This window comes from Motacilla alba, chromosome 4 (assembly GCF_015832195.1).
Source record: "Motacilla alba alba isolate MOTALB_02 chromosome 4, Motacilla_alba_V1.0_pri, whole genome shotgun sequence".
NCBI classification, from domain to species: Eukaryota; Metazoa; Chordata; class Aves; order Passeriformes; family Motacillidae; genus Motacilla; species Motacilla alba.
The window spans coordinates 14,750,469-14,812,661 of NC_052019.1; the positions used below are offsets into that span (position 1 = coordinate 14,750,469).

At 41.7% G+C, this 62,193-nt stretch overlaps 1 protein-coding gene across 5 annotated transcripts; it reads left to right on the plus strand.

Moving 5' to 3' along the window:
• The first annotated feature begins 4,475 nt into the window (after positions 1–4,475).
• C1QTNF7 (C1q and TNF related 7) lies at positions 4,476–54,881 on the plus strand. Of its 5 annotated transcripts, XM_038136169.1 has the most exons (5): positions 18,741–19,627; positions 32,611–32,688; positions 51,881–52,083; positions 52,967–53,212; positions 53,880–54,881. In XM_038136169.1, the coding sequence occupies exons 4-5, from the start codon at positions 52,975–52,977 to the stop codon at positions 54,509–54,511; spliced, it is 870 nt and encodes a 289-aa protein (XP_037992097.1). In that variant the 5' UTR covers positions 18,741–19,627; positions 32,611–32,688; positions 51,881–52,083; positions 52,967–52,974; the 3' UTR covers positions 54,512–54,881. The 5 variants fall into 5 exon arrangements, with proteins under 5 accessions (XP_037992096.1, XP_037992099.1, XP_037992097.1 ...); XM_038136168.1 differs by lacking the exons at positions 18,741–19,627; positions 32,611–32,688 and adding an exon at positions 4,476–4,890; XM_038136171.1 differs by lacking the exon at positions 32,611–32,688 and having other exon boundaries at positions 18,721–19,627; positions 52,967–53,194.
• The last annotated feature ends 7,312 nt before the right edge of the window (positions 54,882–62,193 follow it).

The window sequence follows — 62,193 nt, forward strand, 5'->3', positions numbered from 1 at the left end:
GGTATCTTTAGGTAGGTAATCTCACTGGGTAAATGAGATTTGGACTGTGTTTTCTAGCAAATTTAGTCTTAGAATAAAGTATACTGTTTTGAAAAATTACAGGCCCTGTTGGAGTTGCACTTTGCATCTCAGATAGGTAAAAAATGCATGTGTAGTTAACCCATTAGTACTCAGCTGCCTCCCTGAGGTGCACAGCCACAGCACCTGCAGTCATCTGGACATGAGCTGTTCCCATGGATCTGTCCCCATCCTTCAGCCATTCACTGGATAGGCATCTCCAGGTGGATGCACCAACTGCAAATCATAGAATCATAGAATGGTCGGGCTTGGAAGGGACTTTAAAGGTCATCTAATTCAAATCCCCTGCCATAGGGAGGGATGCCACCCACTGGACAGGATTGCTCAGAGCCACATCCAGCCCCTGGTCTTGAACTCCTCCAGGGATGGGGCATCTACAACTTCTCTGGGCAGCCTGTGCCAGTGCCTCAACACCCTTCCAGTAAAGGATTTCTCTTTAATATCATCTCTAAACCTCCTCTCTGTCAGTTTAAAGCCATTCCCTCTTGTCTTATCATGACATATCTTGTAGAAAGTCTCTCCCCAGCTCTCTTGTAGGCCTCTTTAGGTACTGGAAGGTGCTCTATGGTTTCCCTGGACTCTTCTACAGTCTGAACAACCTCAACTCTCTCAGCCTGCCTTCATAGTAGAAATGCTCCATCTCTCTGATCAGCTTTGTAGCCTCCTCTGGACTCACTCCAGCAGGTCCATCTCCTTTGTATGTTGTGGGCCCTGGAGCTGGATGCAGAGTTCCAGGTGGGGTTTCACAAGAGCAGAGCAGAGAGAGGGACAGAATCAGCTCCCATGATCTGCTGGTCATGCTGATTTCTGGGCTGCAAAGGCACATTGCCAGGCCATACTGAGCTTCTCATCAATCCAAAAGCAGCATCTCTTAAAATGTGCCAGGACTCATCACGAAAGGTGTACCCCTAAAAGCAGTGCTCCCATCCCTTCCTCTTCCATGGAACTGTAAAGGCCAGGAGCTAGTGACCCAAAAAACTCCAGCCAAACTGAAAGAAACAATGAACAACAATAAAAAAATCCCCCAATGCTCACCCATCAAACTAAGCAAAAACTTCTGTGTTCTTTGACGTCTCTTTTCTATGTAATAACCAACTCTTCTTCTCATTTAGGGCCACTGGACAATGACATATTTTTGTTTACCTAGATGAAGCCAATCTTCTGTATGAGGGGACAAATAGGCTTCTGGGTTTTAGCAGCTTTGGGACCTCCTGGAGTGCACTGTGCCATTTATACCTGCTCATTGTCTCAGCACTGGGGCAAGATGAATCCTGAGCCCTTACACCCACATCTTGGCAGCTGAACTGAGCACTAAATGGATGGGAATGCATTCAGCCATAGCACAGGAAAATCCCAAATCCCAGCATCAAAGGATACTTCTCTTTCTAATGCCACAACATCATAATTCCTTCCTGCCAACAAAACAACTTCTTAGTGGTTCACAGATGAAGGATTTTGTTTGATTGTTGGTTCAGATACTTGTGTTGGAAACATCCTTTATACTTGCAAAAGCCTGCTGCATCTTAAAATGTTTTGTTCAGAGAAGGGACTTAAAGATGTAACCAGGAAAAATTATCAGCTGCTTGCCACATGAGAGGATTAAGGACCACAATTTGTCAAGGGTGTGACAACTCTATTCCTTAGATCACACGTAATCTCATGCAACTCTTACAAACTTTCCTGTGGTTTGTCTTCAAGATGCAACAATCTGTTATGTAACAAATGTCCACACACACAGGACTGTAGGAAGACTTGCACCCACAGGTGAGCCAAGGGGTGTTTTCTTTCCCATAGAAATTTCCCCAAGATGACTGATTCCTTTTTTTCTAACACCTCTCTTGGCTGTTCCATTGTACCTGTGAGGAGATGAATGCCAGGTTACCATTCCTGGTTCAGCTGCTGCAGCAGGAAGCTTGATCCTACCTCATCTGTGTCTAGACAAAGCCAAAAGCCAGAAAATCAGTGTTCTGGTGAAGTGCTAAAATGTGAAATAGTTGCTAAGAATTGTAACTTTAGAGGGATTAAAAATGAGCCTATCACAACCACCAGTAAACAACCCTATAGGAATAAAATCTTTCTTCCAAAAAAATGGAACATGTGTTTCCTGTTGAACATTTAATCCTCCAGGGCTTGCACAGCACTTTGTAACTTTTCTTTCACCCTTACCCTTGTCTCCTTCCTCTGGTCTGGAAAGTCTGGTGAGCAAATGAAATGGATTCAACTTCTCCCGTTTCAGACTCTTGCTATGTTGGAGCTCACGTCCTTGCCCCTCTGACAAAGCTTTAACTGCATCTTCCCCCTTAAGCCTCCTTCTCTATAACCCAGGAGTGGAACTTCCAGCTTTCTTTAGGTTCTTTCACTTGGTGCTGTGGACCACAGAAAACTATTCAGGCAGTCTTTGTGGGCATAAAATGTTAACATATTAAAATAAATATTTGATTTAATTATTGCTGCTATAAAATTAATGTGATTAATCTTATTTGTACTTCACCAATGGCTATTTAGCCGTAGTCACATTTGTATGAGGCAAGTAAATAAGCAGCATTGAAGAAGATTCTCAGCCCAGATCTGGGTATGAATCAGTGGCAAAGCCTAAGTTCATAATCCCCACCAGAATTCTCCACAGACCATTAGAAAACATGGGGTTTTTTTTTTCCATTGTGATGGGCAACATCCCTTGCTTCCCCCAGAAAGACTCATCAGGAAGAGGAAGCACCATCTCATGCTTCCCTCAACAGAATCAGAAAGAGATCAACTCAGGGAATGAGGACAATAATCTTTAAAACTTTGGGTAATCTTTAAAACTTCCGCTTAATTCCCACAAGGATGCAGGGCCAAGTTTCCAGAGGTGCCAGTACCTAAAAAAACATGCTTAATGCATGATCAGTAAGTGAAAATTAAGATACAAACCAGGAACATTGAAATGACCTGATAGGATGTTATTTCTACTTTCACTTTTCCTCACCAGTAACTAAATCCACCAGCAGATCCATAGAGCAAAATAGAAATACTCTGATAGAAATACTTCGGGGAAAAAATTGAGACTTGTAAAATCATATATTGAAGTTTTCACAATGATTTTGTAACAGAGTTTTCTATATCCTGGTTATTACCATCTAGCACTGGAATGAAAATCCATTAGAAGAAAGGAAAAAAAAGATTTGGTTTTCCTTAAACCCTTTATCCCAGAACTGGGAAGTATTTTATCTACATTTTTGATTACACAGGACTCTGCTTTTTAATTGTCTATTTAAAATATAAAATACTTAATATTTCAGTGCCATGGAAATTAGAACATTCAAACAAACAAGATCTTTCTTAGCTATGTCACGTGGCATTCCAATGTTGACTTGATTTTTCACAGAAGATTAATTTCCTCTTTTGGTGGCATAAAACACCTTCAAAAAATTCAGTCTAATGTTTTCATCTTCACTTTTATTCACAGGAATAAATATAAATTTTCTTCACAAGAAAATATGGCTTACAAAACTGACATTTACATCAGCCTCAGGCCACATTAGCATCAGCAGGTCAACTGGATGCATTTCCAAAAGTGCTGGAAGATTTGGAGCACAGCCTAAGGAAGCCTTTTTAGGACCCTCATTTCTGAAACCAAAGTTTGTTATGGTACCCATGGAGAAACTCAGAGTCTGAAATTTTCCAAATCACAATATTTTATCTTTTTTTTTTATTTGTTTGCTTGCTTTTAGCTACTCTACAGAGAAAACTCGCATTTGCAAAAGGAGACCTCTTCTGTAAGTTCATAAATGCACACCATGTGTGTCAACCATAAATGGTTGAAATAAATTCCTTGCAAAGAGAAGGAAAGTCAAAATGGCAGTTCTCCTATATGAACAACCTTTACATGCTTCACTATCTTAATTTGAGCAAAGGACAGAGCTATGCCCAGTAAGTGGATGTCTTTGAAAACCATGCCCCTATCTTTCAAGTCTCTATTACTCAAGTGTCTGCCTCTGTTATTGACAGTGTCTCAGAAGGAAGGATCATTGCCAGGAATGTATTTTGAAACTATCCAAAGCACCAAGTTTGAAACTCTTCAAAATGAAGATGTTTGCTCAGCCATGACCCTCAGCCTGGGTGTCCCAGCCAGGGCACCCTTCATTACACTGTGGAGGAAGCCCTGGAAGAAGCCCATGAACCTGTGCCCAGAGCCTCAAAGCCAAGGACTGGTGACTTGTGGCCAGTGTGGGGACCAGGCTTCTTTGGGAGCTCTGAGCACTTTATGTATTTGAGGCTGCCACTTCCTGCATTTTGAGGCAGATGCTGCTCCTCCCAAATCCCATGCTGAGGGGACTATATGCCAAAAGCAGCTTGGTTTTTTCCTCTTGCCTTGTTTTTACCAAGAAGGAGACAGCTTAGCCTACGATGCTTTCCAGAGATGATATAACATTACCTCAGGGAGGCTATGCCCCCAGTCCTGTTAGGACTCTGTCACACCACATCAGTCTGGAGCACAGGCTTGCTCCTTGCTCCACGGTATAAAACGAGTTCCTTCCAGCAAGAGTTTTACAGCAAGCTCGCAGTTGCTTTAAATTAGAAAAGTTGGCAGGCGGCCAAGGAAAGGAGCAGGAGCTTGTTCAGCTGAGACAGACAGAAAACTCTGTAAGAGCATCAAGCTTCAGATAGGTTTTCACAAAGTACCTTTTTTTTGTCATCCAAGCATTTAAATTTCTTTTAAAGGATTTTGAATCACCAAAAATTACCTGCTGGCTTGAATCTACAACTCTTACACTACCCAAACAGCACGCTGCTTTCCCTGAAAAATCAGATGTCATCTACTCAACTGTGAAGGTAAGTTGTAACTGATTCTACTTTCCTGAACTGACTTCATGAAATGCATTTGGAGAAAGGAATTCAATATAAAGATTTTTCAGAAAAATGCATATTTTTTCTGAGACACATGTAATTCTGTTAGAAATAGACTGTTGTGGTGTCTCGGTGAAATCTGCTTGTGTATCTTCTCTTGTAAGAGATGAGTAATAAACTTGGACATTTATGCACAAAACATCCCCATCGGAAAGTTAGCAGACAGATTGTTTAAAAAATCAAGGATGTAATATTCTGTCAAAAAAAATTGTTTTAAATGTCTACCTTTCACAGGGTTTAGGGTGATAGAATTACCTAAAACATTTTAAAATTATTTCTCTCTATCTAGCATTAATCTTACATTCCACCAACCCAGACCAGAAATTATTTGGGTTTTTTTGCTCATGAATGATTCTATCATCATTCCAAATCTTCACTCTAACTTCAGTTGCTATGGTTTCATAGAAACTTGTTTTGCAAAAAAAAAAAAAAAATTATAAATACCAAATAAACAGTTTTGCTTCAGACTTGCACTATTGCATAGTTATGCTCCTGCATTTACCTTATTAAACTCTCAAAAATAAATCCATTTGTTATTTTGCTGCTGTGTTTATTCTGCTTGGTTGGGTTTTTTTCCAGGTCAATTTACTTTTTGTGTTTCCACTGCTACCAGCAGTGTGCTTTGTGCCTAGGAGTATGCTGGCAAGAGACTGTGTGTTGTTAAATACAGATGAAATGCTGAGTGCAAGTGATTAATCACAACCTTGGGCTGGGTAGGTGACAGTATAAGTGGATTAGCAGTTTCAAGCTCCCTTTTTTCTGCTGGGTCTCTGGTTACCATTACCCAGGCGAGGCTGAGGCAAGCGTTGCCTGCTGCCCAAAACCTGATAGCCACAGTGGGGGATAATTCCTCTATCCCACTCATTTTCAAGGAAATGATGAAGCTTTTCAGGCTGAAGTTTTAGGAAAATATGGGTGTGGGCAGAGCATTACCCACAGCCCTTGAAGCTGTACAAGCTATGGAAATTTAATAACAGGAATCTGCTTCAATTGTGTTCTATAGCATGCTGCATTTAAGAAGAAAATTCCTTCCTGTAGTGCCTGTCCCCTGTTTTGCCTGACTTGGGACTACTTCAGCTGTGCTACTGGAGCAGATATACCCTGGTGAGAATGGAGGGCTTCAATGCCCCTAATGCTGTGTTCCCATGGATCGCATGTATTTAAGAGCAGAGAAACACAGAGCAGGGAGGGCAGGGAAAAGAGAGCAGAAAATCAAAACTGGAAGCGAAGGAGCTGATATGGCTGCCCACTGTCCTGGAAGAAATGCTAAAAGCCTGTTGACTTTGAAGCCCCTGTGTTAAGTTAGTGCCAAATGGGAAGCCCACCATCACCATCTTTGCTGAACTCTGGAAAGGTGGAGCTAGGAACACCTCCACCAGGTGTCTCCTGGGAGAGAAGTACACAGTGTAGGGATTGGGGAGTGTATTGACTCTCTCAGTGCCTGCCTATGCCTTGTCTTTCCTCCACAATACCCCACCAATCTGATGAGTAGGTGGGAGTAAAGGTGGTAAAAACTGCTCAGTGTTCCTTATTGATACTGGAGACAGGAGGGTTTCTGAAGGTGAATATCTCAGCCAAAGGGGCTGCTCCTGGCTCAGCAGCAATGGCAGGAAGGATGCAAACAAAGGTAGTATTTGGTTATTTTATCCCCTTCATCATCTCCACTGTTGCACTTATCCATGGTTCAGTCACAGTGATAAGGTGAGGAGGTAGATGGAAATCCACATTTCTCACAGCTGGGTTTGAGTGCCTGCAGGAGAAGTTCTTCTGTCCCATTCACATAGCTAACTTATATCCTTAATCTGTGACATACCCATTCACAAGTCTATCCCATACACTGGTAAGCCTGATTTTCAGAGCCCTTAAACAGATGCTGTATGAACATTACACAGATAGACTGTCATTGCAAATAACATCCCGGTTACCAAAGGATCATGTTGCAAATGATGAAACTAAAATTTAGATTCACCAGAAAAACTTAACTTCACAGGGAAGCAAAAGTCCTAATGGTTCAACCTTTTACACAAATAATGGTCATTAAAAACGTGTTTCTGATTCAGAGACCTTGCTTGTCACAGATACAAGACAGGTCAAACTTCATTTTCACTGCTGAAGTGGTTTCTCTGTTAGCAAAAAGGACAGCAAAGTGATCATGCATTGCCTTGTAAGAGGAATCTAGAGTCTTTTCAGGCTCATCTTCTTGGTCCTGCCTGGAAAAAAAAAGGCTGCAAATTAAATAATCACTGGACAGATTTCTACTTTAGTTACAGATATTGGGCTGCAACTATCAGCAAAGGGTATTTACTTCTGCTGCCAGTCTCTCTGAAGTAAAAGGTGCACATCACCTCTCTGCATTTCTCTGTTGGGCTGAAGAAGGAATCTAGATTACTCTGATTTCCCAAAGCTGAAATAAACACTTTGTGTTCTTCATAAATTAGGATTCAGATTTCATTTTTTGAAAAGCAGTGTGAAACTGTTAGTGGTTGTCTGAGACTCAGCTGATGTTGAATGCAGATGGAAAAGCCCAAAGTGATGAAATAAAAACAAAGCACCTGATTTAAGTCTGCAAAGATATTTTACAGTTTCATTACACCTTCGAGCTGGAATAGGGCCACATGACCGAGGAGTTTACACATTTCTGTGAGGTTTAGGTGTTGGGAAGAACAGAACTGTTTGGTATAAAATTAATTCTAATCACAGGGGATAATGAGAGCCACTTTTAAAGGGGACGAATAGGCTTTGAATAATGGGAAAACACATCCTGGCAGTGAGAGATATACAGTTATAGAATAATCCAGAGGGAAAGAAGGGATAAGTCTCACTGGCTGGGATGTTTCACTCACTCTGGGCAAACCTAGTAGAAATCTGTGGGGAGCAATCATTCCTAGGCTGAGAGATGTGATAGTCCATATGTTGTGCTGGCTTAAACGCATTGGCTCATCTTCAGTCTGTCTACTGTGTTTGTCTTCCTCATCCATGAGTATCACGTCTCTCAGACCCAAATGGGGCCAGATCTCAAAAATTTAATGGAGATAGTTGATTATGTTTGGACATCATCAGGCCACCCATCCTATTTTCAACTCACATTCTCCCCTTCTCTTTTGGAGAGACCCCAAACCCAAAATCAGACATCCTGTAAGAAACAGGAACATCTCCTTGGCAGGAGTCTAAGGTTAAAGTTAAGGGAAGGGCTAAGGAAGGTTTAAGGAAAGGAGCTGTTTGGTTAAGGGAATGGGGTTTTTGGATGTATTGTAATTCATGCACTTTATTTTATTTCTCTCTCTCTTCTTCTTTTTTTTTTTTTTTTTTTTTTTCCCACTACATTCTTCAATAAAGACATTTTTCTTTCAGGAAAAAATGAGAGTGGGGAGAACATTAATAGCTGAGCTGGGACCTGAAATGTAGTTTAAAAAATGTGCAATAAAAACAGGGAGTGACTTGCTATAAAACCAAGGAGAGCTGGATGGGCAGAGCTGAAGAGATGAGTGTCCAGCCTGCTCACCCCACCTCTTCCCATTGGTGTGATGGGCCTCGTGACTGGTTTCAGGCCAGCGTAGGAGTCCCATCACTGCAGCACAGAGGAAAGTGATTTGTGAGCTGCTGAGAGAGAGACCTCCCTTGGGTTTTTTACCCCTTGGAAAAAAACAAAGAAACTTGGTTTTCTCCTGGATCTGTCCTGCAAAACTCTCCCTTTTCTTGGAGGGGGACTCTCTTGGTGCTGGAACATACATCTGCTATTCTCACTAGCAGTGACGACTCAAGACCAAAAGTCTTTTTCCTTTTCAGGAGTCTATAAAAACTTGATGTTATGCCAGCCTTGCTAGGCCTGCACTGATGTTCCTGCACAGCGCCAGTCTGCTGCCTTTCAGTGCACCTGGGGATTCAGCCTTCTTCCCCAGCACATCCCAGTCTGCTACTTCCAATCCTTTTTCACTGTCACTAAACAGTGGAAATGCAGATGAGCATGTAGATTACTCTTTGCATCCATTCCTTATTCTAGGAATAGAATAGACAACACGTTGGTATTTATTTTACAGAGCAATTGGCTCCTTTGAGTCTCTGTAAGTTCCAGCTCTGTACAGACGTGCTCTGAAAATTATCTTCCAGAGACTGCCCTGTTTTGGCTCCTAAAGCTGAGATCACAGCCCTGCATCAGCAACCCATGCAGTCCCACACATCTCTGCTTGTCTCCTCCTGTGAACTGCCAACCTGGAAGCCTCCTTCTCACAGACCTTCCATTTTCCTGGTGTGTCTGTGTTTGTTTACCCAGGGTAAACCACTTTACCACTTCCTCCCAGGAGGTTCCTGAGGGGGGCAGCCCTTCCTCCCAAAACTACCATGGATGATGGGCCATCCTGTAGCCTGCTCAAATGATCTGGGAAGGCTCTCTCCAGCTTCTGGACAGCTGATTTTCCAGTGGAAAGAGCAAGGCGGCTTTGGCCTTTCCTGACTTATTGTTTGTGCCATTCATATTCCTGCTAGAAAGTGGTGATATGTATCTGCAGATGACCTCTGAGCACCAGCTTTGATGTGGGGCAGCAAGAAAGTATTCCAGGGAGAGGCAGCAATTTTGGGAGTGGGAATAGGATGGCCTACACTCCAGCAAAACAGCTTGCACAAAGCTGTGTGTCCTGGTGTCTGGATCACAGCTCCTGCTCCTCTCCTTGAAGAAGGGAATTTTCATTTCTTTCCCTATCTTGGGTAAAGGGAAAGGAAAGTAAAGAAAAAATGTTCCCCTTACTGACTCAACTTCATCATCATTAATTACTCCATGTGTCTGAAAGTTCAAAATGGGAATGCAAAGATCAAGAAATATCAATAGTCAGACAGATGGGAACAGTTTAGGCAGGATGAGCAGGACCAGCAGTCCTGGCTAACTGTGGAACAGGTTATTCCCTCTCCCCTCCTTCCTGCACCCTCAGAGGGAGTGGGTACTCCCTGTCCTGGGTTGGCCCTGGGGTCTCAGAATGGCTGTGCTGCATAGCCTCCATGGACCTCCATGGCTGTGCAGTGAGCATCATTTGATTCTCCAGAGAAGGGGCTGTATTTCTCTGTATTTTGAAGCTGTACAGATGAGTTACACATTGGACCAGGGTTTTGGAAGCTGCACTGGAGACTGCCTCCAGCTTTTTAAGGAGAATTGAGAATTTCCTCTGCAGAACTGCCTAGGATGGCTATCTCCATGCTGACAGGCCACACACCTCAGTCCTGATTCAAAATTCCTGTTCATGGAATTTCTCAGACAGAAACACATCACTTTGCACTGCGTCACACCTGAACAGTGCCTCCTGCACTACCAGGAGGTGCCTAAATTATAGGATCTGTTGTATACAGTGAGAGTCTGCTCTGAACCTGCCTGGAGTGCCTGCCTCTGACAGATATACAAAATTTGTTATCAAATAGAGATAATCCTTAAACTCACCGGGACAAAATATCCAGGAAAAAAATAAAAGGGCACCTTGGGAACAGGAGCTGTTAGAAACCACAGATTATCTTGTATTCTCCCTTTCTGCAGACATGCTCTGTCCTTGAGAGTCAGGGCTTCTGTCTGAGACTTTTGATTGCCAAAGGCTGGGAAAAAAATGTCTGAATGGTGTGTGTAAAACATCTGTTTCTGCAGCTCAACAGGGCATGTATTAAATCCCTGTAGTGAGAGTCAGGTCACAACTGAGGTCAAATCAGTCCTCACAGTTCCTTTCCTGTGTGTTACATAAGGACCTGCACAGGCTGGGTCTGCTGTGGGTGCAGCTCCAGGGATGCCCCGGGGCATATTTGGATTGCTGTATCTGGCAGGATTTAGCCCTAGATTTCCCCTCCTGCAGATGAGATCTTGTAGCCAGGAGGATTCTTTTCATACCTCCTGAACAAGTTAAACACCCATGTGAAGTACTTTGATGAGATGTGTCTCTTGGCCATTTCCAACCTGACTCAGCAAGCAGGAAGTTGTATCACCTCTGCAAGGATTGGCCAGGGTTGTGAAACCTCTCTGTTCTGTTAGTTGGGGCCATTTTCTTCATCAGAAGGGATGGCTGAGAAACTCACTGCCATCAGTGCTTATGCTTGAGCAGCCTCTGCATTGACTCTGGCACGAGCTTTGGATTCCTTGTCATTAAGACCTGATGATCCCATAGCAGGAACAATTTTGTTTGCATGGAAGAACTGCCAAGACACCCTTGAAAGGAAGGCTCTGCCAAGAGCCCACTGCTGGAGATGCTCAGCACTGCCCCAGCCTCCCCAGGAACTATCCTGAGCAAGCCCAGGAGCCTCCCCTGCCCGCTGAGTCCCAGGGCAGAGGGGAGACAGGGGTCTGATCCTTTCAGACCCCATGGCCAGAGGTGGAAGGACCACGGCCTGGCACAGAATGCCCCCACCAGAGAGAGCAGCCCAGCCAGCCATGTTCCTGTGCACGCCTCCATTCCAGGCTGTCAGAGGAAGCAGATGTTTCTAATTTATCACTAAATCCAAACAACTTAATCCACCAAATATGCAGCGGGGGGGGGGGGGGGGGGGCGCTGGTTTTCACTTAAAGTTGATTTATAAATTGGATGATTGAGGTTAATTTGTCTATGAATGAGGCAAATCTGTGTCAGATATTGTTACTAATGCTTCCTCCCTCTAATTTTTGCAAGTCCTAAACATCCAAAGCCTTTTCAACCTGAGGCAATGGGACACATTCCTGTTCTGCTGGCCAAAAGCATCTGGCACTGTTTCCTTTCATCAACAACCCCAATATTTATCTATTTAGCCCTTCAGAACATTATTTGGGTGTAACAGATGCTGCAGCCCTCTGTGGTATGGGTGCCAGTGGCAGGCCTCAGCAGCACCCCTGGCACACACCTTGTTTTTGGGAGTTATTTCCCCTTGGTTGCCTGGTAGTGATGGCTGGAGGGCAGCCTGGCACCAGAGGAGCCTGTGCTGTGAGCCCCGGGCAGTGGGGACTGTGCTCAGGGCTGCACAGAAACTGCATCTTCACAACATGGCTGAAGGCCCTGATGGGAAGGGTCCTGAGTCCAAACCCATTTCTGATTACACTGAGAAAATGATTGGGTTTCCCTATGTTTATCAATCCTGGAGATTATGGCCAGCCTCAGACCATCTGTGTTTCAGCACATGCACAACTATTGATCCATCCAGCTACAAACAACACACACACCCTGCTCCTACAACCAATACACATGTCCTGCTTCTGGTGACACCCACTGCAGACCACCGGTTCCTACTGCTCATAGCTTGTGTTGCTGTTCATGGAAAAGGGCTCTTCTGCAAGCAGCTGGCACTCAACTGCCATGCACAGCAGCAGCAGCAATGCAGTAGCCTTAAAAAGACCTTAACAGCATAAGCCTTGTGTGCCTGTGGAAGGTGAGGGGGAAAGGCAGCCCCAGGCAGCAGCAGGATTGTCAAAGCAGCTGGGCATCCACACAACAGAGAATACCTGGTGCAGGAGTGGGAGGGGGTCCTTGGGTAGGGCCTTGGCAGCCTACAGACCCCCACTCTGTGGTGCAGGGATGGGAACACCAGGAGCACAAATTGGCACACTAAAGCTGGTTACATGGGAAAGGAGCAGCTGTACTGATTTGTTCAGCTGCACCTCTGAAAATAAGGATTTCATTAGGTGTCCTTGCCTGGTAGACATTGCAGTGCTCCTTATTCCTCACAAGGCAGTGCCTCTGCTGCAGAGAGGGACCCAGTGGCACAGACTGACCCCAGATGTCACACACAAGAATCAGTCCCTTCAACCCAGGAGTATGGGCTCCTGCACTGCAGCCGTGCCTTAGCACACTGCTTTTGGACATTTGGACTTCCAGGTTGGATTGCAGTAGCTGAGTGCGTTGTAAGAAAACACAAAATAGCCTCATATGCAGCTCTCTGTTGGGGTCACTGCAATGGTGATAAGGCTGTGGGATGCTGTTGCAATGACCAATGTCCCTCTCCTTAGCAGTCTCTTCAGCTGTGAGCAGGATCTCCTGGGGTTGGAGCAGTCAGGAAATCCTTCTCCTCCATTATTTCTATTCAGTGGCAGCATTAGACAATGTACCAGGATGTCACTGAACTTCTCTACAAGTCCAAATATCAGGTAGGCTAAAGGGAAGAGTGAAAAGGAGAACAGAAGAAAAGCAGCAGCAGCAGCAGCAGCAGCAGTGGGAGCAGGAATCAGAGCCCTCAGTGCTCTGCTACAGCTACTGCATTCCCATCCCTCCCCTACACAAAACGCGTAAAGCGAGCTGCAAAATAATGAGTTTGAGAAGAAAACTGAAGACACCTGGAACAACACTGATCTTGAAAAGAGCTGAAGCAATTCTAGGTTTTGTCTAACAAAAGAAATCAATCTTTTTTGTAATTCAATCCAGACAAGCCTGCAGCACTTCAAGAGTTTTAAGCTACATGCAATGGGAGTACCATAAACAATTTATTCTGCAATGGTGCAGTCTGCTTTTCAGTCATGAAGCCTTTTCCCAAGTGAAGAGATGGCATTCAATTCACTTTTACCATTGATTCAGAGAGCTGGGCTGTGCTTCAAATGGTGATATACACTGTAAGTGGCTTCTCCTCTACCTAGTTAAAGAGGTGCCTTCCTTCATTCTGCACCCATAAGGGATGGTCAGAGATATCCCCATGTCTGAAAGCTTTGTGCTTGCAGGAAGGAAATTGATTGCAGCTCATTGCAAGAAAAGAACATTTTACTTTGATGTTTTCGATAGCTTGGTCTGAAATAGCCTCAACCTCAGTCTAGACCTGATGAAAAGTGATGAATTTGAACAAGCAAAGTTGTTTCAAATTTCCAGATATATATTGTACATGATATTCTGGTGCCCTAATTTTTATTTCTGCTTGTTTTTTCCAAGGTTATAGAGAAGAAAGGGATATAGATTTAACTTATGGGAGACTTGATGTGTGCATAAAGGACCATTTTCTTAAACTGTCAGAAGATTAAACATAATGCTTTGCAATCATGTTCAAGGTACATGAGCAGCAGATTTTTGATGGGAAAGTGACACAAGCTACTGACAGAAAGACTGCTCTCTAATTCCTGGGGAGTTTATTTTGCCTTCCTTCCTCTGATGAAGTAGCAGTACTTGAAATAGGTTTTGCTTTTGGCTGAAGATACATTCCACAATGGAGAAATGTCCTTGACTTAAAACATCTCCAGGATTCATCCATGTTATCTGACCTCTGAGAGGAAAGGAATTTAACAAAAAATCCTTTCTGACCCTCAGATGGAAGATCACATGAGTGCAGGCTTAGGACATTTATATCTGAGCGTGAGAGTTTCTTTTGATGGGTTTTAATGTTATGTGTTGTTGATGTTCCTAAATTATACCACTCGGTGAAGCATTCAAAAACAAATGTTCAGCCCCCCTGGGGTATGTTCAAGGGCTAAGGATAAGCTTTGATGTGGATATAAAGCCATGATGGCTGTCAGATCCTCAGTCATCTTCCAGTGGCACCAATGTGACCAGAAAGGGAATAGATATGCTTTCACAAAGTTTTCAGCCAGAACTTCAACTTCCGTTGCTGCAAACTGATTATGCTGCCTTTGCAACCAGTGCAGCAGTATGGGTGTCTGTCAGCTCAAGAACTGGCTGTTCAGATTTCCAGACAGAAGTTATATGGGCAAGATATTACACATTACAGGTTTAAAAAGGAGATTTGCCTTTTACATTTTAAGGACATATTAAAATAAATTACAAACTAAAAAGTCAGAATTCTTCCATTTTTTAATGTGCAGATCCTGAGTCCTTGTCCATTTTTCCCTGGTCCCCACACTATCTGAGACCACGTGAGTTAGTGTCATTAGCACCTTGCCTCAAGTGAGAAATTGCTGCAATCCTAATTTGGCTGGTTTGGCAGGCCCCAGCAGGAATGCAGCAAAGTCTAGAATCGGGCTGGCAATGTGGAACATCCACAGAAGGGTTGCAAAGGCGCTTAACTGGATCCCTCCAGGAAGCAGAACTAGTCTAGCATACCAAGCATACGTCTATGGCCCATACTATATTTTTTTTGTTTTTCACAGAAGTGATACATCATTTCCCAGCTACATGCCATATATATATATATATATATGTGTGTGTGTGTGTGTGTATGTATTTTATATATTTATATTTTTCCTATATATATATATATATAAAAATATATATATATAACCATCATGGGACCAGATATAAAATAGCATTACTCACCCAAATCTAAATGTGAGATCAAAATATGAGGGCCATCCTTATGAGGCACTCATTTAGATAGAAACATTCTTGTCTTTCAAGAAAATACTATCTTGCCTTTCAATTCTTCCCAAGCCCTCCTATGTATGAACTGAATTTCAAAATTAAAATTGATTGCAGGTGTCTTAAGTATATTTTTCTAAGCCTTCAATTTAAACAAGTTACAGCAATACTCACCTTCATACAGTTTTTGATCATTATGATATGAATTCTCACTGACAGCAATAAAGACCATGGGGACCTTTCCTCATTTCCAGAACCAGATTTTTTTAATTTGGATCCCATTTTAGACTGTCAGAAGGGCTGTTTTCTAAGGAGAATCATTCATTTGATGATCCCTAGTACAGCTGCCTACCACATGTACAGCAGCAGTGCTGGCGTTTTTCATTTTCCCCCACTTTCAGCCTCAGCACTGGAACCCATTACACAGCTGGCATCTCATAAGTGCCGTGTTACTTTGACCCTTGCTTCAAAAAATGATCTGTAATAGCAAGGTGGCTATTAATAACTAACAGCAGGAATGCACAGAGAGCTGACAGCACACAGGATGGCAGCCCTGAGAGATGACCACTCACTATCTTACTCTGCACAGATTGTAATCTCTGACAAATATCATCCTTGTGCTCTAGGTCCAATATTTTGGCTTCCTTGCCAAATAAGTATAATCAAATAACTGGGTGATCAGCTATGGCAATAACCACAAGTTTGTAATTACCTGGGATAAAAGATGCAAAATGCCTCTGGATCCTAATCACTGAGTCATCTTGCTCTTGGAGGTAATAGGGGGCAGGTGTGCTGTATGGAATGGAAACCTCTGTATAATAGAGTGATCACTGAAGAGGTAGCTGCCAGCTGATTAGACCTGCTTTAAGCAGACGTTGGATGAGATGAACTCAAAACATCCCTTCCATCCCAACTTACTCCTGTGACTCTGCTCTAATGCTGCACCTCTGCACATACATCCCCTTGGGCCACTGGGGACCAGAGTGCACATGGACAAAGCAGTGCTGCAGGATACAGCCTGCCTCCCTCAGGGACTGGTCAAGCCATGGACTGAACCAATTCAGGGCAGATTGATGCCTCCACCAAAAGCACTTTGGTACTTGTGGCCCCAGGCTCACCCTAGAAAGAGTACAGGTGGCCTTAGGTAGAACTGGGCCTCCATGGAGCCAAGCAATGGCAGGTTCATCTCCAGATTACCTAAAGGTAATGAAAGTTTACCACACCGGGGAATATGCTCTGTAGCTCACACTGACCTGCCATTTCATCTTACATCACCACTGCATCAGTATTTCAGTCCTTCTTGCTCAGCCTTTACATGAAATAGCAAAATTAAGCCTTGTGGTTCCTATGGACTATCTATGTATCTCTCATGAAGTAATAAAGTGTGGACTTTGTAAAAGACCTGTACACTGACACTGGAAATAATAGCTACTGGGATGTATATATATATATATGTATGTATATATAGTCGGGGTTTTTTTAAAGCCGTGAGTAAAATGAGACCATTTCCAAAGTCTGATCAAAGCAGTTTAATAGACTGTGTTACATCACAGCTGGGGACCTGCTTTCTCAGGCTCTCCGAGATAACCACAGTGCCATGCCAGCAGAGCAGCGCTCCCAGACTGCAGGCAGCACAGCGCAACCCACCTCTTGGGTGGAAAAATAAATGAGAAACATAGGACACTAATTTATATATGAGGATCTACTTCCTTGGGGAGTAGAAAAAGGAAGAAAAAAATATTCTCATGGTTTTGATGTGGTTGATCATGACACAGACTTCACCCTACAAGTCTCGTACTTTTCTATCTGCATTACAGCTCGTGGGGCCCTGGCCAGGTTTCCATGTTCATATTTGCAACTGCAGCTGTAACTGTGACTCTTATGTTGGGAACTGTTTTCTTAACTCTGCATGGACATCTGTGAATGCACATACAATAATCTCCAGTAAGGCAAATGACATTTGCAGGGACCAGCTGCCTCCAGTGAGGAGGCAAACGTGAGGCAACGTGGCACAGGGCCACAGTAGAATGAAGCACCCAGAGGCCTGCAGTGCTTACACAGTTGTGGTGTGGCTGAATTGGGCTGGGGATAGATGACATCATCCATTCCTGGGGGCTGCAAGTGCACTGCCCAATGGCTTGTTGCTTCCTTAGTCAAAAGCCAAGTCCCTGGGGCAGAAACCAAGTCATGCCTGGGAGTAATTAAATGGCGCTCAAATTAGTACTGTGGTTTAAGTGTCCCTACTGAATTGAAGTCAGTTCAGCCCTCAGAAGTTAGGTAGATATTCTGCTTGTCTCACAACACTTCACAGAGCAGCAGGTCATAGGTCCCAGGTTTTTGAAGTTTAGCCTCTTGCAGTTATGGACAGACAGATGGACAGGATCCCGACACGCCCCACTCGCGGGACTGCTGCCTGCAACCTGGGCGTGTGCGAGCAGTCTCCGTGCCAAGCCTTGCTCCTACACACCCGGTCACAGGGTCTCCAACATCATAAAACAAGACTGAAAGTAAAAAATGCCAGCTATTTTCTAAAAATAGAAAAGATGAGCTGGGACAGAGGGAGAAGACGCATCCTTGCCGATGGTTTAGCAGTGGGGGAAGAGGTTCCGCTGGCAGCTGACAAAAGGCTCACCCCAGCATGGCTGAGCAACAGAGCAATAGATTTCAAACATGTATTTAAATTTAAAAAAAAACCCAGCAAATATTTTTAAATTCAAGATATATGGTTTGATAGTGCCTCATATTTTGAAACTGTTAGTGGAGAAAGGAAAAGTGAAACAACAGGAAGAGCTGAAAGGAGCCAAAATTAATTTACTGTGGACTTATTGTTTCAGTTTTCAACAAAGGAAATGGATATAAATGGAAACTAAATTGAAACTGAGGTCTCTCTCATTCAACAAAATATATCACTGCTACTAGTCAGTAGATGCAGAAAGACAATTTAATTACTAATAAACAACTTTGAAGTTATACTTCTGTTTTAGTGTCATAATAAAGCTGTAACATAAAATATAAAAAAAAACCAATAAAAGCTGAACCCAAGTCTTCAGGTTCAAGAAAAACATTGATAACACACATACAAAATGTGTAGGGAATTTTCAAGTCTGTTGTTCACACAAGAGAATAAAAAAAGAGATCATTTGATCATTCTTCATTAAAAACTATTATTTCCTTAAGCTAGAAAAAAAAATTCTTGTTAAAAGTTTTGAGGGCTTTTTCATTTGTTTCTTTTATCTTTCCATTTCATAAAACCAAGAAAATTGAATTTACAATATTTTAAAGTTTGATTCTGGACTGTAAGCTTATTTCTCTTTTTTCCTCTTTTGCAACTGAATACAATGGAATGAATGAGGACTTTTATTTCCTTTCTTATCTTTGCTGCTCTTAATATGGCTTTTTTTCATCTTCTCCATAAAACCCGTCCTTAGTGCCTGAGAATTATATGACTACGTTTAAACTATTGTCTTTAGTCTTGAAGATGTAATTTTAAAATGGAACAGAGATTCTTTTTTCCTGAAGCCTTACATTTACCTATTTTCAGTTACAATATCTTTTTACTTTTCTTCTTTGTCTCCCTAGTTGCTCCACTGAGGACTTGTTGCAAAAGCTATGCTTGTTTTTATGAAATTTAGTAAGTTTAAGTAGAGAAAAGGGAACAAATAGAGGAAAAAAATCAGTAAACAGATCTTTCTTTTGAAGGAGAAAAAAAAAAAAACTGGAAACCACTCGTTTTGCTTTCAGGTAATTAATTAATTTGATTTATGATATCCAAAATGCTAAACTTCAGTATGGGTTACATTTCCTGGCTGGGATACAGAGAGATTCTCAGAAAATTGAGGTTTGAAATAGAAAGCCAGCAGCAGCCTCATCTGGAACACAAGGAACCTCAGCAGAGGGGACAGAGCTCGAGAGTGCTGCCACTTGGGACCCACAAACTGAAATAGAGAAGCCTGTCATCTTTGTTTTATTTTTAAAATATGTGAAGAAATGAAAAGCCAAGAGCGAGCCCCGTGTTTTGGTTTGCTGTGCCTGTGCTAGCAGCTCTGCTCTCGTGCCCTCCCGACGCACAGCACACATGCCACAGCTCCTGCGCTCCCGTCGCTCGCTCTGATGTTACTGCTCAAGTATGCACTCAGCAAAGAGCCAGCAGATACAGGAGATTTATTCTACTTGTTGAGGTCAAGGACTCCTTCTCTTTGGATTCAGCAGGGAGGGAACTCTTTCGTCGTAGCTCCAGACAGGCTTTCTGCTTTGCCGTCTACTGTCAGTGCGCACCACAGATAAAGAAACATCTGAGAGGATTTTTAAAGGATTCATCAATCCAAAGCTGGGTGAGCTATGTGCTGTCTCCAGTGTCAGAGTTAGGAGACTTTCAGCAAGGGACAATATTTGCACAAAGTGCAAGCCAGAGGCTCCAGCTGCTGCAAACTTTTGCAAGCCGTGTAAGTAAAGGGCTTTATTTTGTTGAAACAAACTTTGTATGTTCTCTTGCCTCATAAAAACACTGAGATAATATAAATTTTAGATGAATTTCCTAATACTAGTAATGTTGCTATCCTGCTGTCTCTTTGAATAACGCATGTATGTCAGCACAATAATTAAATATCTTACCTTGTTTTGCTTGTGAGTCTTGTAAGGAGCAGAATCTGCTGCGCCTCAGGCGGGCTCTGTTTGCTTTTCTGATCGCTTTTTCATTCTGTTTCTGAGTCATTTCTGTTCTTTCCTTGTGATCGGCACAGAGACCTTTCTCATTTCTCTGATTTCTTTTATTTCAAGGACAATGAGAAGCTGGCAGGGAAATGAAAACAAAGAGCATAAAAGTAGTTTATAAAGTGTTGTCAGTGAACCCAAAAGTGGTGTGCAACCCTTGTGTTGACCTTGTGGTCTTGTGAAATTTTATGTGCTTTATAGTGAGGTTCGAGGAGTCACAGATTATGTGACTAAGAGGAACATTAAACAACAGAAGAAATATTTTGATTGCTTTATAAGAGGTAACTTCATGTTCATGCTCATATTTAAATTTGTCACTTTCTCTGTGGTTATCTGGAGCTTATGGCAGGGGATGGATCACCTTTCTCTGAGCTTCACAATGTAACTTAAAGTCATTAAATAGTTCCTTGTTTTCTATGTAGTTCATGTACTTTTTGGCATCAATAGGCCTAGCAGAGAGCTATTGAAGTGCCAAATTTCTCTTCTTGTCTGTGAAGTCCTCCCTGCCATTTTGATTGCTGCCAAAATGTAGACATGGTGATAAATAAATGGAAGCTATATTAGATTCACTGACTAGGTACAAGTGGTAGTACCCTGAGACAGAAATACCATGCACTCAGAATTCTCAGTGTCTTCCTGTTCAGAGAATCTCTATTTCCCTTGCATTCCTTATCCAGAAAGCATCTGATTCCTTTGACTTTGCATCTTTGCACATTCTATTTGGCTCACACATTTTCTCAGTTCCCAATACCTTTAATAGGCCCTTTCCTCCCGGCCCACATTTCTGAAAGGTGCAAACCCTTCCCTCCAACCCTTCAACCCTGTCACATACCCACGGGTACCCAACCCAACTGGATTTATTGCAGATATGCCACCACAATCACCTCTTGCATCAGGTGCTCAGAGGAACATGGATGCTGCCCTAAATAAATACCTCTACCACATCTCCCAGCCCCCCTCTTGCCCTTCATTTCCATGGCAGTGAAGGATCTGCATGGGGAGAGGGGTAATGCCCATTAAGGGAGATGCCCAGGATTCTTTGAAGCCCTCCTTGCTGTCAGCCAGGCAGTCAGACCTGGCTGCCAAAGCAGCAAGGAAAAGAACAGACCTGCTGGGCTGGGAGATGCAGTTTGCTGCTTCCAGGAATGCTGGGGAGTCACGTCCCTAAGCAAGGACGGGGAAAGACTCTGCAGAAAGAAGTTTTCAGGATAAGTAGGATCACACTTTGAAGGTGCACTAGCAGGAGCAAGTCAGAGGTGAATGGGGTGAAAGTCAAACCTCTGATGATGGAAGAAGATGATGTTGCTTTTCAAGAGTGTTTGGAGAATGAGAAAAAGTTTAATTTTCAGCACAGAGATGGGTAGGAGCTGTTTTCTTTGCAACACAAAACTCTCTTATACCTAGCTGGTGCAACCACACTCCAGGGAGAAAGCAGCAGTTTATATTATAGTTTTTGAATTCATGTATATTCATGTGTTCTCTTAGCAAATGCATCTTTTGAGTTCTAAAGCTTTCTGAACCTTTCATATAGTCCTTCGCTTTGAAGCAACAGATGTCAGTGAGAAGCAGATGGTTCTAGCTTTGAATTTGAACATCTTTAAATACTTTGTGTATATTTTATGGTGAGGAATGTACTCTATCTTATTATGGAGAACTGATGCACTAAATGAAAAGTATCCATGTCTGGATGCTTGATGTTGCTTCCTAGCTCACAACCAATAAACCACATATTTTTCAGGATTATTTGTTATGAAATATATTCATCTAATTATTCAGCTTGTGTTTTCAAGCTCGAAACAAGTTGTGAAATGCTCTAATCTGATGTGAGCTCAAAGAGAACAAGCAACAAAAAGAGCCAAAGGAGCTGCCCCAGTTGTGAATTGCATTTTCACTCTGCTGTATCCTGTGAGCAGGCTGAAAGCTTCCTCTTGCACAGTTTCCCAGAGGAAATAATACAGTGCCTATGGAAACAGCTGAACAAAATCTTTTGATCTTTCTTACTCTAAACTTTTATTTTCAGGAGGTACAGCTATGAAATTTGATGAGTGGAGAATCTAAGAACACAAGATCTTAAATCAGGAATAAATTTAGGAACACAAATAGAAAGAAGAGATCTGAAATAAGAAAATAACTTATTTTCTTTCAAAGAAAAGAAATCATACAAACAGATTTCATCCAAATGGTTTGCTATTGGATCTTAATTTACTGCTCTAAAAAGTTCTTTTCTCCCTCTCTGCATGATTTTCAGTCCTGAAAAGCTTGTTTTTAAAGAAATCACTTGAGACAACCTGTGACATGCAAACTGTTTAACCTTTACTTAGTTAATCTTAAGAATGGATTATTGCACATATTGTCAAAGGCTTTATTAATTATAATGACATAAGAGATGTTATCAGTGCTTATACCTGGTGCACCAGGAAAAAGAGAATTGCCTTGTTTCAACCAAGCTTTGGAGCTTTTGCCTCCCTCTTTGAGAAGGAATGGGACTGTTGAAGAGTTCCTGTGCTGAGGGGGTGCTGGGAGATCTCAGTGGTGATACAGGACATGCTCTTTCTCTCTCTTTTCCCCCCTCTTTCTCCAATTCTTCTTGAAACCTTTTTCTTTCTCCCTTTTTCAGGATACAGAATGTCCTAATGCCAGGCTCTTCCAGAGTACAGGTTTTCCTCAAATCAGCCTCTCCTGCCTCCACAGCACGGCTGCTGTTCAGCCTCTGTGGAGTAAAGAAGGCTTGGGATGGAGAAGGGGCCTGGTGGGGGCAGAATGCCCCAGCACAGCTGGTGAGCCCAGCTGCCCACGTGCTTGGATTTCAGGGGCTTGTCCCCATCTCTGCAGGCACAAGTGAAGTCACCCACATGTAAGCAAAGCATGAAGGCTTTTGACCCTTGAAATCTGATGCCCAAGGCTAAGGGATGTTTTAATTACTGCCTTGTACTTGATTACTGCCTAATGTTATGCATTTCCTGGTGGTTTCCAGACCCAGACATCTTCTGGGACAGGTCATTACCCAAAATAACAGAAGACTCACAAATCCAGTAGCTTGAGAAAAGAGAACATTTCCTCCAGTTCCACTGTGAAAGTTTTACGATCTCTTTTCTATCCAATACTGTAGAGTTTAAAGAAAAAAAAAAAAAAGAAATTATTGAGGTGTTCTATTTTAGTATATTATTTGACAATATCAGGTTTCCAGGTTTAGGAATCTACATACAAATGAGAAGGAGTTGTGAAAGCTTCTGATTGATGGACTGTCTTTCTTTCTGACAATTCTAATTATTTAAGGATTGGAAATGTTAAAATACTTCAAAAACCAGAGGCAGTATTTTGCTACTTGACAGCAACGTAACTCAGAGAGTGGCTCTCCCAGATAAATCCTTGCAATATGAAGAGGTTACAATCTGATGTGTGGTTCACTTAGACTTCTCTGGTGTCTATCTCAAGCCCTTTTTCTCTCTGTGAAGCCCTACCATCCCTTACTGCTCTGGTACAACACTCCAGCCCATATACATTCATTGTGTCAACCACCTCTCAGGCTTACAGACCCGAGGACTGGGGCATGACTCAGTGACTGCAGAACTGAGATCTTATTAAAAGTCTGTGAAGAGGCAGTAAACTGAAGGTAGTTTTCCTGAATTCTGGAAATATGTGTCCATCCATGGCCACTCATAGATAAACAGGTTCTTTGTAAAGGAGAGAAAACAGCTTTTAATCCTTTCCATGGTGCTGTGCGCCTGCAGCTTTGCCATAGGTTCAGAGGTAAAACAAAACAACCCTCCAAACCTGCTAGAAAGCTCTCAATCTGTGTTGTATCAGATAATCAGCAAAACTGACCACAAAGGACCATAAGCAGCAAATTTCCTCAGCTGACCAGTGTGGAGAGCTGAGAGCAGTTACCAGTACCGTGCTGCCTGTAGTGGAAAAGCCCTTGGAAGGGAAGGAAGCAGTGCAGTGACATTCCAGTCTGCAGATGGAAAGCAGGTCGGGAAGCTGCTCTGAGCAAGCTGCTGCAATGGAGGGCTGCAATGGGAACATGGACTTTTTGCTGTGAATCTGCAGGAACAAATACCATCATCCTTTGTTGTCAACTGATGTTTGCTCGTGCAACTTTTTTTTCAGTGACTACCCATTTCTGAACTTCAGTGAAGTAGCTTATAAACTTGATATCTTAAATGTAGCTGGGAAAAAAAGTGAAGGAGAAAGGGGGAAGGGGAGGGAAATCTGCAAGCAGTCATATTCCTGAGAGAATTAATTCTGTTGTATTTGTAGCGTTTCCTCTGTGGCTTTCAGGTTATTTCCTGAAATCTGCAATTACATTCAGGAAAGATCTGCATCCAGCTTTTTCTAAAACAATGTTGAAGCAGAGCAAGTGATAAGTAAACCAATTTTTTCTTTGAATGTCATCTCTGTTTTTGTCTATCAGCTGATGCTCTAGCAAGTAGTTTCTGCTTTGAGGGGCTGTTGATAGATAGTTCCCTGAGATAGCTCAGTATCTCAGCTACCTTGTCCCTGTGAAGTCCTTCTAAAACACTGAGAAAAATTACAATGCTCCTCACAAATTGATTTTGGAACTTCTCGGTAGTTCAGACCCTTGACAGCACCAAAGGTACGTGGTGAAGCATGTGGGCAAAGGTGACAGTGCAGGGAGTCAAAAGAAAGCATTGGGACTGTTTGGGGCTTTTTTGATGACAATCAGGAACCAGATTCAGTTTCACATGGTTGCAGCAACAAGGCACTGCCAGCACTGCCTCAGTGCAAGAACAACCTCCTACCTACAGCACGGCCTCTGATTCGCCTCCCTCAGAGGAAAAGGGAATCCTGGAGAATTACAAAAATCCTTCAGGGTACAAGAGAGCAACAAAATGAATGTCTGAGCATCCCAGCTGGGCAGAAAAATCCCCACTTACAAAGCTGGAGATTTGGAAACTTATATGACTATTGTGTTGACCATACCATGGCTGCTGTGTTCTTCTCCTCAGAGAAAATGCTCTGTTTCCATGGCTATTCTGGAAGGAAAATGTTTAGGAACTCTTCTCTGGTCACACTGGCCACTAGTGGGTCATAGAGCAAGACAATAAGAATCCATATTATCTGATAATTAAAATATTTTATCATTATAATTATTGCCAGACACCACACACACCTCAATTTTTTAAATCTACATATGTGGAGCCATCCTTCTTTTATTTATACCCTCTTTTGAACATTAGTTAAATTCCTGTCATTTAAGTGGAAATGAGAGAAAAAACAACTACAACTTTTGGGAGTTTCTGCTTAAATGATAGTCATTAGAAGATGAGAGACATAAATTAACACAATACCTGTGGGGTTTGACATGTGACTCAAATACAATATTTTTTAAGAACAGACAGGAACTCAGCGCATGAGAGGAAGAGTCATCCTCATGATTATCTTCCCAGTTGAAAAAAATTCCAGTTTCAGGTCAACAGCATGCAGAGATGCCTGGAAGGTGTTGCCAAAGACCATCCCAACAGTGCATCTATGCTGTAAATACCAAATTTGAAATTAGGCAGCAACAGCTATGTCATCTTGATTTGCATGCTAATAAGATGATGAAATGATGCTCTGGAGAGATGGATGTACATCTAGCTGGCAATAAATTTTTTTACTTTTCTGAAGTACTGAAATTTTAGAATTCTCAGGGGTGTATTTCTCTGAGTTTGCACTTAAAGAAAGAAACCCCCTGCTGTGGACATATCTAAGATACCACCTCTTCAAATGTGTGACATTTCTGAAAACAGCACATGCAGAAACTAATATATGGACATTTTTTTCATAGACATGAGCTATAACAAAAGTTTGCACATTATCAGCCTTCTTATTCAGAACAAGGCTACCTTATGGTTGAGAATAAGCTGTGTTTCAGGGCCTACTGGACCCTGAAACAGAGCACTGGACCATGTTCCAGAAAAATATCAGTTCAAGGAGAAATATGAAATGCTTTCTTGTTGATAAATGCTGTTTCCAAGGCAATCTCTCTTTGAGCTACAGGGCCATTTCCAAAATGTGAAAGGATCCTGGCTCCTTGCAGACAAGGGAAGGATGTGAAAGTCCAGAGAGGCACCTATGCCCATGGGGGGATGATGACTGTGGTCTTCCTCCTTGTGGCAGATAAAGCAGCATGGGGGTCTTTTGACATCTTTTGCCTTCAGTGAAGCCCTTCCTCACTTTTTTTTTTCTCACAAAAAGACTGAAAAAAAACCTTCAGCATCTCATTACTGAGAGAATTGTTCCATGCAGGATTTTATAAATCATATCTTGCTACATTCATGGAAGTTGTGACCCCCACTTTTGCCGTCAGGGCCGTGGGCATATTTTCTCATACTGATTTCACTGTAATGCTAGATGGTTGCCCCTTGTTGTAATGAGGTCTCAAACATTTTCCCTGTTGCTCTGAGCTGGTATTTTCTGGGGTGTGTTACATATTGTAGCAGTGTTATGTCTTTGAGGGCTCAGTTTTCATGCAGGTGCCTAAAGTCATTCTTGAAGATGATGCTCCAGTGCAGACAGGATATTTGGCTGATTTCTGCTTCAGATGGCTTTTACCATCTTTTCTTTATTGCTGCCAGGGTTTTCTCTTGCTTCCCTGGGGACACCAGATGCATCTAATGAGTCAGTTCCAGCTTCGAAGCTGAAACGGGTCATGGACAGCAGCCATATGTTGTTCAGATTCTTGCATGGAAGGGAATTTCCTTTTTCTCTTGCTGGACCAATTCACTCAACAAGAACTTGTTTTAGTTGCAAATGCAAATTGGCATTGCTTTTAGCTAACTCGAACCTTTTCTAACCTCATCCTTAATTAGAATTTTTTATTATATGCTAAAAGTTTTTATTATATGTTAAAAGAAAAGTGATGCCTCGGACAGTGTGGCTGCTCCCAGCTTAAGTGATAGGAAAAGAGCTGTTTAAACACAAAAGTCACAGGCTGTAGCTAGTGAAAAATGACAACATGTAGCTGGTGCCTCTGACAAGAGTCAGAGGCAAGCTTCTCCCCAGTGTTGCATAAGTAGATATATAATGTATAATGTACTGCAACATCACAGCAGGTTTCCCAAATTGAAAACAAAGAGGAATAAAAGACTGCTGTACCTTGGCTCTTAAATCCCTGAATGTGTTGCCTGTGTTGATTAGTTACTTTGATTTGTGCTTCCCTGCACAGCTCATTTTTCCCTTTAATAAGAGTTTGGCTTGTAAATTGTCACTTGCATTTGCACCAAACAGTGCAATTAGGCTGGAGTGACGGAATATATTACATTGTTTGTTTTCCATTATGTTTATTCCAGATGGTTTTTGTCACTGACTCTTTTTCTGAGCTGGGCTGTTAATAAACATAGGATAAATCTAATGAATAAATTTCCCTGCTTGCTGCAGATCTGTGGTGGTGGCTGAGATGGGGTTATGCAGCTGAGTAAGTTTTTCTCAGAAAAACTACAGAAATGTCAATTCTTGCTTAGTTATGAGAGGCAAACTGTGCCCATGGTTAGTGGGGGGTTAAAGAAGATGCTTGTGTGGTGTTTTTTTTTTTTCTTTAAAAGATATAAATTTAAAATTTAAACTGAGGTTATGACAAGTTCACGGTTGTGACGCTTTATTGCTTCTCTGAACAAAGGAAATGTTTTATGGTACAGCTACAGAGTGAGTACCCATTTTCAAGCTTTTCATTGTCAGGAAGCTCCTCTGTGCCCTTGAGTCAGCTGTTTCAGTTTTTGTCTTGGTTCCTGAACAAATACTTCTTTCCTTCTTCAACCATCTTGTCTCATGAAATAGAAGTTAAAGTCCCTGACTAGGCTGGAGATGTAAAATCAATTTTAGAAAAAGAACTGGAACATTTTGGAGAAAACATATGGGATAAAGAAGAAATGTGGATGTCTACAGGGCAGCAGGATTTGTCTTAATCTGTTCACTTGCCAAAGTGGTGTTGACTGGAAATAAATGAATACTGTGACAGCAGGTCTTGGAATAGTCATAAAACTTAAGGAGTTTTCCAGTACTGGCCTCTTAGTTTTTTCATCAGAAAGGAGTATTAGAAAACCAAGCATAAAATGCAACACGGTCTGTCCTACCATCTTGCAAAAGTTTCAAAAGCTGCATGAGAAGAGGTGACTGTGGTTGCTCAGCAGTGGGATCTCGGTTAAAGAGCACATGTTTTAGAAGATAAGCTAAAAGCAGATTATAGTAAATAAGTTTTGTTTCTACAAACATTTCCCACTTTCTCTGAACCCTTCCAGGGAGCTTATAAGCAGGAAGCTGCCAGCAGCGCTGCCTTTTGTCAGCACAATGGCTTCTCACATATCTGTCAGCTGCTTAGCTCTGCCCTGAGCAGCAAAAACAGTGTCTCTGTGTCTGAAGGTAGTGCAAGCTACCTTCAAAAAAGCTTCCCCAAGTGAACAACCAAATGATGAAGACTGGAAGAAGAAATTGCTCATCTGGCTCACATGGACCCACTTGCAGCAGGCTGGGGGCCAGTCAGTGCCGTGAGCTGGGTGGCAGTGGGTCTCAGCCACAGTGGAGAAGGGAAAGTTCCCAGGATAAGGAATAGACAAGGAAGGGGAAGGAGAAGTAAGAGGTACGGGAGCAATAATTGAAGAAGGCTCCAAAGGAATGTTGAGCTAAAAAAGGCTAGAAGGATATGGCTGTTTTGGTAACTGAGCTATAAGGAAAATGAGGATACAGCCTGTACCCACAGCACTGGGTGCCTGGCCAGGCTGCGAGGTGTGAGAGTGTTAACTCTTCTGGAATTAATTCAGGACATTCCAGTGCTTTAATTCACACAGTAAAAATAAACCTTGTGCCAGGATTGTTGCCTATGGGGCTTATGCTCTGCTTTTTGATTAAATCATTTAGGAATGCAAAGCTCTTCTACCAGGTCTGGGCTTTAACAGCATCTTTGCTTTGCCATTACCAGTTGCTGACAGTGGAGGAGACCCACAGTAATGAAATCCATGGCAAAAAGGTCCATGTCTGCCTGCAGCTGCTCAGTCATGCTGTTCCTGTAGGGTCTGATTCACATCTGGACTGTGCTTTCCCTCCTGTGTGTCTCACCCACCACACTCTTTCTGGGCACCACTGCAGGGCCACTCACGCAGCGGGGCAATGGTGAGTCTGCTCCATAGATGCCCAAAGAAGGCTGAGTGTTTACTGTGAAATAAGATAAATTAACCACTTGTACATCAGATTCCTGAGTGTTTCACTGGTGGGGAGAAGTAGAGTTTAGTTATCCCCAGCCTGCTCTCTTTGCATGCCTTCTCACACTAAAATGCAGCAAGGTGCAAGTTGGACAGCAGAACTTGGAGGCAGACAAATGGGGCTTGGCCAGGATAGGACTTGGTTTTTGTAATTCTGAACAATAGTTCCTTCTTCTGCCACTTCATTTACCCCATTTCTTGGGCCTTGGAGGCCTCCAATGAGAGTTGCTTCTCATTTCACATCTTTCACACTCCTTACTTTCAAGCTGGCCGTGATTGAACACTTTTGTGTCACTTCCCACAACCCCAGGCATTCCTTTGGGTTCCAGATGTCTTCAGATTTCAGAGTTATGCTTCCTCTGGTCCCAGACCCACCAGCTTAATTTTTCCTAGGATACTTGAGGCTGGTAGTACTCTGTAATTCTCACACTGACAGGTGGTCTACTAAGAAGGTACCAAAGGGAAAAACATTGTGGTGTTATTTTTTGTCCTATTAAAAAGTGGAGAAGATGCAGTGGGCATGATATTTTTGTTTATTTATTTAGGAGTAGTTCTTAGACAAAGGAGTATAAGAGAGAACCAAGGAACATGGACCAATTTCTATTTGGTTACTCCTTGAAAAACTGGAAATGACCTTGATATAGTCTGATGATTTCCTGTGGATTTACACCAGTGCTAATGAGAACATAGTTGAGTCCACTGATTTTAAATCACATCCCAATGGACATGGACAATATATGCAGTGTGTTAAAACCTCTCTGAATGCTGATTAAGAGTTCAATAACAATGGCATTTACCGAGGATTATTTAAAAATGCATTTTCTTGCTTCACTACTTCCATACACTCTCTTTTGGTCTTCTGTGATTATTGCTGTATTCACTGTATACCTTGGCCATAGAAATGGGAAGCAATTGCAAAGACCAGTGAACTTTGTGAAGTATTCCACACTTCTCATTTTATTTGTCATAGTATTTTGCTGTCAGTTTAGACTTTCTGAGTCTTGCCTTTTCAAATCCAGAATGCATTATTGTATTTGAAAATATTTCATGTAGAGTTTTGAAGGAAAAATAATTTATAACACCCAAAAATTATGCCATGAACCAAATTCATTTTATCTACCTCCTTTATGAAAAAGATATTTTAGCCTGTTATAAGAAATGTTGATAATAATTTTTGGATCTCTGCACTGACCTTGTTAACACCATCCAGGATGGTATTTAAAAACTGTTAAGGAAAACTGTTTCACTTAAAGATCAGTTGCATAGCAATTTTTGTAGCAAACTCAAATAGAAAAATGTTCTAGGTCTATTATTAGGCTCTATCCAATTCTACTCATGCCATTAAAGATGATTCATAAAACACTGCACATCTGATCCAAGCCAGATTCTGTCCTTATAGCATGCTTAATCCTATAAACCACACCAGTGCCCATGTATCACTTGATTCCCATCACTACTCCCACTTAGTGATGCATTTGCAAAATGTACAATGTACTTGAAGTTGATGACCCTTTCACTTTAAAAGAAAAAAAAAATGGAAAAAGTGCCTCTGCTCTCATAGGAGTAGAAAGCAGAAGAATAGCATTACAGCATGAATCCTCCATGGAGCTGGACATTACAGGAGCTGCACCTTGCATTGAAGATTTCATGAGTCTTCTCCAATTTATTTTCATCTCTGTATTATGCTAATGTGTTAGCTTTACAGTGTGGCATGCTGCCAAAGCATTGCAACAACTGCACTCAATGCCAGATGCTAAAAAAGCTCCTTGAAATATTACTAAATAAGGTATTGTGAATGTTCTTCGTGGGAAAAATAAGTCCATTCCCTGAGCAGCAAGAATAAGGGCATCTCTCAAGTCTAATAGCTGTTTGTCAAGTGCTTGTGCTTCTTTATGGTGTTTTTCTTCCCTTTCATTTAATTTCTCTAACTTTCAATCCCATCTTGATAACTTTTTTTTAAACTAAAATGATCTATAATTTACTATTGCTTTATTATTGTTTGAGATACATCTTGATCCATTTAGAGGAGTAGCAACATACCAAGACTTCAGTATATAACAAATCCCAGTATCTGAAGGCTAGTTATTTGGAAGATAATGGCGCTAAGAGCTACAAGTCAGTAGCGTTGCTGGGTGTGTTACTTTATTTCCTATATTAGGGTTTTTTTTAGGATAATAAAACACTTTCTGCAGGTTCCCATGATGGCTAACTGTCTCACACAGGCTCTGGCCAGAAGGAGAGCACTGCGCTCACTTGGTGAGTGGGAGCAAGACCTGGCTATGAGGGAGGGCAAGCCATGGGTCCCAAAGGATTATGATTATAATGCTACCATTCAAAGCTGGAACTCAAGATACTTTTTTCCACAGCAGGCTGTTCAGCTCTGGGTATAATTAAATGGCAGCATAATTAAATGCCTGCATCAGCCTGACTCATCCACTCCCAAAAGGACCCTGCAATAGCCATCGAGGCAGCCCCAGCCCGTTCTTGCTCCTTGTCTCCCTCCTGCCACATCTCCTCTACCACAGCAGGCTCCTACAGAAGACCCAAGGGGCTTCTCAGCACTCACCTGGTGCATGAACACTGCAGCTCTGTCCTGCCTTGGGCTGGAAGGTTGTACAGCACGTGCTGAGCCTGCACATACACAGCAGGCTCGTCACCATGGGGGACAGGGGCTGCCAAACAACCCCTGCCTTACACAGGGTAATGAACCTCAGCCAGGGAGGCACAGGGGCACCACAGCAGGAGCACAGCCAGGAAACAAGCTAATGAAACATCTCTTGATCTGCTGCTCCACGTGAAGGACTCCTGGATACTCCTGAGGCTGTTTGGTTCTTGCATCACCTGGGCACAGCCTTCAGAGAGTAAAGAGACAAACCTTTTATTTAAAACATCTTCTATCTGCTGCATTAGCTCTCCCACAGGTTGCCAAGATCACTTTATTTGCTGTTTAAAATCTTTAATGGAAATTGAAAAATCTCCAAGATCATCACTAAAATGTGCAGTTGGGACAAGCAGGAAAACTAAATTTATCACTAGAAAAACAAAGACAATACTCTTGTGAGTGATTAGAAATCAGTTTAGCACTGCAGTTGCAGCCCTTGTGTCTTCTTTTTTAATATAAAAATAGTTTTCCTCATCTTTCTTCAAGCCCAATCAGTAATCATTTGTTTCATTGGGTTTGTATTGGTTTGACAGTTTTCATGTCTCTCTCATTCACAGCCTGATTTCTCAGTTTGCTAATGAACAGCTGATATAACTCAGTTTCAGATAAACCAAAAATTACATTTAAGCCATAAATACCCTCTGTGATTATGGGAAGACACGGTCAGTCTCTTTTCATTGGCAGTGAAATCAGTGCATGAAGTATGCTTGAACATAATTGTTCTTTGTTTTCTCAGGGACATCATGCCAAATTCTCTTTTTTCAGTACTGTCCTTATCTGAACCTTTAAACCCTTTCTTTGTAAATGATGAAAAGTAGTTCCCTGTATACCCTGTAAAATCCTTTGTCTCTCCTAGATCCATGTCCACTACACTCAATAAAGAGAAAAGGAAATATGTTACCTCATGAGCACAACAGTCATACGAACTGCTGCGGTGAGATTTTCCCAGTTGCTAATGTTTTACATTGGAATCCTTATGCTTTTCCCTTAGCTCCTAATAGTGTTCAGAACTGTCTTAGTTTACGGTCTGGGCTATCAGAAGTCAGTCTGCATATGCATTATGCATGGCTTGCATATTTCAGTGGTAAAATCATCAAAGATCTTGATCCTGAGGATGTACAAAAGATGTTACAAAATCACAGAATGGGTGACATGGGAAGGGAGGTCCTCCAGTCCAACCCCTCTGCTTAACCAGGATTCCCCAGAGCACATATTTCAGGATTGTGTCCAAACTACTTTGAGAAGGAGACTCCACAACCTCTCTGGGCAATCTGTTCTAGCACTTGGTCATTACAGAATTCACTTGGTCAATACAGAATACTTGGTCAATACAGAAATTCTTCCTCGTATTCAGGTGGAACTTCCTGGGCATCAATTTCTGCTCATTGCATCTTGTCCATTGCTTGGCAGTGCTGAGCAGAGCCTGGCTCCATCCTCCTGCCACCCTCCCTTCAGATACTGACAGACATTGATGAGCTCCCCTCCCAGTCGTCTCTTCTCAAGGCTGAACAGGCCCAGCTCCCTCAGGCTGTCCTCAGAAGAGAGATGCTCCAATCCTTAATCATCTTTGTTTCCTTCCTCTGGACCTGCTTCAGGAGCTGCACGTGTCTCTTGTACTGAGCAGTCTAGCACCAGCTCCTTTCCCAGAGCTGGTTACCTTTCCGTGGCTGCACAGCACTGTGAGTAACTCGGAGCTTTAATTACAAATTAACAACTGAACCACAGATTGCACCAAAGCTTCCTTCCCTCAGCTGCAGGCAAGCTGGACTGTGGGTGGGGGCCGGGTCATGCAAGTCACCCTTCCTCAGCATCAGGCTCTTTCTTTGTCTCAGAGGGCTTCAGAGAGCAGCAGCGAGGCTGTTTTCACTCAACATGAAATTTCCATTATGAATTACACTACAAACACAACAACAATACAAACACAACTTTCATTATGTTTTATATTTATACATACTCTATCATCATATTATAGCCATCACAGTGTCTCAGAAATGGCGGGATGGTGCAGGATGGACAGACCAGGACATCTCTCCCTTGCAAGTAGCTTATAATAGTTTTAAGTGCTTTTCTTCTCTCTGTTTGTGCTTTATGAGTATTAATTAACTCCTCTGGTATCACTGCAGGGCAGGAAATCATTGCCCTCCATATGGAAATAGAGAAATGAAGAGGATTATGTGATTTGCCCAAGGCTAAAAAGAGAACTGTTATCAGCCCTAGGACAAGAACTGGTGATTTTTCTTAGTGCCTGGCTCTGTAATGCAATTAGCAGAGCAACCTCCCTTCCCTTCATCTTCTGCTGTGTTACTCTCCACCTGTGAATGGCACTGACTCCAGCACTGCTTGATATTTGAAGCTGGATTTTGCTGTTAAGATTAACTTCCACTCAACAGGATGACTCCAACCAATACATTCTGGCATCTAAGAGAAACATTAAAATGTACCTCTGAATTAGAGGGACATAAGAATCCCCTTTAACTGCAGCATGAGCCTGACGCTTAAGTAATTTTCCAGGAACAAGCTGATGCTACAGCAGCATTTTTTGTGCCATCTAGTGGTTGCAGAAAATCAGATGCCAGGCTCTGCCCCAAAGTGCCACCCAGCAGCAGTGCCACAGCAATTCCTTCTCCTGCTGTGACCGCCCCTGCCCTGCTGAGGGCTGCTTGTGCCTCTTTTTTTGCTTGTGCTGCTCCCGTTGCTCTGTTTCGCTTGGATGGCTGTGAGCTGCTAAAACTCTGGAAAGCTGCAGTGAGAAATGGTCTGAAAAAGGAGATCAGTAAATGGGTATTCTCAGGACTGCTCTCAGCTTACATATATGCTGTGTTTCTGTGGAATAGGGAACAGTTTCTTCACTGCCTGGAGAGTGTGAAGGAAACTGTGGGGATTGAGGAAGCAACCAATATACACAGAATATTACTAATTTCTTTCCTGAGAAGAAGGACACAACCAAGGTGCCTTGGAGAAGGGAGCTGACTGCTCCACTGGGTTGCACACCTTCAGGGAGGACAATCAACTCTCAGAGAGGACCTCAGGGATGGGACCTAGACCTGGGGTTATTTTCAGCCATCTTTTTTATTAACTTCTCAAAAAACACAAACAGGGACTGATTTCTGCATATAGCCATGATCTTTAAAAGCATAATCAAAAGAAATAATTTTCTAGCAAGGGCAGTGAGGAAGGACTGCACCATATGTGCTTAATTAAGAAGTGCCCCTCAGAGTTAAGGAAAGCCTTAAGGACAGCACATAAGCAATAGTGACATTTTTCCTACATTTTAGTGGAAGATGCATTTTGTAAGGGATTTAAGTAGCTTTTAACCTAACACATTCTAACTGAGAGTAGTCATGAGAAGAAATATGATAGTTCTTAATGCAGACAGAGTTTAAGATACAAAAAGCAATAAACAAAATGTGTTTATTTCTCACAGTTGACTTTTGTGTTACATAGAAAGTCCAGTACTATCTGCTGAGATAGTTTTGGCCCAGTGAAGCTAAGCAGCTCACCAGACATGGTCAACATTGTTTCATACTTTGTCTGTACACACATTAACACATTTGGTAAAAATATATCAGCTTGATGAGAAAAGCTTCCGTGTTTGGCTTGGACTGCCTTTGACAATCCTTCAGCATCCCCACGGCTCTAGCTCGAGCCAGTGCCAAGACCTTGGTAAATGAGCAGTCCAAAGACATTGAGTCCCTGCCATTCTCCAAAGCTCCTCACCCAGAGGCCATGCACCATGACCAGCAGTGGGACAGGTTCCTGCTCCCACCCCAGCACAGGAGAACTGCAAACAGATGGCCTCCTCCAGATCCAGCTGTGCCAACCCCAGCCTGTCCCCTGTGTTCCCACACTGTCCCCTGGCTAGTTAGGGCCCCCCACTCCCTGGCAGACACAATGAACCAGAGCCACAAGGACTGTTATTCCCACTAGACTAATTTTGACTGAAAGAGCCAGGAGATGCATTTGGAGCACTCAGCAGAGTTGACTGTGTGCCCAGGAGGCCAGCATGGGCAGGCAGGTAGTGACCTCTCCTGTCACCAGCCCTAAGTGCATGTCTGCACCCTGTTGAAGCTGAGGAGGATCTGGGATGGCTGTGCCAGCAGAGCTGCGAGGGCAAGAACCTCCAGCAGTGTGGCTTGTAATCTTCATCTGGCACAGCTCTCTACAAACAGAACATCTGTCCACAGCCTAAAGAGATGTTTCTAAACTGATTTAATTAGACCAGCACAAGCACCCATCTGGATGCTTTTAGCTCTTTGGCTCCCATTCACCGAGCAGACAACGGCAAAGGATGAAAATCGTTTTCACCTGCCCCAGTTGCAAAGTGGTCAAAAGGAAAGGATGATGCATCAGCCATGCCAGACTCCTAAACTTTTGACAAATGCATCTGGTGAATCCCCATCTTGTGAAGTTGCCACTGAGATCTCCTGCTCAAGGTGGCCACACCTGCAAAGGGGCAGTGGGGGAATGTGTGCCTGCAGCCCTGCAAAGCCCAGAGCTCAAACTGCTGATCCTGGTGGGGCCAAGGAGCTCAGGAAGGGGCCACTTTGCACTGTGCCCTGCTCAGTCGTCTACCACAGGCAAGCCTTCCCTGACCCTTCTGCCTCTCTCTTTCCCCTACACTACAGTACTGGATAGCAAAGAATGCTAATGATGTAATGCAGTGCCAGCTGGGTTAAACAGCTTATGGAAGTGGCAAATCTACAAACTAAGGGAGCCCCAGCAGACAGAGAGAATGGCAGCCACAAACTGAAGAGGGACAGTTACATTTTCAGTTGGTACACAGGTTCTTGCAGTGAGAGACTGACTGTATCCTTAGTTTATATAACCCCTTATTCCAGCTTGGGCCAAATAAAAATAAACTGACTGATTCTAGATTAATTAAAATGTCAACTAAGGATCTGGCATTCATCTAACAAATTATTTGAAGATAAACAAATGCAAGTTTGAGCATAAACGTTAGAAAAATATATTGTAGAGTTTAAAAGAAGAGGGAAAAAAATCACCTACGAGAACTGAAAGCACCATTGCTTTTTTAGCATTATTTCAAGGCTGCAGATAACCCAGGTGTCTATTAGATTCTTTTCTAAATTCCTAATAAAAGGCTAGAGTTTATATTAGTTTTAATGTATCTCATGCTTACTATCCAAATCCTTTTTAAGAAAAAACAATTGGAATTTTAACTAGCTACAGATGGTAGAGATAAAATTGGTCTTTACAAAATCTGTGTTTAAAATAGGATTTTCATGGAGAGGACTGTTTATATTTGCTAATATTATCCATGCTGTCTATTTGTAAACAAGAGTCAAAGGTTTACAAGCTTTAGCCTGTGATAAAAGTAAATCAGGATGAGGGAAGACCATGAGCACCGAAATCCCCTGTTACACTGGAGCTGTGTTATCCAACAGAATAAAGACCAGACAGGCCATAGCAAGAGGCAAGCAACGAGCTGAAGGGAACAGATGCCCTTCAAAAAATGTCTGTTGTTTTCATGGAGAGAATAGCATTAGTTACTCATCAAATGTTCTTATCGGACTCCACGTGCCCTTGGCCTTTTCCTGCTATTTAGACTAGACCAGGATGGTAAACAGGCATGCTCACAGTCAGACAGAGACCTCAGCATTCCTGAGCTGTCTGCTGTGTCTGGGACGTGGTGCAAGTTCATGGGCAAGAGGGATGCAGCACAAGGCCTCCATCAGGCCCCTGCCCACTGTGATTTTAGCTGCCATTGCAGGTGAGAAGGCTGAGGAGCCTCAGCCATGTCCTGCTGCTCCTTGGATGAGCCTGTCTACTGCTCTCTCTTGGAACACAGACATTCCTCCAGGCACGAGCACAAACTCCCCGTTTGCTTTCCCCAGGGAGACTTGCACAATCTCTTGCTACATTGACTTTTCCCTCTCGGATTCCAAAGGCAAGCTGAGCTACTGACCGTTTGTACTCAGGAAACAGCAGCAGCAGCCTTGTGTCTGTGCCACCCACTGCACACAGATCCATCCTGCCTGCCCCAGCAGCTTCCAGCTCTTCATGCTCTTGGGCCTGCAGCACACGTCAACAAGGCAGAAACATGGAAGGTTTAAAAAATTGTAGAAAAAAGGAAGTCCATAGCTTAAAGATCAAACTCCAAACCAGAACAACCCCTTTGGGTAATGGGATCCCTGTTTTTTGCCAAACCCACTGTATTTGCTAATAGTCAAGGGTGAGTCATTGCTGCCCCTCTCCACAGCCAAGGGTCTCTGGAGAGGACGCTATTTTGGCTGTGATTTCTTCTGTACAAGTGGTACCATCTGCACAGCAGCTCAGTTTCCAGGGTTTAGATGACAGAACTCATCTTCAGAAGCCCACAGCTGAAGGGAAGGCAGTGACAGTGCATGAGGCTCGGGGCTATGCCTGTGGCCTTCCAACAGGTTCTGCCTCTGTAACTGCTGGCCTACTGCATCCCTGCCAAGGTCTGAAGACAGACTCCAAACAGGGAGAAGTGACTGTGACATCTGGGCTCACCACAACTTCAACATTCTCCACAACAAACACTCAACTTGAGCCAGATTTCTGGCAGGAAAAGCAAGTTCCATGTCCGAGATTTCCATTTAAGGACTTTTCCCAACTATCCTTTAACTCAGCCAGCTACAGCATCACACAGAGGAAAGAAGCCTTCTCATTGCCACCTTTCTGCTAACATTCCAACTTTTTGGACAGGTGCCTTTTTTCTGTCCCATATGGGCATGAAGGAACAGAAGTTCTGGAGGAACAGAAGTGCACCAAGGTGGCCCTGGCTGCTCCTGGGCTTCCTTCAATGCTGCTGTATCTGTCCTTTCCCCTCACCTTCAGCCTCATGTCTGGCAATCAAAGCAAAAAACACAGGGGAATCCACATCCCAATAGACAGGGAACAAAGGGGGAAAGGGTCTTTTCCCCACATGCCTGTTGGGAGCAGGACAGATTTTGACCTTTGGGCTCCTGGTAGGAGAGCTCAGCACTGTCAGGGGCTCAGAGAGGGGAGCTCTGTGCTGGCAGGCACAGGAGGAGGAGGAGGAGGAGGAGGAGGAGGAGAGGAAAAGCCACCCTGACAGGCAATGGCAGTGTCCCCACACTGTAACCCAGCCAGCACTGTGGCTGTGACATGTAGCCACCAGTCACACCACTGTGTACAGCTGGCGACTCGTGAGGAGCAAAAGAAGGGCCTGAACAATCTGACAGTCTGAGGTTAAAACAGATAAATAAACAAACTAGGTTTTGAATAAAAATGAGACACATCTGTATTAAGAAATCATGACTGTTTTGTTAAAAGTGTGCCAATGAAAGCAGTATTTTTAGAGTATTTGAAAGGCTGTCCTTTGAGCTGTTTGTAGCTAGCACGTAGTTTATGCAGCTTTGATGAATTCAAAGGGTTTTTTCTCTTCCTATAAGGGCCACTGATGTCACCTAGAAAAACATTATATATACGACTTTCCTTGACTTTTAAGTCTAGCAGAATGTCATTTGCTACAGTGGGCAGAGGCCAGATAACATGATTCAGGCAGCTGCATTTTTGCAGCCTTTTTGTTACAGATGATAGGTTTATGCTGACCTAAGGGCATAACATGAAAACTGCTCTTTTGTGTCATTCAAAATCTTGCTTACTAATGTTAGTGCACCACAGGAAAACAGCTCTTACAATTTGGTGGACCATATAACAACTAGAATTTTTAATTGTAAATTTATAATACTCAAAAAAGAAAAGCTGTAGCTATCATAATGTTACTACCTTTCTGAGAAAGATAATGTACTAATAACCAAATTAATCACTGTCTCTTAAAGCAAGAAATAGAAGAAACCAAATGAAATTATTAGTTAAAACAATTTAATGGGGACAAAAAGGTTTAAGGGAAACAAATGCATTCTGTGCATAATTAATTTAACAGATTTATCAGTTATGAGAAATGTTGTGAAAAGCCAGAGTTTAAGCTCCTTCCAAGTTTATGGATAAAGAGTCCAACAAGGCTGACAAGAAAGCAAGGACTCAGACAGTATCTCAGTTTGGAAGCCCTCAGCTGGAGGGGAAGCAGGCAGATAACCTCGTGGCAAGCATCTCTGTGCTGCCCACATCCCTGGGAACAGTGCAAGAGCCTGCAGCAGGACACTGCCTGAGACAGAGAGCAGGGCCAGAAGGGCTTCTGATCATATTTACTAGAGTCCTTCAAGGGTAGCTTTCATCCCAAACCGGAGATAATGAAATGACTGTTACAGTTGATGTCATAATTGCCCCAAGAGAACAAGTTGGGACTCCAATTAATTTTATTCAGAAGGAACAGCAGTGGCTTATGAACTTCTGCAGAGACCCAATTTACTGCAGTAACAAAATAAGCAGAACAGATGAAAAACCATAAAAGAGCAGCTATGCCAAGAAAATTGTCTCCAAATGAAATGTTTTGGTATTCTTCCTCATGAGCTAATAAATTTATGTGACCTATATTTTTTTAACTTTACAGTGTGTGTACAAATATATAGATCTTTGAACAGACATACATTCAAGCTTTTCCAAAGACAGAGGAAAAAGAGAAGACTCATAAGAAATCTCAGCATCTCACAGGTAGAAAAGGAGAATTCTAAGCAGGAAAGATATGACTTCTGAGCATAAAAGAGTTTTCAATTGCAAATACCTGTCCAAGACAGGGTAATTTAAGCAATAAACAAAATCACAAATATCAAACTAGAACTTTTTGCAGAGCCCATTGAAGATAACTAAAACAAAGATAAAACCAACAAAACAACAAAACACTTATTACATGTCAGCTTACTGTTTATCTAGAAACAAATCTAAGGACATTGTAATTTAGGCCATTAGAGAATAGATCTGAATTAAAGAAAATTAATTCTATCAAATAGAAAAGAAAATCTTTAATAACATATTTTACATAAAATGTATCCACCACGCTCCAGGGCATTGAAGACAAACTAAGTGAAAACAGGACTCCTTTGGCTGGTAAATGTAAGGATATGTGTGTGCATACACACATGTACACAAACACTTGTTTTTCTGTGATGAAAATATGCCCCAGCTGAAGGAAAAGTGACTGCCTGAACTGATCTGAAAGACTTTAAATTGTAATAATTTTTTTCAGTTTTACATCTTGATTCCATGCCATAAAACTTAAATAGAAAGAAAGAAAGGTCATTTTAACCAAGGCAAGAGAAAGCTTCTCCATGTTTTATGTATTTCGACTTTATTTGCAAGTCAATATGTTCTGAATCTCTGTAGGTTTCCATTAAAGTGGAAATTGCAAACCCCTTTACCCTGATGGAAATTTGAGGCTGATATGCTCTAAGCCCTACATGACTCCTCTTTTTAATATATATTTTATTTGTATTAACAATTATGTAAGGATATTTCTGGGGACAGATCATTAGAAGTGATTCTGGCATACTGTTTGTCTCAGACTTGCCAGAATTTCTTAAGAAATAAATTTAAATCAAGGTCACTGTTTAAAATGGGAAAAGGCTCATGGCAATCTGCTGCCATGGAATTGCAACAGCAAAACAACACTGAATTTATTGTCATCATTGTAAACTATATCTGGAGATACTTGAGAGAAACTCGATCAAAACTCCGGACACTACAATAACAGGGAATTTCATTCACTGATTATGGAATTGTGAAGAGGGTTCTCTACAATCACTTCTCTTTGTAACAAATATGTGCATTTTGGCATAACCCAGCACATACCACCGCCTGGGGTTGTGTTTGCACTGCAGCTGCACCCCAAGACTGTGTCACCCGGGGATGTGACTGTGTGCTACTTGTGTGTCCTGTCTGCTCCTTCCCCAGGGGAAGCCCTGTGGTGCTGTGTCAGGACCAGCAGCTGGTACCCCCAGGCACAGGGCATCCCTCAGCCTGGGGTCACCCAAACGGAGCCTTCCTGGCTGTGCACACTAATGCTGCTGTGTGGGTCAGATGGCTCCAGCTGGGCTATTGCTACTGGCTTCTCAATCAATGAGGGGAAGACCAGCTGGACTGGGGACATCCTAAGGTGACCCTAACATTCTGTGATTCAAGGTTAGGTGGAACTTGTTGACAGATCGAGATCAGGGGAAATTAAAGTGAAAATGAGATTTAACTGGTTGCTAAACACTTTGTGACCTTCAGACCATCTGGGAATGTCCACTTATGTCCCATGGAGACTGTGCTGAAATCACATCCCAACACACGCAAAGTAAACCTGCTCCTCGCCAGACAAAGGCCAGAATTTCCTACTGAAGAGTGGCATGCTGACTGACAGCTGCAGCTTTTTTGTGCTATTCCCTGGAGGAACCCAAGGAAACAAACACTTCCCAGACAGGATGGATTTCAAAGGAAACCAGACCAATTATTGTTGCAAGAACTTAAGTGAGAAAGCACCTTCTGTCAGAAATGACCGGTTATCAGATGCTAGACCTCATCTGCACTGGAATGAAAAAAAATGAGAGAATTATGCTGACTTCATCCTTTTTAATCTCCCATGAGAGAATTGCTTTGAAATACAAAATGGCACCTCACAATTACTTAAGGAAAGCAAAACCTGAGAAGTGCTCTTGGAATTACCTGCTTTTACATCAACAAGGCAATACTACTCCTGATGTTTTTGATACTGTTGTTTTAGTGATGAAGAAATAGAGTCATATAAGATTAAATAATTGCCATGGAATAGACATTTCTGTTTGAGGAACAGAAATTACATCTCCTGAAAGAAAACTCTGTGCTCTGTTTTCTTTCTTCCTCTCTGTGAATTTGATCAAATGCCACTGATAAAAGAGAGATTTGCATTTGATTTCAGTACATACAGAAGCAGGCTGACAAATAATTATGTGTATCAAATTTATGTTATTATATCATAAGAAAAACTGTCATTCTTCTAAGAGAATGTGTGTCAGAAAATTTGTGTCAAACAAAAGAAGACAAACTCCTCTCCTCTCCTCTCCTCTCCTCTCCTCTCCTCTCCTCTCCTCTCCTCTCCTCTCTTATTAAACTCTTTTTAAAAAAAGATGTTTCAGGACAGACTGTGACTAGGATATATAGTAGTTAACCAAACAGTTAACCTCCAGAGTTCTATATAACAGCATGAGTTTTTCACTTTCAAAGTTTGTACAAATTAGAAAACAAAGAAATGAGCTAATACTTCATTTTCTTCATAAACTTTTTACTTGAAAATTTAAAACTTCCTGCCTGAATAGTCCAAATCAGAAATACAGAGGAAAAAAAATTTTCAGAGTTATTTCAACGTGAAAGAGCTCTTAAAACAGATTTTAGATTTTTACAATGTGTTGTAAGAACAATCCAAAAATATTTTTCAAATAAGCAAGTTTGACACTTCTCAGTACATGGCAATTTATGTACTGAACAAACTCTAAACAAGCTGGACTGAGACTCTACAAATCCAAACAATCCAACATAGAAATGGTTCTCATTAGGAGACAGATGAAAGCAAGACAAGATCCTGAAGGACACAGGTTATCTACGTGGCTCAGTGAATGCTTCAGTGGGGAGAGGCATAAAGATCCATATGGAATTAAACAAACCTTTGAAAGCCTTGTGCTGAAAACTGTTAATTCCATATGTGTAGACTGAAATTATGCTGCCAGACCAGGATCACAATGCTTTCTTCCTCTTTGAATAAGTACAACCTACAACCTACAACCTCCCAGAGCCCTGCAGGCACTGACATCCCTGAAATCCCTGCCAGCCTCTCCTGGGGTGTCCCATTACCCTGCCCATGGTCCAGGACCTGGTTTCAGCCCAGCTGACCCTCATCCACAAGCTGACATTCTGGTCTGGCCTCAGATGCCGCAGCTGTCTCTGGCCATCTCCAGGCTGCCCTGGCTCCTGCTGGGATGGGCTCTGGCTGGTGAGATCCTGCCTTGCCACCCTGTTCCCTGTGAGTTCCATTGCTCCCAGTCCCAGGGAACAGCCAGCCCTTTCCCAACACAATAACCTGCACAGGATATGAAGTCGTAGAACATCAGCCTCATCAGGCAGAAGTGCAGGTCCTGCGTGTGCTGGGTACCAGTTGGGTGCTGGACATACCGAGGGTGGGCTTGGGTGCAGACAGCTCTCCTGGCAGGTCTGCTGGGAGCAAGAATGCATATTCCCTTCTGCTTTTCTGTGGAAATAGAAATCTTTATTTCAGTAAGAAAATATCAAACCATACAGAATTTAAATGGACTTTTATTTCACAGCTCCAAACTGTTTAGAGCTGTCTTTCTAATGTGCATGCTCTTCTGTCTCACAATGAGGTCAACCTCTCTGAAAATAAAAGGTTTGATTTAATCAGGAAGAAGCATACTTTAAAAACCTGTTATTACCCAAAAGCAGACATTACATAAATTTTATTCTATTTTTATATCTTCCTGGCTCCAATCTCCTGAATCTGACATTAACCATAACAATTGCACATGTGACTAAACCAGGCCAAATTCTCTTTTTTCTGTTCCAATATAAATATGGAAGTAATGCTGTTGAAGTAATAGCTTTGAGGTAGACTCCCTCCACGAGAACAGGACTTTTCTCAGAGCAGCCAGAGTCAGGAAAGTATGCTGATTTTCAAGCCAGGTTTTTACTGACAAGTCAGAGCAGTAAAATGAAGACCACCAGGGTTGACATGAGAGCCTGTCAGGCCCAGAGGCTGGGGACTCAAGCCAATGTTGGTGGCATATTGAAAGCACAGGAGGCTTCCATGCCATTTAAAAATGCCTTAGGCTTTTGGAAATTCAAGCACCACTGATTTACAGTAAAACCTCAGCCTTTAAACACATTTATCATTTGTGCTGAGACACAGCACTCACACCTCTGTGAGATTCAGATTCACCATCACCTCTCTCATGTTTGGCTTCAGTTTCTTGAAGCTCTATCTTTGCTCCTCTTGACCAAGCCAACATTACACCAAGGGTCAGAAGATGGAGACCTTGCAGCTAGTCCAGGCAGTGAACACTGCAGTGCCCCGAGGATGTAGTCCTGCAAGAAAGCTGCCAGCATTGGTATGTCCTCAGGTTGCTAACACATTGAGCACTGGGACATGTGCACAGCCTGGGTCTCACATTGCTCTCCTGAGCATCTAGGTAGCCCAGGCCGGAAAAACTTCCAGTTTGCCTCATGAAAAAGCTATCAGCTTGGTTTGTTCCAAGTATACACCTAAAAGCTTAACTATTGTGGGTTTTGAAAAAAAATTTACTCATGTCAAACCATGGACAGATATCCTCTTCCATGCACAGCAGAACAGGGACAAGAGACTGCCACAGCTGAACAGAGCTGCTCCCTGCCCCAGGTCACAGCCTCCACTGCTCCCCTGTCAGAGAATTTCATGGGCACCTTCCCCAACTTGCTTCAGGAAAATCAACCAGCTTAGTGCAGTGTAGACCTTTAAACTGCTCCTTTGGTCTCTGCCTAGTTCAATGTAGAATGTAGTCCCTGGCTGGATGCCTACTTTTCCACACAGTTCCCAGAAAGGCACAGTGCCAGGGTGATATCATTTGATGAACTTCCAGAAGAAAACAATGTGCTGGGGGAGGAGTGTCCTTTTGAGGGTCTGGAGGCTTTCTTCTCTTCACATTTTTCTTCTTACATGGTGAACACTGTTCTTTGGTGCCATGTGCTGTACCAAGGGAGCAGCTAGGTGAAGAAGAATCCATCTCCAGAGGGGTCCATGATCTAATAAACAGCATTAACCTTGAGGACATGAGAATTAAGCCATGCCCAGGGACTATAGCATATTCAGCCATATATCCAGTGAAGTTCCCAAAGCAGTTCTTGCTTTGCTGGCTGTCCCCCACCAGTCACTCCAGTGCAAAGTGATTGCTGCCATGAGGGGAGCTCTCCATGGACCTCTGCTCACAAAGCCTAGGTGGGAACACAGGTGAGCACAAGGCACAAGGCAGGGGAAGTCTGTCCCCATGACTTGTGGCAAGAATCTGTGGCTTTTGTTCTTATTTGTCCCCATGTGCCTTGCAGTTTGACATTTTATCGTGGCGCCCTGTTTTTCCTCTTTCTAAACCATCCAAAATGGTTTACCCAGCCTGTTTTTTATTTCTCTTCCATCATTACAAGGTTGGCAAGGCAGAATGATCTAAGACAGGAGATGGAGATTTTCCTGGTAAGGGCTGGAGAGGAACCAAGAAGAGGAAGCCTGCTTGAATTGAAAGACTTTTCACAGGAGATGGGCACACTGCTCTAGGCATCTATCCACATCTTTAGATGCCTATGTGCTTCCATATGCTGTATTCCAGTCCAGATTCATAACTAACCCTTCAAATTCTAGGTCATCCCTGATGACAGCTTCTAATTTATGGCTACTGTCTCTTTTTCTTATTTTATTTTAAGGAAATAGAGAACACATTTCAAATAATCATGTACCTGAGGTGTAGGTATGCACATGTCCTGAGTCTCCCAGTGTTAAATCCTGGCCATTTTTCTCTACACTGCAAGCAAACATGTTATTGTCTCCCTGCCACTTGCCAACTGTAAGCAACTGGCCTCACTTCTTGGCTTCCTGTCCAAACAAATTCCGTCAGGTTGTATTTATTTGTGTGTTCTGGCACAGCTGGCAGTGAAACTGCTTTGCCTGCCAGCATTCTTGTTAAAATTCCCACCAGCTGAGTCAAGCTATCTCACCAATACACACCTTGACCAGGCTCTCTGGCATTTTTCAGAAAAACAACCTTCCAAATAATGGCAATACCTGGAGAGACTATGTTTAAAGACAGACACCAAGAAATAAAATTGCTCCCACTCTTCTGATACTTTGAAACTCAAGCATACTAAACTTCTGGCCTTGATTTCAAGCACTTGATTTTTAATGGAGGCTTGAGACATGGTGGAAGGATCTGACTGCATTCAACATAGTTATGAGGAAAATTGTTCAAACATGACTGACTACAAACTTAAGTGCATGAGACTGTTAAACGTCAACACTGCTAATGAGGCCTTTAAGGATTTTTTTTCTCAGTAATACTTAGCTAATGGTCCTTCCCACTGGCTGATTGATTCCTTTGGGCACCATCAACTGCTCTGGTACTGGCAATCAGAAGTTCAGACTGCTCAAAAACTGTTGGGTCACTTTCCCCTTCTTACACAAGTGAAACAAAACAGTGTAAAGCCATGTGAAGATTGCTGGATTGTGTAGGTAACCCAAGCAGTGTGGTAATGGACAGCTGTGGTCTTGATTCATTAGAGTAAGGTGTGGTGCTACAGGTGAAGCTCTGGAAATTCAGCATAGCCCCCAGTAACACAAAACAGGCTGGGAGATGTATAAAGCTGTGGCCAGCTGAAGGTGGATGATTACTGTAAAATCCATGGAAAAAAATTCCATCATTAAGACTTGCATTTTAATGGCATAAAAATCACACAGAGCAAAGAAACTGCTGACTGTGGCATGCCAAACCATAAGCACCTGTTCCTAAGGCCTTGTACAAAGGTAAGCAGTGGTGGCAGATTGAATGGCAGGCTTGAACCCTTCAGGCATGGGGACACAGCTGACTTCTGTGGATCATGTTTTTAGAGGGAAAAGACTGGCACAGCCAGTGAGATTTCAAATGAATTGCTGAAGATCTCTCTCTCTGATTCTCATCCTGATTTATTTTCTCCTTCACTTTGTTTCTCCTACACTACAGCTCCTGGATGGGAGAGTTGGGGAATGTCTGTGCATCTCACAGTGAGGATTCCTGGTAGCTAAGTGGGGTATTTGGGGCCTTTGCACTTGGAAAGCCAAAGGACATATAGATTATCTTGTTCTTTACCACTAATCAATTGCCAGGGCTGCAGACAGAAAGGCCCAAAAGTATGACAATTTCTCATCCACGTCTTTGTGCACAAGGAAGTTAAAACACATGTTCTACTGCCTAAACAGCTGTGTGTATGTATTGGAAGTGAATTCAAAGCTAGCAAGGCAAGACAAAAGTAAGAACATAGCCAGAGTAGCTTGTGACTAATAGCTACTGGCACTTGACCCAGATTTATTTACAACAGATTCATGGGAAATCTTCTAGGCTTGTTTCAAAACAATGCCAATTAATAAATTTTAGAATTAGCCCTACATAGTTGAACAAGTGAGAAAGATTAGATCATATACCAGAAAGTCTCAAAACTGGGAATTTCTTACAATCCCTTAATATCTAAGTTTAAAAAAATGTTAGTGACATAGTCTGAGTATACCAGTAATGAAATGAGATTTCCTAATGTCTTGATGAAAAGCCTCTGCTGAGCCCTGGCAGCCCGGGCTTCAATAGGGATCTAACTTACAGAGTATGTTAACAAGGGAGATCATAGAATTATAGAACAGTTTGTGTTGGAAAAGACCTTTAAAAGTCATCTAGTCCAAACCCCCTGCAATCATCAGGCACATCTTCAATTAGATCACTTTGATTAGAGCCCTGTTCAACCTGGCCTTGAATGTTTTCAGGGATGGGGCATTGACCACCTCTCTGGACAACCTGTTCCAGTGTTTTGCCATCATCAGGATAAAAAATTTCTTCCTTCTGTCTATTTTAAATCTACCCTATTTTAGTTTAAAGCCATATTCCCTTCCCTATTGCAACAGGCCCTACTAAACAGCCTGTCTCCATCTTTCTCACAAGTACCACCTTTAAGTACTGACTCTCTCAGTGTGTGTTCATGGGAGAGGTGCTCCAGACCTTTGATTGTCTTTGTGGTCTCCTCTAAACCTGCTCCAGCATGTCCATGTGTTTCCTCACTGAAGACCCCAGGTTTGGACACAGTCTTCCAGGTGGGATCTCACAAGAGTGGAGCAGAGAGGCATAAGCACCTCCCTTGACCTGCTGGCCACACTGTTTTTGATTCTTTAGATCTGCCACCTTAACAGACTGCAACAAGGTCCAGAAAAGCTTTTTGAATGTTTTTCTAGTATTAAATGAATGAGATAACACTAAGAACTCACTTGGAAAATGTGTTTCAGAAAGCATTCTGAGCAAACTGGTCTAGTGAAAAGTGTCCCTGCCCACAGCAGGGAGGCTGGAACTAGATGATCTTAAAGGTCCCTTCCAACACAGGCCAGCCATGATTCTATGACTAGAACTGATCAGCATGTCCATCATCTTCCAGTGAATGCCTTGATGTGCATTCTTCCTCTACCTAGTGGATTGAAACTTATTGAAAATGCTATTTCCTAAACATGGAATAACATTATTCTAACTCTGAGTTTATATCATTTTCATTATTATTTTTGGTGATGGCTATGATGAAGATATCTGTTATTGTTCTGAAGAAGAATACCATGTGCTTATTCTGGCTTTCAGTTTTTGGAAAAATACATTGAACTCCTCAAATGCTGTTTTTCTCTGGAGACAAATCACTTGGCACATATAAATGACTTTGTTTCCTACCCCAGTTTATGGACAAAAGTTTTTTATCTTTGAAAAGGACAACCAGAAGCCAAGAACAAAGTGTTATTTATGATTCATGCTCTGACTCCCAGTTAACTCTCTGTGAACAAATATTTAACGGCAACAATAAAACTACAACAATAGGTGACTCCTGAGAAAGTGATCTGGGAAGTCTATTATACCCTCTAACTTCTTAAAATCCTGTGAACTGAAATCTCTGATTCTGGCCTCCTAAGTCAAACTGAAATTTCAAAAGCCATGGTCATATGTTCTTTTTCATCTTTAACATTTCAGTGATGCTTTTAAGGACACTCACTTTAGGGAAATAGGGGGCATGGGTTCAACACTGTCCTCCTTTCCTTGGTCTGAGGAGATTTCCTTTTGAGTCTCTTTCCAAGAGACTGCAATAACAGACAGGCACCCCCCCCCCCCCCCCTTATAAAATGACTACTGTTATGCACAAAGAAATTCAAGAGTCTGAATTCAAAGGGCAAGAGAAGTCCTGATTCTCTGGCTTAATGCATGGTTTCCCGAATGTCATTTTTTGGCTACCTCTGTTGGAAGCAGCTTTCTGTGTTCCCCCCAAGAATAAATTCAGGTCTGTAAACATCATCACCTGAACCATTATCATAATTTTCTCCCAAGCCCAGCTCTGTTTGCCTCACTATATGCATTCCCACCATTCAGCTTCACAGCCCTGTCACTCCTTAAGACCCCCAACATGTAGATTGAATCTCTGTATATTGTTCTCTATGCCTTCTCCATGCTAAACTGGTTCTCCAAACACAATGCCCCAGCCATCTAAGACACATCCCTATCGCAACAACCCCACTCCCCTCACCTTCCCCAAATGACATTTTTCCCATGATCTATTCAGAAATACATGTCCCAGACGAATTAATTTCCTGTAGGCACATGAGAAGAACAGCAGGGGAGGTCTGGGAGCTGGAGACAGCTTCACACATCAATAAGGTACTGGCCAGCCAGTGACAGGAGCAGCTGTGTGAAGGTTTTTACTCTGATGTGTAAGATATCCTTGACACAGGCAAAGCTAGAAATTGTTGAGATTGTTTTTGCCTGGCTTACGTGCAACACAGTGTGGGAATATCCAGCCTACTGATTCAGATTTTCATCTGGCAAAGGGCAGGATTTTTTTCCAGTCCTTGATCCTTAGGTCATGTCTGCTTTTTATCCATCAGCTTTGTGTAAAATGCATATACAGCTTTAAGCATGAAGTCCCTCCAAGCGGTTCCCTCCTGGCTAAGTGTTTAAAGTTTTTCTTCTCTGCAGAGAGCTTTTTTGTCCCTGATTTAAGTCCCATGAAAATCCATGAGATTTATTTGAGTTTGCTCAGTAGTACATCAGAGCAAACGTCACTGTGAAGTTTGTCTTGTAGCTAACAACTGCCTTGGAGTTATCATTCCCTGCTCTGCTGTGATGTTCAGCATTCACATGCTAATCCATTTGTGGAGACTGCTATGCCTGACTGTATGGTAAGGCTTTATCAAATAACAGCAAAATTAATAGTTTGGTTTCTGCCAATTTGATGCAAGATGTCTAAAATGAAAAGCGAAATGTATATCACCGAAGAGAATTTTGGAGCACTGTTTATTTCTCTCCAAACACAATATTTCTTTCTTTTTTTCTGCATTATCACCGATACCATAACATTTTCTAATTTTCCATTCTGTAAATATAATAAAAGATTCTTCATAAAGACTGTGTATGTGTACATGCATGTATATGTATATATGCTGATCTTTTTCTTGCTGAATAGATCTGACCATGCCATCCATATACCAGTTGAAATATCATGAACTGCAAATAAATGGAATGGCTTGGCGTTTTAAATCAGTTCACACCAATCAGTATCACAGAGGGGAGAATGAGAACAACAATTTCTAGATTAAAAGGCTCTGCAGAGGGATCTGGACAGGCTGGATCAGTGGCCTGAGGCTGGTTGTGTGAGGTTCAACAAGGTCAAGTGCCAGGTCCTGCAACCCCAGGCAGTGCCACAGACTGGGGCAGAGTGGCTGGAAAGCTGCCCAGTGGAAAAGGGCCTGGGGGTGCTGTGACAGTGGCTGAACCCAAGCCAGCTGTGCCCAGGAGGCCAAAGGCACCTGGCCTGTACCAGCAATAGTGTGGCCAGTGGGACCAGGGCAGTGATTGTTCCCCTGTACAGAGCATTGGTGAGGACACACCTCGAACCTGTGTTCAGCTTTGGAATCCCACTTCAAGAAAGACACTGAGGTGCTGGAGCATGTCCAGGGAAGGGTAGCAGAGCTGATGAAGGGTGTGGAGCACAGGTCCTATGAGGAGCAGCTGAGGGAGCTGGGAGTGTTTAGCCTGGAGGTTTGGGGGAGACCGTATCACATTCTGCAATTCCCTGAAAAGAGGCAGTAGCTAGGTGGGAGTCAGTCTCTTCTCCCAGGGAACAAGTGACAGGGTGAAAGGAAATAATGTCAAATTGTGGCACTGGGGAGTTAGATTGGGTAGCAGGAAATCTGTCTTCACAGAAAGGCTTGACTAGCATTGGAACAGGCTGCCCAGGAAAGCAGCAGAGTCACCATCTCTGGACGTGTTCAAGAAACGTGTGGATTTTACATGGTTTAGTGATGATGGTTTACATGGTGATGATGTTAGGTGGATGGCTGGACTTGACAATCTTATCATAAAGGTCTTTTCCAACCTCAATGGTTCTAGGAGTCTATGAGTCACTGTAAAAAAAAAAAATAGACTGCATTTCACAGATATTTTTCTCAATCACCCATTCTATTTTTCTCCCTACAGAAACCTGTGGATTCTGATTTTCTTGAATGCTGTAAACTAGCTCTGACAGAATGGACAGCGCCAACAAAATAAAAACCCACACAAATTTTCTGAGAAGACAGCAAAGGAATTAGAAAAAACAGCTTGACTTGTGGGTTCTCACCTGACCCATGATTGACTCTCTGCTAATGCAACACTACATTTAAGACACCATTGTATATCAGGTACTGCAATTACTCAGCATGTCACTTTTCTTTAGTATCCCAGTATACAGTGGGACAGAGAAATCTAATTTCCATCTAATCGTTTACGAAAACACCCAAATACCATATATAAGGATTTAATCAATTTTCTATAAATAAGGATTCAATCAATTTTCTTCCAAGATATTGTGTCATATACAATCTGTCATTGTATATGACAGCCCAAGCCAGGCTTAAAAAACTCAACCTGTTAGCAGCCCATTCACACCCCACCATCCCCTGCAGGGCAGGGCAGCTGCCTGGTTCCACCTGACTGATTAGGGTGAAGTGTTTGTATTTGTGCTGTTTCCAAGGGGCACTGAAGCTGTAGCTCTCTAACTGCCTGCCATCCTTTCTGCAGTTTCAGCAAGTTTCTGCTGCAGTTATTTAAGCTGGAGATTCACTTGCCACCATAAGGGCAAATTTCAAAATGAAACGAAGGTGCAAGCTTCATCCTCACTACAGGCACATGCCTCTAGCACAGACTAACTCCCTCCAGCAAGAGGGCTTTTATCTGTAAAGCTTATATAGGGACCAACAACAAAATAAACTATGCAATCAAAGGTCTTTGCATTGAAAAAATCCAGATTCTTTTTTCACGTGTTGGCCCCAAGAAGCTGATATTCACTATGTCAGTCTATAGCTACTTACTTGAAAGTCATACAGCAACTTGTACAGTGCCCAGAAAAAGCTCCAACCTGACAGACTTTCCTCCTTGCCTCCCACATGGATTTTGGTAATGCAGAAATTCCAGGTTCAGGTCTGCACCTCTACTTGTGCATAATGCATAACAGTGTCACACTTATTTGCATATTCAGAGCCATTTCCATGTGACTAGAGTGTCTCACTGATTTTTTTTCCCCAGATCTGAGGATGTTTGTGCTGCTCTACATTACAAGTTTTGCCATCTACACAAGTGAACAACCTCTTCAAAGCCAGACCAAAGGAGAAAATTACTACACCAGATATATCTGCAGCATCCCAGGTTTGCCAGGCCCTGCTGGCCCCCCTGGAGCCAGCGGATCCCCAGGGCCACATGGACGCATTGGTCTCCCAGGAAGAGATGGCAGAGATGGCAGGAAGGGAGAAAAAGGTGAAAAAGGGAGTGCAGGTATTGAATATTTGTGTAAACTAACACAGTAGTACAAGAAAGCAAGACCTGTCATCATCACTGTTTTATATCTCTACATCTATATCTATCTATATATTTATATATGATGAGTGTGTGCATGTGCCTGTGTGGGTTTAAGTGTGATGCATATATAAATATAGTGAGAGTATGCACATATATCAGTGTAAAGAAATGTAAATGCACAACCTTTCTTCACACAGATGCTAAGAAAAAAATTGGAAAGAATGAAGCATGTGTGGTGTCAAATAAACAGGCTAATGACCTGTGCCATTAGCCAGGCTTAGAAGATTAGCAGGTGCTTAGGTATGCATTAAAAATGCTCTATTTTTAGAAAATATTTAGTGCACAAGTATGACTAGGTAGGTAGTCATGCTGCTGTCCCTGCCATCAGTAGTGCGTGGTAGTTCAGGCAGCAATAGATTGATTACATATAACATTCTTTAATGTGTAATCAAGACACATGAAGATAAGCAGGAATTACTGTCATTCCTTCTGCAAACTTACTAGAAAATTTTCAAAGTATTTCTAGAGTATTTTGAACTTCTGACCATGTTTTTCTTGTTTGTTCAGGCACACACAGTAGCCCACACAATCATTTACTGAGGTGATATGTACAACGATTAACTAACCTAAAATGTTTTTGAAGGTTTAAGAGGCAAGACTGGGCCATTAGGACCAGCTGGAGAGAAAGGAGACCAAGGTGAGTCTGGTAAGAAAGGACCTGGAGGATTGACTGGTGCCAAAGGTGAAGTAGGTCCAGCTGGACCACCTGGACCTAAGGGAGATAAAGGAGACCGAGGAGAGCCAGGAACACCAGGGGTCTGCAGGTGTGGAAAGATAGTGCTGAAATCTGCCTTTTCTGTTGGCATCACCACGAGCTACCCAGAGGAAAGACTACCAATTGTATTCAACAAAGTCCTCTTCAATGAGGGGGAACATTACAACCCATCCACAGGCAAGTTCATTTGTGCCATCCCAGGGATTTATTATTTTTCTTATGATATCACCTTAGCAAACAAGCATCTTGCCATTGGGCTGGTTCACAATGGCAAGTACCGGATCAAGACTTTTGATGCGAACACCGGCAACCACGACGTAGCCTCTGGATCCACGGTGATCTACCTTCAGCCAGAAGATGAAGTATGGCTTGAAATCTTCTACACTGACCAAAACGGTCTCTTTTCTGATCCAACATGGGCAGACAGTTTGTTTTCTGGATTTCTCTTATATGTTGATACAGATTACCTTGATGCTTTGTCAGATGAAGATGAGCTCTGAAGCAGATGTCCAATGACATTCAAACTGGAGGCCCCAGCATAGGATTTTATTCATCTGTGTGGGGAAAACAAAGTTGAAATGAAAAAAAATAAAATCTGGGAGCTCTTTCTTGTTTTGATTGGAACCAAATATGAGCTTGTAAGGATGTTTCTAGAATCTAGGATGGGTTTTTTTAACGAACAGCAGGGATATCAAAATGAACTGTAATTACCAAAAGACTCCATCACTCCAGGACTGACTCTTCCCTAAAATTACATTTATAATACTATTTAAACAAATTTAAGATACTGTACATTGGATTTTATATAAAATGTATATGCAATTTAGAAGGGCTATTTTGTATATTACATTAAAGAAAAATTGAACAATTCCCTCAATGTCATCTTTGGTCATTTTAAGACAGGCAATACATTAAAACAGATGGGAGAGGAATAAAATAGGAATGACAGTTTCAGGATGCCACTGCACAGGTCACAAGAACAGTCCCATCACATATTTCCACCAACAAACATCATTCATAAGTAACCAACCTTGCAGTAAGTACATGAAGATTTGAACTAGCTGAGGACTACTCAGTAGCAGCCATAAAAGTCTAGAACAAAGCTATCAAACATATAAAGAAATTAAAACCTGGAAAATCTGGAAACTTGGAGATAGTCAGTATTCAGTGGGTATTTTCAATGTAATTCCAAGTGTCTTTGCTGTTCTTTAAATGCTATTATCTTTATGAGAAATGTGGAAAAAAAGTATAAACTTTTTGCTGAAGATAATTGTGGGTGCCCAAAAATGACAGGACAGTAATCACTTATCAGAGTAAATTATATGAAATTGAGTCACATCATTAAAGCAGAAGTTATATTTCAATATGGCCAAATGCAATGAAATAAATGTAGGTCACACACTAGATGAAAAACTGCATTCAGCAAATCAATGAACTTGGGAAAGGTACATGGGACCTCACAGATTATCAGCTGAATAGGAGTAATAAAAGTAGGCTGTTGCTACCACTCTTTGGATGTATGATAATGGAATTAAAAGTAGAGATGAATAGTGGCTACGTAGGAAGCAATTACTTCTGTCAGTGTTTCAAAAACTTGAAAGTTGAAAAAAAATGTTTATACTTCTATTCATGGTGCACAAGACATGTAACAAGGTCAATTTACTTTTCTTGTCAATGAGGTTAAGAGGTGATTTAATCACCACCTGCACCCATCTGGAGATAAAATATCTGGTAGTACCTGGCAGTCCCCTCTATCAGATAGGAGCACAGCAAGGTCCATTGGTGAGAAACCATACCAATCCACACTGGAAATGAGGAATCCATTTTACCAGTGGCAGCAACCAATCATTGTAAAAATGTCTAGGAACATCACGAGTTCTCCAGCATTCAACACCAGTCAAAACTGGCAATCTTTCATTGGGTCCTCTTACTTTCCAAGAATTTGCAATCTTTTGTTTATCCCAGATTTACAGAGACCTGCTATTTCTAACCATGATTCAGATAACATTAAATGTTAGTGATCTGTGTTGTACAACTCTTGAAGCCACTTTAGTCATGACCAAGGCAGACAGAAATTTCTAGGTTGTTTCTGTGTACTTGATGGATTAAGAAAGTTACAAGCAGACAAAATGACACAAAGATGCTGCTGAGGTTGCAGAACCAGCACAACAGTTCTGTGTGGACCATCAGCCTGTGCACTCTGTACCCATGCCCTCACTTCCTCCCACATCAGCATTCATGGCTGTGAGTGCAAGACTGCTGCTTTATGCAGTGAACAGATGCAAAGCCCTGACCACAAATCAAACTGGCAATGCTTGCACAACCATTATGTTATTTGACAGTGAGAGATGTCTGATAGAAGACAATAGTAGATTATTTTTCTAACTAGACAATTTATTAGTGTCACACAAGGGCTGCTTTCTGTGAAAAATATGGAAAAGAACACTTGGAGATTCAGTTTATCACCCTGCTGTACAATCATTTCTACATCTGCAAATTAAGGACAATACGAGTGCAAAATGCAGTCCAATCATCATTTCCAATTATGATTGATGCTGATGCCTCACAGCCATCAGTGCCTATCTGAGGCACAAAAACCATCAGCATTGCCCAGTGCTGCCTGCACTGAATTCCACAGGACAGAACAAGGATCATATCCAGCCCACGACTTCCAGGAAGCATAATTCAATAGATGCAGGACTGGACCCAGAATATGCATCATGCAGCAAAAGCAACTAAAATAAGTTTTTAATTAGATGATTATCTTATAAATATGGAAATAGGTTTATGACATTTGAATAAAGTCTATGTTAGGAGTAACATATTAGTTTTACTAGAATTAGAAAATCTGATAAACCCAGCCTTAAGGAAAGAGTATGACTGATTTTCTCCAGACTCCACAGGAATGTATTGTAGTTATAATACATCTGGAAATTTTCAGACAAAACTAATTTTTCTCAATTAAACAGAGAAAATATACAGCTTTATAGTGAAATATTGCTGGTTGCAATCCTAAATATAAGCAGAGTGCTCCCATGTAAAAATCTGTAAAAACGAATCCAATATAAAAGAGGTATTTCCACCACACCCATGATGAAAATGACAACATGGGAATAAGTAAACCAAGAGTTACTGCTTTCCTTTTCTTAGCAATTTTAGATTTATGTTTGTACAATGATAGAAAAGTAACATTAATTTCCCAAAGTTTTCCCATTTGGATTCTACACTTTTTGGAACAGTTTAATATTTTGGCATGAAGAGTTAAAAATAAGTCATTCTGTTGGATTATTTCTATAGGTTTTGGCAAGAAGAATACTTCTACTACACATATGGACGACACATGTATTCAAGCACCATGTGTCCCTGCCCTCATTAAGGGTCTCAAGACATTATCCTAAAGTAAATCATTGCTATTGCTAGTATATTATTTGAAAATATATCAATTTTGATGACACAATATTGCATTTGGGGTATTTATCTGTCTGAATTTGAATTTATATGGAAAATATATTGGGCTGATGTCTTCCCACAATTCACACCACTACACGGGGAGGTCTGGTTGGTTTCAAAACATTGTAGGAGCAAAAGAGCAAAATTTCTTCGTGATCAAATTTGAAATTAATCAGTGATTTCTACACAATATATTGGTCATTCTACACATGCCATAATGACATATAAAATTAGGCATCCAGATCAAATTAGTCACCTAGACTCTGCCCACAGTCCACAGAGAGAAATAAGTGTCACCAGGAGAAACTGCCCGGAGGAAGCATGCCTTTACTGCAGTACCAACTCTTGGGCTTCATGATCAAGGCTGCAAGAACTCATACAAACCTCAAATCCCCAGGAAACCATCAAACAGTATTAAGAACATCAGTATTCCTGAGATTCTTAGGTAAAAGTACGTATATATTTAGTTGGGATATGTGTATGTAAAGATAAATAAGTAAAAATAAAGTTATTTCAAACAAAACAGTTCTCCACAGTCTTCTACTCTTTCAGACTTTATTTATACGTGGTGGAGTGGCATTAAGGAGGAAGTTAGTCACATGTTCCACTGCTGAATATTTTTAACCTAGATAATTCATTAAAAATTTATCTACATTTTCAAAATTTTATGAGTATGTCATACAGAATAAATACTTTCACTTTTTTGACTACTGGTATTCATGTTCATATGGTTAGGCAATAGGTCCTCACTGTTTTACAATGCTGAGACAATACAGAGGAAAAAATTACTAATGGACATCAGTGCTGAGAACATAATCTACATTCTTCAAATCTTTTTAAATCTACCTAACACCATTTAAATACTATTAGGATAAGCAAAAATAAACAAAACTGGAAGCACTTTATTTCATTTTCTACCAAGTATGTTACATTAGTTGTTGCAGTTCATTTAATACTCTATTTACCTTCCACAGGTCACCCACTAGGTTCTGTTCATATTCATACACCAAGATATTTACTGAATAAATTAGTTTTCACTGATTGGTTTATTTATTGATTTATTTACCCACTGTCATGTAATTCATATTCAGAATAATTACCCTAATGCTGTACTAAGCAGTTTGGTCAGCAGGAACTTCAGTTGTATGTGGAAATGGGGCTTGCTTTGGATATGTCATTCAGTAGCTGATGAGTCCATCCAAGAAATTATACATGAAAATAAACAGGAAAAAATAGAGTTGAGAAAGCAATATACCACTGTCTTTACCCATGAGTAATGCTTTCAAGAATCAAATTAGTCCTTTCAACATAAACTATCTAGACTTCAGCTCAGAGAGCATTTAGAGGTCATTTACATTTTTTTGTAACTCCTTAGGTCAACACTGCCAACTGAGATTATGTCAGCATTTCTGAATTTCAGAGGCGTAATTCTTCCTCACATCCACAGGAAGAAATTTCAAAATACTGTCCCAAAATCCTTGGTCACTGATACCTGGTTTTGTCCTCTGCATACATCAGATCAATTAATGACATTTATTACCTAAGGGAAAAGAAAAATTAATTAGACATATTATACACATATCTTTTAATAACAAATATTCACAAAGAGAAAAGTGTCTTGGATTATTTGGCTTATATTCCTCAATTTTGAGTATAATTTTGATATAATTTTGGCAGCTACCTGCTGGAAGAGGTGTAAGATTTTTCCTCCATGCAGATTGTTCTTGCAGCAGCAAGTATTAGTGTAAAATTTCTCTTACCTGACTTTAATTTCTAAAAGTTCAAAGAACACTGTGTGGGTTAAATTATTTGTTGGCTCTCCTGTTACCAGTGCAAAGAAATAGGTGGGGTAAATCTCTAATATAAGAGACTTATATTAAGAAAGAAGGAATCAGGAGGTACCCCTGTCTTCACATCACCTGCATCTAAGTTACTAACTTAGGGTAGCCTTTAACTTTGAGATGGCAACAGTTAAATAAGATGTCTGCTCTTCAAGAACAATCTGCTAAGTGGAAAAAGTGGCACAATGTAATTTGGCAATTTATATGTCTCAAAATTAGAAAGAAGATGTGGATTGATGAGAAGTACCCTGATATGGATGGAAGTGTCCTCTTGGCAGATCTTCCATAATGTATTGCTCAGGTTCCTCCTGGGACAACTTCAACTGAAGTAACCTGGCTGGTCTCCAGAGAATTTTGCAATATATTAAGATGGGCTAGCCATCCTCTCCTGCCTCTAAATTCAATACACATAAGTATATCAAAAATATTGAAATTTTTAAGGATACTTAAGTGAATCCTGGAATGATTTTACTTATACCAAAATAAAAAAAAAAAATCTTTTTTTCTTTTCAGCTTTAATGAACCTGTCCTAAATCAAATAAAAAATATAAGGTAGAATGTGTAAAATCATCTCTGTGTTAGAATTTGTCATAAACAAGGTTTTGTTTATGACATCTTAACAAAGGGACAAAAATATTGAATTCTTGAAAAATACAAATGAATCATGGTTCTCAGTGGGCTCTTAAATGATTTTTTTTGCAAGAAGAAGGTGGGATTTTTAGAAATGAGTGAATTGCATGAAGGAAATGTACCAGCAGTGATTTTTCTTTCACTACTTTCAATGAAGTGTTATCTCTAGGCTCAGAAGAAAAGTAAAAAGGACTTTAAACTTTTGAGCTGAACAACAATCTCTTTCATCATCTGAAAACTTTCCTACCACTGACGTTGATTTCCCTTCCATGCACCACCTGCCTTCATGCACATTTTGTCAGACATTCTGATGTGTGAACACAGACTTCTAAACTGCATGTGACAAATTACAAAAAATGTTTTTGAGATTTCTGTCGTGTTGGAGTAAGGTGATATCAGTTTAAAAATAATTAAGATGAGCAGAGCTTGTTCTTTCTTGTTTGTAACCTCCCTGAAACTGGGATCACTGTAGGGTTGTACATAATACCTAAATTCCTACTCTAAGAACACAGCAACATGTACTCACTCTTATTCTGTAAATGCCCCATGTGGCTGGTAACATTTGCTGTTTCCCTTCTGCTGACTTTACAAATTTTGACCTTGATTCTAGGCAGGCAATAAGAGAAGAGGTGTCTATGGCAAAGCAAACCTCATATTGTCCTCAAAGCCTGAGAAATAACTCCATTGCTCATTGTCCCCTGCTGAGTTTTAAAATGTTTCAACTCTAAACTAGGGGCCTGTGATGCCACTGCCCACTCTGGGGCATCCTGCACCATGGACATTCCAAGCTGCCATCCACTCTGCCTGTTCCTAAAGCCAGCCTTGAGCATCATTGACAAAACAGCAATAAATGGCCAAGTGTGACAGTGTCACACCTAACAGAGCAGAGCAGCTCACAGCACCTTACGTGCAGCACTAAGTCTGCTGCCCAGTGTGATCAATGGCATGAGGCTGGCCATTTTTTATAAAGCTGACCAAGATAAATGACTTGTTCTCCACCCCAGGAAACACATGTGGTTCAGATTGTGTGTGTCTCCTGTGAACAGAGTCATTGTACTGACATGTGTTTTTAAGCAGCTTTCCATCCTGTGAAGCAAAGGACTGACTCCTCCTTTAGGGTCTCATAGAAAAGTTCCTTACATAAATGCTGCTCCTATTTGTCCACTATTGAAGCTGTTTGTACAACTGTTTCTGATACTGGAGTATATTGCTGGGACAGACTTATTAGCAAAACAAGATCTTGAACCTGAGTTCTTGCCAAAATTTTGTATGAAGTTTCACCCACTGAATCATTTCCACAGTCCCACATGCAGTGACTCTTAGCAGATAACAGAGATGTGTGCTGTGCACGTTACCCTAAGAAACCTGTCCCCCTATTACATATCTTTCCCTTTCCTGAAAGCTTCTGTCATATCAGATGTTCGTAGCTATGACAGTTGCTCTTCCCACAAGAAATAATGTATACTCCTAATCTCCTTTAACTACTATGTTTACTTCTTCCCATGGTTTCCTTCTTAGTATAGTATTCAGAAAGAGAAGCAATTTGTCCATCTCTTTTTATGTGATTTCAACGACTAAAACTTTGCAGTAATAGATCTTCAGATGTTATAGGGACTGTTTACATACAGGCAATTATAAATAGGTCTAGTAACTCCATTTAGTATTCTCAGTTTTGTTTACTCTGATCATACTAGAGATATTAATACACATGTCAACATAAGAAATTAGTTTGTTAATAATTCAGTGCAGCAGAAAATACTCCCCTCCAGACTTGAGAGGAACATTATAAATCCCTTTGTAGCCACAAAAATTAGGGATGGTATATAAGAAAATCCACATTTCTACAAACCACCTCACAGTGCTGACATTTCTGCCATTCCTAGTATCAACATAAGCTGGTTGTGAGCATTTAACAAGAAGATAAACTATCTCTCCTCTGTTTCTCCAACAAGGGCTTTAAGAGTGTGATTCCCATCAAGCAGGCTCTAAAACAACTATCATAGACTTCATATCTTTTTTTTTTCTGCTGCAGAAATATTAAAGCATATTAACTCTAGGAAGTTATGATTTGTCTTCTTACTCTGAGCATTTACTAATACATTTTTTAATGCTGGGGTAGCAAAAAGCCCATTAGCCAATACAGCTTCTGAGAGATGATATCTTTTTTAACTCCACTATGTTTCCTGTAATTTTTCCCCCAAATGACAAGCTAAGAAGTTTGCTGAGGCCCCCTGTAAAGAATAATGCAGTCTTGTTGCCTT

Bases quoted from the DNA above. Each gene is read 5' to 3' on its own strand.
- C1QTNF7 (XM_038136168.1), top strand. From the start codon at position 52,975: ATGTTTGTGCTGCTCTACATTACAAGTTTTGCCATCTACACAAGTGAA. The intron at 53,213-53,879 runs GTATTGAATATT...ATGTTTTTGAAG, and splicing joins AGGTGAAAAAGGGAGTGCAG to GTTTAAGAGGCAAGACTGGG.